Source organism: Camellia sinensis, chromosome 10 (genome assembly GCF_055761805.1).
Source record: "Camellia sinensis isolate YWXY chromosome 10, ASM5576180v1, whole genome shotgun sequence".
Taxonomy (NCBI): Eukaryota; Viridiplantae; Streptophyta; class Magnoliopsida; order Ericales; family Theaceae; genus Camellia; species Camellia sinensis.
Window position 1 is genome coordinate 37984232 of NC_138970.1, and position 72089 is coordinate 38056320.

At 38.8% G+C, this 72089-nt stretch overlaps 1 protein-coding gene and 1 long non-coding RNA gene across 6 annotated transcripts; both read left to right on the forward strand.

Moving 5' to 3' along the window:
• The first annotated feature begins 8796 nt into the window (after positions 1-8796).
• Positions 8797-25344, forward strand: LOC114310691 (uncharacterized). 2 transcript variants are annotated; one of them, XR_014341937.1, is made up of 5 exons: positions 8797-9048; positions 14026-14226; positions 16758-17108; positions 17235-24325; positions 24435-25344. It is a non-coding gene; the product is annotated as an uncharacterized LOC114310691 (long non-coding RNA). The 2 variants fall into 2 exon arrangements; XR_003646256.2 differs by lacking the exon at positions 14026-14226.
• Positions 25345-37928: 12584 nt separating this feature from the next.
• Positions 37929-44839, forward strand: LOC145801064 (uncharacterized). 4 transcript variants are annotated; one of them, XM_082891267.1, is made up of 5 exons: positions 37929-38217; positions 38302-38471; positions 38600-39305; positions 44195-44259; positions 44379-44839. In XM_082891267.1, the coding sequence occupies exons 3-5, from the start codon at positions 39198-39200 to the stop codon at positions 44638-44640; spliced, it is 435 nt and encodes a 144-aa protein (XP_082747393.1). In that variant the 5' UTR covers positions 37929-38217; positions 38302-38471; positions 38600-39197; the 3' UTR covers positions 44641-44839. The 4 variants fall into 4 exon arrangements, with proteins under 4 accessions (XP_082747393.1, XP_082747396.1, XP_082747394.1 ...); XM_082891270.1 differs by having other exon boundaries at positions 38398-38471; XM_082891268.1 differs by having other exon boundaries at positions 38354-39305.
• The last annotated feature ends 27250 nt before the right edge of the window (positions 44840-72089 follow it).

The following is a 72089-nucleotide window of genomic DNA, read 5'->3' on the forward strand; positions in this document are numbered from 1 at the left end:
AAGTGGGCATCACATGTTGTCACGAAGGAGTTGAAAACACTACCATCTCCCAAAGACGTACCAACCACCACCAAGGCAACCAATGTCAACTCACAACGCTAATACATAACCGATATAGCCCACACCGACGTACCCACTTTGAGTCCACTACCACCGTCCAAAACATTTCTATTAAAGAGAAAACACGCAACCTAGGACACAAAACACAAGTACCCTTCGCTGAAAAATTAATACAGTACCATCATATAAGCAAATACTCAAGCAACTGCATTTAAACTCCAATCAACTCACACATCAGCTACACATAACACATAATATATAATCGTTCTAAGTTTACAAAGATAGTTATTCATTCCAGCGCTCGCTTAGATTTCCCATTAGAAACAACGTTGATCAAGCGCGTTTCAAACAAGATTTCCAAGTTAGTCGACTAGACACCGAATAATGTCTATAAGTCTCAACACCATAACCACATAAAATGCAACACATAAACATGTCATCTCTTAGCACACAACATACAAATGTCCTCACCGAGATTGATAAACCCACTATGGCTAACCACTTCCCACGAGCCCAAGATTTTCAAACCTGATTAGCTCTGATACAAAGTTGTCATGCGCCGGTTTTACACGGTCTGGCTCACGTGAATAAACCACCCTACGATATACAATAGATAACAACTCTCATGTAAATGAATATAATATATAGTCACATAATACATGTGTTTATCCATTTTTATACATTCCTACATATAACATCTAAATCGAATGGATATTCCGTAACTAAAATATACACAGATGTCATAAAATCAAATTAAACACCCTGAGGATTACATCATACACAATGGTGTAACCTTTACAAGAATGGCACATGAAAAATAAATAACATAAATGGCCCTTGACCTACAAATAACAGAACTACCCTACACAGTTCCGAACACAGCTTCACGTCTCAGTCCACATCCACAAATATACACTTGAAAAACATTTTCAGCCACGTAGGGTGAGCATAAAGTCTAGTAAAGAGTATTTCAAAAACTAAACATGCTCCACCAACATAAATGATCATGATGCAGTACATATATACAATATGCCCAAATGCATTTCCAAAATCCATTTGATTACTCAACAAAATCCTTTCTTTCTAATTACCAAAACCTTACGTTTAATCAAAACATTTTCTAAGTTCAAATCATTTGTTTGATATAAAATTCTTTTCCAAAAATCAATCCTGGTATCTCAATACCAACCAGTAAATACATTATTAAATCAAATGCAAATACATCGCTAGACAACAACAAATACGTTGTTAAAATCATTTTCCAAACATCTTGTTCCAAACCAACGTGATAGTAAATAAAATTGGCCAATCTCCAAAACAAATACAACCTTTCACGAATATTTTATCCTCAAGAAACCGTCAGACGACACCCATGTAAACGTAGCCTATACAAGCGCTACTATTGCTATTTTACGGATATTTCGTCCGTGGGAACCGGCACCTATGTATATGCGCGATTTTCTAGACTTTCGCCCTGGACGCACATGCCAACTTATTTAATGTAACAACAACTTTCTCCCAGATTTACCATTTTATTTACCCTTTCAATAGTACAATACATGTAACTCAAAATATTGCTTGTCCAAAACATTGCAAATGTTCTAAAACATAATGTAAGAATTTTCAAAACCTCTTTTCAAAATGTGTCGTTTCAATTTCCAAAATTCATTACATGCTGATAATATGAATGATTTCAAATTGCCTAATCCACATTCAATTTCTAACACATGACAATGATATCCTCTACCGATAGCCAAAATAATTATCTCTAATGTAATGATCAAAAGATATCAATATAGATATATTTTCTCAAAAGAGTAATAACAACCATTTCCAAAATCCCACAACCATTTTCTTTCCATCTCTCACAAAACCAACATCATTTTTCATTGTTTTCCAACACAAGCCAAAACCCATGGTTTTAGAGCAAAACCTCATTTTCTTTCAAAATCACATTTGAGTAAAGGAAAGCCACCATGTCAACATATCTCAACCACCAATACAAAATCATAACTTTGTTCAAAAACTCATTAAAAAAAAAAAGAAAAAAAAAACTCTTTTTTACATTTCAAATCCAAACCTTAAGCTTAATCCGAAACACCCAAATCCATAGATCTTTTGTAATAACAAATAACTAGGGTAAAAATGATACCAAATGACTACTGATTATAAATAGCAAAATAGGTCACAAATATGCTATCGAACTCACATTGAGTTTAAGAAATAGACTCTACCTCATGAAGCAAAGTCGACAAAACCACGAAACTCATGAATCAAAAGAAATTCCTTGATGAGATCTACAACCTTTCTTAAAAAATCAAGGTGAAAAGATGTCTCTAACGAAGTAGATCTAGAGATCTATGTAAGAAAGTTGAGTTTCTAAGAGAGAGAGATAGAGAGAGAGATTCACGGTTTAAAGAGGGAATGGAAGAAAGAGAGAGAAAGAAAAAGAAAAAGTAAATGAGAAAAGTGTGTTTGAGGTCTATTTATAGTGGTAGAATAAGAGTCCTAAAGTCAAAGGAAAGAATAAGTCAAACCCCCAAAAAGTAGCCCTCAAAATCAAACAAAAAACATAGTAATTTACTCACAGGGATTGACCTTTCAGACAGTGGTGTCGACCCTTCAAGAAGAAAAGCTGGGAGACTAATGTGGGCAGAGGACAAGGGTCGACCCTTGGAACTAATGGTGTCAACCCTTTATTTCAGAATGCACCCAGAACAAAACAACAATGGAAGGGTCAACCCTTAGAGCCCCTGGTGTCGACCCTAAAAACCAACAAAGATACTGAGGACAGGGTAGCAAGGTGGTGTCAACCCTCAGAAAAGCTAGTGTTGACACTAGAATAGATTTTCCTAATTCCCAAAGAACTTTTCAATGTAAACAAGCGCGAATGAACAATCCCAACAAGTTTAGATAATTGAATCGTATACCTCCAAAACCAAGAACAACAACTCCAAATAATTCCAAAATGAAAATAAAGCAATTAAATACACTCTTCAATAGTTTAAATATAAGGGAGGTTAAATACTCCAAGACAATACTGCAATAAGGTAAAATAGATTTTACCTTATTAATTATTAAAATTATAATCTTTAACATGAAATTGTAATATTTTTTTAAAAGTATAACCTTGTGATAATTTTCTTTATATATATATATATTTATTTTGTATGGTACTACTTAAACTAATAGCTTTCCATTTGTCTATATAAAACAATTTCTTCATAACATCACTTAAGTTGGAATTTTATTTTTTTATTGTTTTTCAATCAATAAGAGATTAAATATTAATGTTGACAGAATATTACATAATACTAAATAATCAACAATATATATCCACAATAATCTTAATACCAACAGCTACTATCTATCTTAAAGTGTGTGTAAGGGTGTAAATTTGGCCCGGGCCGGGCCACGGGTTAGAAAATTAGGCCCAGACCTAAGGGGTATTTAGGCCTTGGACGTACCGGTGGGCCTGGGCCTAGGCTCGAGCATGGGCGGACCTAAACATTTTTTTTTATTTTTTCTACCAACATTTTATTATTTTTCACAAAAAAAGACATTGGACCTTGGGCGGGGCGGGTCTTGAGTGGGCTTTAAGCCGGCCAATGGGCCGGGATGGGCTTCAAAATGATGGCCAGGGTCTCGAGCTGGACTCGGGCTTGGGCCTAAACGGACCCAAGCCACTCTGGGCCATGGGCGGGTTTTGGGCCACCCATGGGCTGCAGGCCATTTTTATATTCCTAAGTGTGTTGATATTATCAATGCAAATCCTAATAAACACACATTACACATAAAAATACATCAATAAAGGGAAGGGCAAGAGCAAAAGGTATTAAAGTGAAATTCCAATTTCCAACTAAGTTAGTACTAAGAATATCGCCCAATCATTTGCTAGCTCTGATCCAAAGTTGGTGAGAAACCAACAAACGAGGAAGCAAAAAAACAACCAAAGAAATACATGCAAAGCAAACAATAATTACGCCACAAGCAACCAATAAGCCGAAGCAACCACTAAACGAACTAGCAAACCAGTAAACCAGAGCAATTTCTAAGCAAATCCCACTGCTGTTGTGATAATTGTGTAAACTCCAACTTGAATCCCTCCTACAAACACCTCGACAAACTGGATTGGCAGTGCAATAGTTGATTGATACAACAAACTAGATTCACTGTACCTATTATCCCAACCAAAATCAAAAGTAACTAAACAAGCATTATAACATAAATTTGTAGAAAATCTTTACAATAATGTTAAGATAATCACATTTTATGTGACATACTATAGCACATTCAAAAAATATTAATGCAATGAATTTCACACAGATTTCATTAATATCTAATCACTCTAAACATGTTATATTTGTTATAAATTGTATATATATATATATATATATAAAATTAAGTGTGATATTACTAAAGCCCAAGTTAATTAATGAGTAACATGATAGAATCGCCATTGTAAAATTTAAAAGACTAAACAAAGTGAAGTGAATTAGGTGAAGATGACAAAATGGCATAAACTTGAAGGTTGCCAAAAGCATTTTTAAGGAGATATTAAAACTCAGCTGTTAATAGTGGACACACATTGGATGAAATGAGAACCAATGTTATATTCTAATCGTTTGTTAATTTAGTGAAATTATGGATACTTCAATAGACAAGTGTATGTTTACGTAGTACGGGACCACTTGAGTGTGTAAAATTTAGAAAATAAAATGTATTAACCCTGTCATTGTGCTACCACTCTCCTCTGCTCTCCTCTGTCTTTCTCACTCGTTAAGTGGCTTTTTTTTCTTTTTCTTTTTAGATTGAGACTCATTAAGTGGCTTGTCAGAAAGTAGAAGTGGTAGTTACTGGCAAGCTTTGTGAACAAGTCTTATCATCATGATGCAAAGTTGTGTGGTTCATTTTTTTATCTTATTACTTACAAACATGGTACCATTTTATATTCACAACTTTTATATGTACATATAGAAATGTCATGGAAAAGTCACTAGCACCCTTATCTTCATACTTTGAGCCCCTCTCCATTCTCATTCATACCATCCAAGCAAATAGGTTATTGGCAGATCATGTATCCAACTTAAAGCTTAAGACTCAAACCAACCATTATTTGGACACCTCATAGTTAATGAGCTACAATATTGTATAAAGGGAGCATATTGTTTCTAGTGGATCTACGCAGCCCATCACAAATCTTATTTCGAAAATATAATTTATATAATAATTATTTTTATATAATTTTATTATTTTTTCTTCAAATAAATAGATAATGAGTATGAGTTTAAAAATAAATTATTTATTTTTTTTAAATACAAATATTATGAAATGATGTGACTATGATTAATTGATCAATCTGATTTTATTTTATTTTTTATCAATGACAGATACACAAAAACCAAGAAAATAAACAAATAATATTATCGTCCAGTCCACCAAGATATACTGAAGCCAAGATGGTCACTTGTACGTTTACAAAAATAAAACAAAAATATTATGGTGCCGTTTGGTAATACTTATATTTTCAGTTTTTTATTTATATTTATAAAAATTTTAAAAATTCAAATAAAAACTTATTTGGTAAAATTTTTGATTTATAAATCAGTGGTCTCAATTTATAAATTTGGCCAAAAAATGAAAACACAGAAAATGTGTTTTCATTTTGAGTTTTCAGTTTTTTTTTTTATCACCCAACACTAGACACCACCCGCCACCATTTTCCACTACCGCCTTCCGCCACCACCATCCACCACCCACTCCCACCACCACCACTACCACCTGTCACCACCACTCACCACCCACCTGCCGCCACCACCACTCGCCACCACCCACCACCTACCTGCCACCCACTCGCCACTACCACCCACCCCTCCCCGCCGCCACCACCACCACCCGCCACCTACTTGCCGCCACCACTCACCATCCACCTGCCACCAACATCCACCACCAACCACCCACCACCACCATTACCCGCTACCCATCCACCACCCACTCGCTACCACCTACCACCCGCCATCGTTACCCACCCACCCACCGCCGCCACCACCACCACCACTCGCCACCTACCCGCCACCACCCACCACCATCCGCCATCTGCCACCCACTTGCCACCACCATCCACCACCCGTTGCCACCACCACCACCACCATTCACTCGCTACCACTCACCACCCGCCACCGTCACCCACCCACCTGCCACCGTCACCCATCACCCACCCGCCACCACTATCCACCACCACCCGCCACCACCACCCACCACTTGCCACCACCATCACTCACTCGCTACCACCGACCACCCGCCACCGTCACCCACCCACCCACACACCACCACCACCCGTCACCAACCCGCTACCACCCACCACCACCCGTTATCCGCCATCCGTCACCCGCCTGCCACTACTACCACCCACCGCCACTACCACCACCACCACCACCACCCACTCGCTACCATCCACCACCCGCCACCGTCACCCACCTACCCACCACCACCAACTCACCCGCCACCAGCTACCCACCACCCACCGTCACCACTTTCCACCACTGTTTTCCGCCGTCACTTGCCACCATTGCCATTTCTCACTTTTTTTATATTTTTAATTTTTTTTAAACATTTTGTTAATTACTAAACGCTTTTGTAGTTTATGTTTTTCTAAAATAAACAAAAATCAGTTTATAAAATTTTTATAAATGTAAACTGAAAACGTAAACGTTACCAACCCCGCTTTTGTACTTTTGTGGAAGAAAATAAAATTTTGGTGCAAAAAAATATTAAAAAAATGGTCATACTCGACCTAGGCCCGACTTGCCAGCCCGCTTGAGGCCCAAGTACCCCCTGGACACGGGCTTAGGCCTAAGCTAAGATTTTGCACTAGTGAGCCAACCCCGCCCAGCCAAATTTTTGGCGAGATCCGCTTGGCTCGACAATAGGCGGGACTGAGCTTGAGTCGAGTTGGGTTATTTTTACATCCCTACGTATCAAAATGGTCACATGACAATGCATAATATCTTTTTTTTTTTCCTTTCAAATTCTCTATTCGAATATCTTCTTTATGGATAGACAATCATGACCTATACTGCACATGTACTTGCTTACATGTAGTATAGATTTCAATTAGCATGGCCGCTAAAGTCAAATTTGAAAAAGTAATAGTGAAAAAGGAATACAAAGTGTCTGTTTGGTAACGTTTACGTTTTCAGTTTATATTTACAAAAATTTTATAAACTGATTTTTGTTTATTTTTAGAAAAACATAAACTACAAACGCATTTGCTAATTGACAAAATGCTTAAAAAATTTTAAAAATATAAAACAAAGTGAGAAATGGCAAGTGACGGCGAAAGACGGTGGTGGAAAGTGGTGACGGTGGGTGATGGGTAGCTAGTGGTGGTGGGTGGGTGGGTGACGGTGGCAGGTGGTAGCGAGTGGGTGGTGGTGGTGGTAGGTGGTGATGGTGGCAGGTGGGTGACAGGTGGTGGGTGGTGGCGGTGGGTGAGTGGGTGACGGTGGCGGGTGGTGGGTGGTAGCGAGTGGGTGGTGATGGCAGGTGGTGGGTGGTGGTAGCAGATGGGTGGCGGATAACGGGTGGTGACGGGTGGGTGGTGGATGGTGATGGTGGGTGGGTGGGTGGGAGGGTGACGGTGGTGGGTGGTAGCGAGTGGGTGGTGGTGGCGGGTGGTGGGTGGTAGCGAGTGGGTGGTGGTGGCGGGTGGTGGGTGGTAACGGCAAGCGGATGGCGGGTGGTGGTGGGTGGTGGCGGGTGGGTGGTAGGTAGTGATGGTGGGTGGGTGGATGGGTGACGGTGGCGGGTGGTGGGTGGTGGTGGTGGTGGTGGTGGCGGGTGATGGGTGGTGGTGGCAGGTGGGTGGGGAATGCGCGGGTGATGGTGGGTGGTGGTGGTGGTGGATGGGTGGGTGACGGTGGCGGGTGGTAGGTGGTAGCGAGTGGGTGGTGCTGGTGATGGTGGTGGGCAGTGGGTGGTGGTGGCAGGTGGGTGGTGGGTGATGGTAGTGGTGGTGGTGGGTGGTGGCGACGGGTGAGTGGCAGATGGCTAGTGGTGGTGGGTGGCTGGTGGTGGATGGCGGTGGCAGGTGGGTGGTAAGTGGTAGTGGCAAGTAGGTGGCGGCGGTGGATGGTAGTGGCTAGTGGAATGCAGGTGGGTGGTGGTGGTGGTGGTGGTGGCGAATTGGTGGCAGGTGGGTGGTGTGTGGTGGAGGCAGGTGGGGGTGGGGGTGGGGGTGGGTGGTGGTGGCGGAAGACGGTGGTGGAAAATGGTGGCGAGTGGTGGCTAGTGTTGGGTGGTAAAAAAAAATTGAAAACTCAAAATGGAAACATATTTTTTGTGTTTTTATTTTTTGGCCAAATTTATAAACTGTGATCATTGATTTATAAATCAAAAATTTTGCCAAACAAATTTTTATTTAAATTTTTTAAAGTTTTATAAATATAAATAAAAAACTGAAAACGTAAGTGTTACCAAACGGTATCAAAATATTTATGGTGCTTGATTTATTTGAATTATATGTTGATATTCCTATTCAATTTATAATTTCGAGCAAAATTATAATGACGAATAACATTTAAAATTTATTGATAATAGAAATACAATAAAATATGGATCCTATTTTCCTTGGTACTAGTAACTTCAAAGGTTATCTGGATAACATATTAATTTCTTTAATAATAAAAATACAACAACAGGTGGATCCCACTCCCCTCGTTTTGTGAGTTCGGATCCTCGGCCGTACTTCTGTATGGCTCTCTCTACCGCGCTTCAAAAGGACGACGTTTTGATTTTTTCTTTTTTTCCCTTCTTATTTTTAGCCCCTTTTTCATTTTTGAGCCCTAGCCTCTCTGAGGAAGAGAGACGAACAGAGCTAAACAATCTGGACGAGAGAGGCAACGAACGCGAGACGACGAGAGACGAAGACAAAGAGGCGGTGGTGAGACGAGTGGAGGCGACGAGAGACGAACGCGAGGCAGCGACGAGGTTTGTTTGTTTTTGGTTTTTGTGATTTCACAATGATTTGATTTCTACTTTTCTATCCATTTTATCATTGAATGGAATGATTTGTTGAGGTTTGCTGATCCCAGAGCTTGAAAAGCATAATTTTCACTATATACATACACTTGGCTGAAGTGAGTATATATATACATATACATTTTATCATTTAATAGAATGATTTGGCTGTAGTGAGTAGTAAGGAGAAGGAGGGGGATAAGCAGAAGGTGGGTATAAACCAGAATTGGGAGATGGGTTTGGAGGTGGAACCTGAGGGTATCCATAGCCATAGCCAGTATTGTAAGGATTGTAATTATCCATTAGATGTACACATTAACCTGTTACGGTTTTTCTACACAGATGCACAAGAAAAAGAAGAAAATCACAAGGGTTTTGTTTCTTTTACACTGAGATAGAGATTTTATTAGATCCAAGTGTAAAAAATTTATCAACAAATTCACAATCTGGTTGCTGAACAAGCTAGAGAGAGAGAGAGAGAGACAACAAAGGGCTTTGTCTATTAGTTCAATTGAAGATCACAAATAGCACAATTGGACTTGAATTGCTAGAACAAGCTAAAATCAAAGAGAGACGATTTGGCTGAAGTGAGCATATATATATATATATACATTTGGCTAAATGGAATGATTTTCATCCATTTTATCATCTAATGGACTGATTAGTCAAATGGCTGAAGTGAAAAAAATATATACATTTGTTCGTCATTGTTCCTCATTTACACTGTTCTATTTGACATCATTTGTTCCTCATTGTTCCTCATTTACACTGTTATATTTGTTCCTCATTGTTCCTCATTTACTATTTCAAATTCAATACACCAGCTTGGTTAATCCATTTGTTCTTCTTGCAACTGGTCACAAGTTGGTAGCATCTACCCAAACCCCCACCTAAATTGTTGACTTAATAACCTGACAAATAAAAAATATAAATGAAGTTAACAAGGATCAATTGAAGAATAATAGTTTGTTTATTGATAACAAATTAAGTCAAAAAGAAAATTTTAGTTTGCAACAAAAATTCTTCAAGATCATTATATATCAAGATTATCTCTGAAGACATTTATCAAACAATTGGTTTGCAACACAAAATGTAATACAAATCACAAGGAATGCTTCCAAAATGCAAAATAGAAATTTCAGTAAAAAAAAGGGTCTATAAAAGCACTTTCATACCCCCTCTAGAAGAACCGCCATTAGAGAGAGAGAGAGAGAGAGAGAGAGAAGAAAAAGCACAAGCAAAGCAAGAGAGGTTTGAACAAAGGCTAGGAAGCACGGATACGAACACGGGATACGGATACGGATACAATACGGTACGGCGATACGACAAAATTTGAAAAACTAGGATACGGGTACGGTGGGGATACGTTCGTAAAAAATATTATTTTAACAATTTTTAGTAATGCAGTATGCATAAAAATAAAACTTAAAGCAAAAGACAACTTGATAAAGAAGAAAGATTCCTACAAAACTAAGAGTTTTCAAGGTCAATAGCTTCAACTTGTTCCTTTTCATCAGTGAATATCACAAGACCTTAGCTACAGCCAAAGCCAAAGCCAAAAAACCATTTTTAAATAAAAATATCAGCAAATATACTTTTTTAAGTCATCAATGATAGCTTAGGAAGTACGGATACGAATATGGTGATATGGGGATGTGGATATGGCGATATGTCAAAATTTGAAAAAGTATGATACGGGTACAGCGGGGATACATTCATAAATTTTTTTTTTATAATTTTAATAATGTAATATGCATGAAAATAAAACTTAAAGTAAATTAATAAATAAAGAGAGGGATTCCTATTAACCTAAAAGTGCTCAAACATTCATAAAACATCCAAAACTAAAAGCAAAACAAATGCAAATGCAAATTAAACATCATCCTTACATGCCAACACCAAAAAAAGAATGAGAGCAGAGAGAATAAACGTGAGAGAGTGAGAAAGCGAGAGAGAAGTGAGAGAGACAACAAGGATACATCAATTTGACAAATTCTATTACGTTAACTCTCACTATATTCCTCTTATGAAAGAACTAAACAAAATATTATAAGTAATATGTAACTTCGAGTATCCGATACTTCAAAATTAAGTATCCGATACTTCAAAATTAATAAAAAATTAATTAAGAAGTATCCGATACTTCAAAATTAATAAAAAATTAATTAAGAAGTATCCGATACTTTTAAGAAGTATCTGATACGTATCCGCGAGTATTCAAGGAGTATCGGTATCCGATAAGTATCCGATACGGATACGTCACCCTTTTTGAAGTATCCGTGCTTCATAGAACAAAGGCAGAGAAAAGAACCCAATTCTCCATATCTTTCTCTCAATCTCAGATTTTCAAAATGAGTACTATGAAATTTTGCCACGAATGGTTAGTCCTTCAATCCTTCATTTTTCTACATTCGCACTCACAGATATGTATGTATATATATATGTTCATTCACTTGTACATAATAGCAAGAAATGACAATGATGATGAAATGGACCTCGTCACGGCTGCAATCTCGCTTTGCCGCCGTTGCGTCACCGCCAGACTCAGCGTCGCCGGCCATCCTCTGTCCTTCGTCGCCGCGTCCCTCTGCCATCCTTTGTCCTTCGCCGTTACATTCCTCCGCCATCTCTCTTAATTCGTTTCTCTTTCCGTCGTATTCCTTTGTCTCTCTCAATTCATCTCTCCGCCGCTCTCTCTCTCTCTTTCTCTCTCGCGTCTCTCAATTCGTTTCTGTGTTAGGGCTAAATGCAGATGAAAGAGATGAAACTGAAAAAAGGGGGAGAAACTCAAATTTGAAAGGAAAAAAACAAAAAAAAAATTCAAACAAACAAAGTAAAATGTTGTCGTTTTGGATAGGGTCACATGAAAGTGCAGCCGATGATCCGGACTCCTCGTTTTGTATGTATAAATGTGTGTCATGTGTTTGCTGTGTGAAAACTAATATATACTGAAATGGAAGCATGCATGTCTTTATCTTCAAGCAAAGTACATATAAGACAAAAGAACACATAGAAGATAGTATAAATGGGTACGTTACAAATTTCATCCAGTAACTTTCGTTTAAATTTTATTTTAATCTATGATCTTCTAATTATAAAAATTGCATCATCCTATTTTAACTTTTGTTTTTATGTATTTTTGTTATTCACCGTTTAAAAAAATAATAGAAAGTGTTCACTTGACGATCAATAAAAACTTATACCTCTATTTCTATTGACTATGAGGATCTTTTACTAAATCTTTTAAGGTAACTTTGGTTAAAGTGAAAGTGGTCAAAGTAATAAAAAAAAATTTGGTTCTGGTTGGCTCCCTTCTCAAATTTTGATTCCAATCTCATATTCCAACTCTTTGTTTGATTATACTTTTCAAAATATGATTGCAAATCACATTTCAAAATACATTTGAAAACATATTTGGTAAACCAGAGAGTTTTTAAATTTTTAGATCTACTGACCATCTGCCCAAACATCCTTCTGGATGTCTAGTCGGTTGACCGAAACAGTATTTTTTTTTTTTTTTGCAATTACATCCTGTTATTTGAAAAAAAAAAAATTATATTTGTTTTTGATATTTTATATATATATAAATTATTTTTTTAGATCAAAATGACAAATTATTTGGCCATTTATTTTTTAAACAAAAATTAATTTGTCACAGTAATTTTAAAAAAATAAAAAAATATTTTTAAACAAAATAATTAAAAAAAATCTTTCAACCAAATATACAATTAAAAGTAATTTTAAAGCACTAGCTGAATATTTTTTTAACAAAAAATAATATGTATTTTTAAATATTTTAAATAAAAAAATATTTATTTCAATAATTATTTTTTTAATTAAATTTTAAAAAATTTAGTTATGAGTTTTGAATAGAATTTTTAATAGAGTTTTGAGTTATGTGTTTGATTATGAGTTATATGTTTTTTAATTAAGTTCTGAAAACTCTTTTTAAAACTCATAATCAAACAATTTTTCTTATTTCAAAACTCATTCAAAAAATTCAAAATTTAAAATTTAATTCAAATTTTTTTTTAAAACTCATAATCAAACAAATTTTCTATTTTCAAATTATGATTCAATAACTCATAAATTTAAAATATAACACATTTTCAGATTATGATTCTAAAATAGTTTAATACGCTTCTTACTCTAATTCAAAACATTGCAGTTTTAGACATATAGACCAACAGCTATTCACTTTCTTCACTACCCTTTTTCTTTTTGTTTTTTTTTTTTTTCTTTTTTACGGAGAGAGATCTACTAACCAAAAACATGGATAAATTACACTGATACCTAGAGGTTTTATGCTTAATACAGAGTCTCACATTTAAAAAATATTTTCTTCCCGCAATTTATAATCTAATTATAAATTGCCCCTTGGATTGATGATGTCAAGTCCTAAAATATTCTATCTTGTCATTTTTCTTATCATTTATTCTTCTTATCATAATGACTATATTATATTCATTATTAAATTCTATCTGAATATATTCTTAATGAGTGATGATATACAAACATAAATTTTATATATAATTTTTAAACACAATGATATAGTTTAATTGTGACTTTTCATTTTAAAACAAAACACCTATAAATATGAATAATGGTGACCTTTTTTGTATAAATTTACATATATGAATAGAATTTTTTATTTTTATTTCCACAATCATTTTTTTTTCTCGTCTATTCACCCACATTTATTACAAAATTACCAAATATCGCCATTCACTTAAAATCTAACCAGCCACCCTATGGTGGTGTTTGGGAAGGAAAGTTGAGGCTAAATTAGCCACATGTGGACAAAAGAGGCTTATTTAGCCACATGACGACAAAAACGCTTGAACAAGTTGGAGAGGAACCCTTCTTCGGGTAAATTTACCAAAATACCCTGAAATATCCCTTTGATTCATTTCGCCCAACGCCTCACCACACACACAACCTTCCTAGGGCACATAAGAAGCGAATGAGGCGATTAATGGCAACCAGCGGCGACGACGTGTGAGGCAGCTTCGCAGAGGCGATCTGCACTGGAGTACCCATCTGCGGCGGCGAAGACAACTCGCGAACAGGTCGGCAAATCGGATGGTTGGGGCGTACGTTGGCGGCGGCGAACAAGAACGAACCCTCTCAAGCACCACCGATCTTCAGGTAACTCTTTCAAACCCTTCTGATATCGTTTCCCTTTTCGTATGTGTGTGGCCTCTGCTTTCGATCTGCTTAGGGTTCATGTGTGGAATCCCTTTATCTGTATGCAACGTTAGGATTTTTTCCAAATTTGCAAGGAAATGTGGGCTCTCTTTTTTTAAGTTGGCACATTTTGGGTTCATTACAAATTGGGTTCATTACCGACCTGTTGAAGTTCATCGTCATGCTTGGGTTCACACATTTTGGGCAAAGATATATATATATATATACATATATCTGTTCTTATATATAAATCTGTAAATCTGTGAGTAATAAGGGTCGGAGTATGTAAAGCTCTGTTGAGATCCGTAAAACACTCTGTTCTTCTTTTGATTTTTTTCTTATAATTATCATTAAAAATGAAAATTTTCAGATCACAAGTTCGAATTGATGTATACAGATGCTAAATGAAATCTGATTTATCAAATTGATGTATACATTGTTCCACTGCTAGTCTCTAGCCATTTTCGAAATAAATTCTGAATGAAATCTGTAAATGCACTTATATTATTGTGAATACATATCTGATTCTGGTAAAGCTCTGTTGAGATCCGTAAAGCACTCTGGTCTTCTTTTGATTTTTTTCTTATAATTATCATTAAAAATGAAAACTTTCAGATCACAAGTTCGAATTGATGTGTACAAATGCTTAATGAAATTTGATTTATCAAATTGATGTATACATTGTTCCACTACTAGTCTTTAGCCATTTTTGAAATAAATTTTGAATGAAATCTGTGAATGCATATATGATTTTGTTAAATACCTATTGATTTGTCATGAAATCTAAGTCTATGAATTAATAAGAAAAACTAAAATGGGTTCTGTGATTTTTTAGTCAATGAGGAAAAAAATGTCCAATTTTTATTATATTTTTTGTTTTACTCAATGCTGAAGCCTGAATTTTTGTTATTTTTTGTTATACTCAATACTCAATACTCAATACTCAATGTTGTAGAGGATGTCCAATTTTTTGTTATTTTTATACTCAAATGCTGAAGAGGATGTCAATGCTGATTCAGTTAGGAATTTTTTTTAAAAAAAAAGTATGTCCAATTTTCATGTGGATGTCAATTCTGTTATATTTTCATGTCCAATTTTAAAAAAAAAGTATAATCTTGTAAATTGTTGATATAAATAGAGTATTCTCAAATTTTGTCAAAACAACTGATAATAATAATAATAATAATAATAACTAGGATAATAATAATAATCAACTTAATGGTTACAAAAGGAATCTGTGGAAGTGCATATGGGTTAATAAATACTCCTACCACTATACGTAAATTCAAGATGCACAACATTTTTACAAAAATTCAATTTCGTTAATGGAATCAAATATAAAGTTGCGTTGGTCTTTGTACGTTTTCATGCTGATTCATGTAAATTTAATTGAAATGCCTATTGATTACGGATTCATAATTTACAATGTTTTGACTTAATTTGATCATGAATTCTTCATTTCAGTCATGTAAACACACGGTTACGTAGCCCTTTAAAATATATTAGGTTTGCAAAGGAAATTAGATCTTTGCTTTTCTATTATCACCTTCACAGTGAAACCATGATAATGTAGCCTGCTTTTTTTTAAAATAAACTGAAGGAAGTTGAAAATTTGTATACCTATCCAATATAGAAATGTGCTTAACGTATTCGGTTTACGTAGCCCTGATATATGGATAACATAAACTAATTACTTGTATGATTCATGGTCACTTCCGAATGTTTGTAAAGCGTAGCATGGTTTCGTTTATCTCTATTGCAACTTCCAGTACATGGCCACGACGAATGTGCGCCTGTGGACATGGCCCCTGTATTGTTAAGATTTTTAGGTCCACCAAAAATCCAGGGTGTCCTTACTTTGCATGTCCCCGTCCTGTGGTGAGTGACCCATTCTTTATCGGTCATAACTGTATGAACATTAACAACCCATGAAACTAATAGTTCCATCATTTGCACTCATCAACCCTATGTCAGTCGGATTGGTTGGTGCAAAGAACCAAGGCGAAAGAACCAAGACTATGCGTCACCCAGAGATGAAATTGTCATGCAATTGCGGGCTGTGTCCTTAAGACCATTGTGTATGTGCTATGCATTGTCGTTGTTATTTTGTTGTTCCATATGTAAGTAACGTTAGGATGTTGTCAGTATGTACTAATACGTTACGAGATTGTTAGTGTGTTTTAGTATGACTTTAAGCTGCCTTTGCCTTCCTCCACTATGAAACATTAGGAAATATTAATGATTATCATAACTATGTCCACTATTGAGTTCCATGGAACCTGTGTATTGTGTATGTTATTAATGTGCAATGGTTATATGCTTTCTAATTTACCATCTTATCTCTCTGTTTTTTGTTATTAGTGCGCAATGACTTATGCATTTGTATATAACAACCAAATTTGTGATGGTAATTTTTTGTAACCCTATATTAGTAATGGCTTCCATACGTACTTCTCCGCATACCTAATCCAAAAGCAAAGGCATTGTCACAGATAAATCAAGCAGTCTTGAAGAGACACAGAATCAGTTCAGCCACAAGGCCTCATGGGATAGTGACTCAATTCAAGTTTTCCTACAGCTGATTGCAAATGAGATTACAAAAGGAAATCGACCATTCTTAGTCCTCAGCCAAGCAGGGTACAAGTCCTTGGCAAAGAAATTTGAGAAAAAAACAGGAAGAAAGTATGGCCTCAAACAGTTGAAGAATAAATACATGAGTTTGAAAAAAGTGGCAAGCGTGGACAAAGTTGATGGATTCAAGCAAAGGAGTGTCAGGGATAGAGTTTGACAGTGACACCAGTATGTTTCAGGCACCTGAGGAGTGGTGGGATAAGATGGAATCAGTAAGTACATGTTTATTGCGTTTCATATTCATCTGTTACCAGTACATTTAAACTTTTCAACTTAATTGCATTACTTGTTATATGAAATGTAACGCCTTCCTCTTTTTTAAATCTGCAACTGTGCAGATAAACAAGGTGTGTGCCAAGTTCAGGAAAAAAACTCTGGAACATCGTGACTTGATAGAGACGGTCTTCATGGGGGCATCTGCTACTGGTAAGCACCATTGGACACCGGGAGAGAAATTTGCTGAAGAGGCCGATGACTAATCTGATTCTGTGCGTAGTCTGAGAGCGTAGCCATTTGCTGATCCGATACCTGCAAGAGTACAGGACGTAGATTCAGATTCTTCACTGGAACCAGTTGTGGTTGAAAAGGGAAAAAGGAGAAAGACGCCATCAACAAGTGTTTCAAAGTCCAAGAAGGCAACAAGTGGAGCGTCTGTTATTGCAGAAATCATGAACAATCTAACAGATGTGGTGCGTACCAAAAATCAGCAGGTCACGGTGAGGCACCTCACAGGTAACGAATTGATGTACACTATCTCAGAGCGCATGCATCGCCTGCTGACTATTCCATCCCTTGTTGGTACGTCGCTATTTCATTTCGCCTTGACCCTTATGGATAACGCAGATTACCAGGAGGTGATGATGTGTTAGCCTAATGATGACCACATTATAAGGTGGCTTACACAGAAGTAGCTCCAGTGTATTGCGTCGGCGTCATTTGTGAACCTTTTTGGGGCTCGCCGGATGTGTGTAGACGTGCCCCGAGAACTCCCGAGAGAATCTCGTTTTGTTCTTTAGCTACTACAGTTCGGACTCAAATGTCACGATTCTGAATCTAATCCCACAAAGTACAATGCAAGACCGATAAATCACTAAAGAGTCCAAATCCGGCAAATCGTTTTGGAAAACTGATTTTTGTAAAGAAGTGTCAAACATGAACTGCTTTGCCAGATACAGAGTCGCCACCTAAATATTTTATTTTGGGAGAATTTAGGAAACCCTGACTCGTGCGTAAGGCCACGTGTCCGTCATCACCAAAGTTGCCTCGGCTCGGGAACTTAGGTACGATTGGGGAAGGTTATTTAATGAGCACTACCGCTCGCCCGATCAAAGATCGGCCTGTACTAAACATGATATCTTGTTTTTGAAAACACATGTGCTCTTATTCCGGTTAATTAGCAAGAATTATTATGTGATGCGCACAACACACAAGTATAGACTAGATCGCCTAATTTGAAACAAAGCATCGCATATCGGTTTGTTTGGAAAATGGTTTGAAGTTTGCTACTCGCAAATAGGTTAAAATGCAGATTTCAATGAATTGTTCCAATTCAAGTATTCCAACCTTCACCCACAAGCATTCAGGCAGTTATAGCAAATAAGCAATTAGCCTCATGGCAAGCATGCTTTCATGACAATCAATAACACACATGCAGTATGCTAAAGCGTAAACACTCGTAGTATACTCCGAGCCAAAACAAAAAACTAGTTAGAAATCATGCATGATCCTATTTCATGTTAAGATGGCTAATGCAACACATACGAAAATACAACTAAAATAGGCTCGACTATTCTAGAATGTCATATGAAATGCAACTTAGTAATATGCTGTTAAACACGTATTCAAGTGATGTATTGAAAATACAATGCAGTTAGTATGATGCGGCGAGGCTGGTGCATGCAAAACAGATGAATGGATGCATGCATGCGAAACATAAGGTATGCTAAACAAAATATGCCCTAAAACTAACCATCGTAAGCAGTTAAGTAAAAGGGAGAAAGAAATGGAGGTTGAAAGACATGCATCACACACACGCACACTTATTACAACAATGCGCCCTCTCGAAGGAAGGACCAAATAAGAAGCTAACTAGCTAATCTAAGCTAATTAAACTAATTATTACACAACAAATTAATTAACTAATCCTAGTTAACTAATTATTACAAAATGAATTGAATAGCTAACGCATTAACTAATTAAGGTACAAATCAAAGCGAAAGCTAGCTATCTAAGCATAGCAGCTAAGGAAAGCAGTAAATCAGGAGCCTCAGAGGTGGAGGAATGTATGCATGTCCGGTCGCCTCGTTTGGAAATCTAGTGCGATGCCCCGATTTGCCTCTGTTTTCATTTGTTCTCAGAAACTTGCACCAAGCTCCAGAAAGCTAAAATTTCACCTTGGGAGTTCTGTGGGAGGGTGGCCGACCGCTTTTGGTCTCTCCAAATACCTGCCGACCACTTTTGGTTGTTGAAAAACCAGAAAAGTGGTCGGCCAGGCAGTTTTTCTGGCTGGCCGGCCAGTTGTTGCTGTTGAATTTCAATTTGCTGCAACAAAGAGCAAGAAAGGGCATGACAATGTATTTGCAAGATATGTGTGCACAACCACCCTTCCTATCATGTCATGGACTCAAGGAAATGTAGTTCTCGACCCTCGGGCTACCAATTGCGCATTTCAATGCATGATGGCAGAAAAGGGAAGTTGCACAATTCAATATGGAAATGAATGCACAAGTAAACAATAAGACCTAGAACTCTATCATGTATGATCAAGAGCGTCGGCGACCGGGAATCGAGGCATGTTTCATCACTATGAGTATGAAACGTCCCTCTTTTCCTGTGTTTGGACTAACACCTATTCCAAACACAATGCAACACAAACATGGCATGCACAATGCTATGGAACTTGGAGTATGCAAAATGCAATGCAATATGGACAACTTAACAAGGCTAATGGCATGCACAATGCACAATGCTAAGAACAACTAGCATACACAATGCAAATGACAATTAGCATGCACAATGCAATGATGTGACCTAAGCATATACAATGCAAAGAACTACATGACATGCTCAATGCGATGTTACCTAAGCATACACAATGCAAAGTATAAGGCATACATAATGCGATGAACATGGCATACACAATGCGATGTAATATAAGCACTCAATGCTCAAAGGCATGCAAACAATGCTAACACATGCATATACAATGCAATGCTACAAAGGGCAACTTAGCAATGTTAGGAACATGCAAACTCAATGTAAATGAACAACTTGACATGCACAATGCGAAGTAAGATAAGCATGCAAGCAACATGCACGTGAACATGCTAAATGGACTTAAACCAAAAGGGTTAGACCTCAGTCATGCCCAAATCAGTGGCCATTGATAATGAAATTAAGGCACAAAAGGCAAGGCATGCATGTACAATTCATTGTCCAACTGACTAGGCCTAAGAGCACAACTCTCAAGAGGGCTCAAAGAGTAACACAAGTGGAAGTGTAGCAACACTAAGTCCACTAAAATGAGGTAAGAAATGATGCCAAATCATTTAATTAACACAAGCATGGCATGCAAAGGTCCTTAAAGCATGAAGCTAATAAAGAGGACTACAAAGGAGGCATACGATACATGGCACGAATGCATGAACCAACCATGGACAGAGATGAAATAGGTCGAAACATGGACCAAAACATGCTAAGATGGAGGCTCAAAGACCTAGGCATGCAAGCATACGAGCTAAGGCATAAACTGGGCAACAATGCATAACACTCAAAGGCACTTAAAGCATGATTGAGGTAGGAACATGGCAATGCTAAATGCTCTGAAATGTCATGCTAAGTGATGCCAAATCATGTATACGACACAAATGAAGCATGCAATGGTGTTCAAAGCTTGAGGCAAACAAGAGCATTTGTATTACAAGTATACAAAACATGAAGCATGTGACCAAGGCAACTCAAAACAGTCCTAGTACATGTTAAAATGAGTCTAAAACATGCATGAAAGTAGGCCAAAATATGCTAGCATAAGAGGCATGAAGCATGGTGAATGCAAGGCATATAGGGTGGTTTACACTACACCTATTAAGACCAAGCATGGGATGACTTAACCAATAAAAATCAGAGTTATATCATGGCAAAATAACCCCAAATAAACACTGAAATGATGGCTCGCAAGCTATGGCATGAAAGCATATGCAATGGTTCATGTTAAGGCATAAATGGGCCAACCCTCCAACGCATTGAAATAGTGAAAGATGCAAGTGCATGGCCATGAAACATAGACTGAAATCACATAATAAATTATGCAAATCATTCAAATAGTCCAAGTAATGCATGCCAGTGGATTTGACTCACAAAGCTAACAAGCTAGAATGCATTATAGCTATACAAAGCAAGTCATGCATGGCCAAAACAATACAAATCAAAGGTAAAGCATGTTAAAATATGGACAAAAGCTTCTTGAAGTTAAGCCTAAAATATGCTAGAATGACATGTTAAAGCATGAGACACACTAGGCTAATTTATGGAATTACATTACAAGTGTGTGGAGCATGCAAGGGGCCATCAAACCAACTTTAGACAGAGTCATGACATGCTAAATAATGACAAAAAACATGCTGAAATGGAGCCCATACATGGTTAGCAAACATGCTACTTCATGAGGCATATGAGGCTAGTTTGCAACAATTACACTACGAGTGTATAAAGCATGCATAAGGTGACCAAACCGGCCATGGACAGAGTTAAGGCAGGTCCTAAAAGTCATAAAAACATGTTTGAAAAGAGCTAACACAAGCCACAAAAGCATGCTACTTTGTAAGGCTAACAAGGTAAGCAAAGAGGATTTACACTACAAGTGCAATAAGCATGCAAGAGGTGACCAAGACAGTCAAAAATAGAGTTATGGCAGGTTTGATAGGTCACAAAAATGAGCCTAAACAAAGCCATAAAGAAGTAAAAACACATACTCATTTGGTTGGCCATCAACACTAGCAAGCAAGACAAGAGGAGGGGGGACAACCCCCCTCCTATTTTGAGCCTCAAAACATGGTTTTTACCACTAAAAATCCTTTGGATTTCAGTGGTTCTAAGGCCAAAAAGAAGTTGTTTGAAAAGTTTGAAAGTTAGCTCACAAGGCCTTACAAGCCAATGAGCAAAAGGGAGGACAACCCCCTAGCCAACCAAGGCACAAACCAAGACTTTTAGGACTGAAAAACAGAGAAAAAACAGAGGTTTTTGTAGTTCAATATCACCCCAAAAAACAGCCCCAAAGTAGTGTGCAAAGATGGTGAAGTAAGTGTGCAAAAACTAATACAAAAGATGAGAGGTGCTTACCCTTGTAGCACAGTAGCAAAAGGGCCTCTTTCTTGGCTCAAATGACCTTCTATCAGCCCAAAAATCAATTCCAAGAGACCTCAGCCCATGGATATGCAACTTTGACGAAGGATGCCTAGGCAAACTAGTTATATTTTTCTACTTCTATGCCCTTCTATGCACAAAAGGGGAAGAAAAAGTGAACTATAGAGAGAGAGGCAGAGATTTGGGTCTAAAAATTCTAGAGAGAGAAGCTCCCAAACTTGCTCAAGAAGTTCTCCCCTTGAAAATGAGATATTTGGCTTCATATATAGCAATTCAAAGCTTTTGGTCGAAATATCTGAACTGGGGGCTTGTGCATGACAGCTGGAGGTAAAAGATCTGCAAAAAAATATGAGTTTGGGACCTGCAAACCACTTTTTTGGTCGGCAGGAAAATTCTGCTTTCCAGGTCCAACTTCAAATGGCCATGACTCCTTCATATGGACTCATTTTCAGGTCATTCTTGTGTCCAAATTGAAACCCCGGAAGTAAGCTTTCCAATGGTGGAATCTTTGTATCAAAAATCCAACTGTGCAAAAAGTTATGCATGTTTTGGTGAAGCCGCTCAGTTTCAATCCTTCCCCGATTCATGTCGAACTTCTCCTCAACTAGTTTTCTTCCCTCTCCTCTTCTTTTCTTCCACTCCAAACCCCTAAGCAAGGTGTTTTGAAAGATTTTTCAAAGATTTTATCTCTCTTTCATTCATTTCCACTTTGTCCTTGCTCGGTTTACCGAAAAACGCAACATTTAACGAAATGCGAGCGTCGGAACATCGTAGGAACTTTATTTTTAAAACATTTTGAAAGAGAGCGTTTCAAGGTCTAAAACCTTTTGTTCAAGATTGTTTTGGTCCAAAGGGGGTATGAAGTTGGGATTTGACTCTCTCCTTACTGAAGAAATTGAACCTTTGTCTTGCACACCTTTCAACACCAAGTAAACCATCAATAGTGTCCAAGTCTTAAGGGCAGTCAAAAATGGGGTGTCTACAATGTGATATAGCCGTGTTATTCATGTTGAAGCTGCCTGCCAAACTTGGACTTTTGAAATCTTTTACTTATGTTATTGTTGGAACTGTACTAAAACAGGATGGTTGTGTCTGCATGTTTGAAACTTGTACGATGTATTTTTTTTTCTTACTAGCTATGATTTTGTAATGGTTTGCATGTTTGTCTTAGACGCGATGTGTGAATGGTTGTCAGTTTTTGTTGGAATGGAATTAAATGTTGTGTTTGAATTAAATGTTGTGTTTGGGAAACTGTTACGGTAGTTTCACGTCATCTTTTCAGGCTGTGTTAGCAATGGCTTATGCTGTGTTTATAGTCCCCTTGCTCAGGATAACGACCAGGTTTACTATTTGTTTAATTCATTTCATTATGCGGTAGTCATGACATTGGTGACGGCATTTTTTAACATTAACAATGATGTTGCCTTATGCTGTACTTGGAAACTATTATATCATTTTAGTTCATGCATCACGTGCAAATTGATTGAAACAATGCCACTCTTTTAGGTTTCGCGACAACAACGACGTGATGAATCCCTGGGATGGAAGCAACAATGACGAGTTAAGGGAAATGCTTAATGGAATGGCCGTACAGCTGCAACACGAACACAACTGGACATTTCTACAAGCATGCCAATATGTCACAGAGTAGTACCAAAAACACATGGCTAAAACACCATGTCGCACTTCTATACTGACCGGGAATGCATGGATATCCGAACTATATGCAGGCCATATGGGTCGATTTGAGGAAAATGTTTGCATGCCGAAGGAAGTTTTTGCCGCTTTGTGTGTGACATTAGTAAATGATTTTGGGTTACAAGTGCCGCAACGTCCACATGGCTTAGCTGTTGAAGAAAGCGTTGAGATGTTTATCCATGTCTTGAAAGGGAAGCAAAATCGGGAAATCCAAGAACAGTTCCAACATTCGGGGGAGACTGTGTCTCGGCACGTGCATAGCGCATTTGCTTCTATGAAAGAGTTTACAGTTGTTCATTGCCGGCCCACATATAGTCAGCATCGTATACATCCATACGTGCGGTCTAAACGAAAATACCTACCGTTCAAGGTACTACTGAAAACCAGTTATTTTGTGTTTATTATTAAACGGATGTGAAGTATGAAAATAACCATTACATGTACCCGTAGGAGTAACAATACAATTGGGTTGTTGGCAGGACTGTATTGGAGCAATAGACGAAACACATGTAAATGCATGGGTTATGGGGCTAGATGCGGCAACATATTTCGGTAGGAAATACTATCACACGCAAAATATCATGGCCGCGTGCGATTTTGACATGTGTTTCATCTTCATTTCGTGCGGATGGGAAGGAAGTATGCATGATAGTCGCATCTTCAACAAGAAATTAACAAATGACAATGTCTCATTTCCACATCCTGATGAAGGTAACACGGTGCCATGAATTCTGCATCGATGGGGCTATAATTTTTTGTGACACAGCTGCCTCTGAAAATTAAGCACAATGTTTGTTTTTGGTGTCATACATTGTTGTCCTGTCTGCAGAAAAATATTATCTTGTTGATTCTGGCTATCCAAACCGGATAGGTAGCACCATTCAGAGGCAGCCGTTACCACCAACAAGAATTCCGACGTATTCTACGGAACACGACAGCAAACACGCTAAGGGAATTATTTAACAAAGTTCACTCGTTGTTACGCAGTGTGATGGAACGCACTTTCGGTGCCTGAAAAAATCGATGGGGGTTTATTCGAAACATGCCTCGATATGACTTTGCAAATGTGCAAATTCAGTTAGTAGGTGCGTCAATAGCATTACATAATTATATACGACGAAATACAGGTAATCCAACAACTGTTCACCCAATCTGTGACGAGGAAGAGGCAATGACAATAGTAAATGCCATACCAGAAGTTGAACATGCTGAGCATGGTTTAATGGTTGGGGATGAGGACCCGCATATGGCATTGGTGCGCCTTCGCATACGCGACAAATTATGTTACATGCGTAACAACGAAATGTTAGGAAATATATAATATTAGACCTAATTTTCGTAGGGTTGTAACATTGGTAACACACGTGGAACAAACTGTATTCAAATTTATTATCATGTACAAATAGAATGTGTTTACACGGGAATATACCCCCTTTCTGTTGGTGACGAATGCCTAACTTTGAAAAACCAAAAATCATAGGAAAAAGCCTTTTCAAAAAAGAAAACAAGGTGAAACAAATAAGAAAAAAAAAAAAAATTAATACAGAAATTATCATGTGCGATGTCAATTAAAAACATAAAACAATAGTTCAAAACAAAAATAAAAAAACGAAAACAGACCTCATTTTTTGTCATGTGCCACGGCAATATATGATTTTTCACATCATTTTAAATAAATGACATAAAAAAACATTTTCCCAAGAAAACCAAACAAATTAAAAACAAGGTAAAAAATTAAAAATTAAAAAATTAAAAAACATGCATTACCAGTTGCCATGTAAATTTAAAAATAAGGCAAACACGTGAAAAACCATTGCTGAAAACTAAAAAAAAATTAATGTATAGAAATAAAAAAAATAACAAAAACGTAAATTCCAAAAAAAAAAAAAAAAAGAACGACACAAATACGCCTCATCCAAAAAAAAAAAAAAATAGAAATTACCATTTGTCACGTAATTTACAAATAAATAAAAAGCATGAAAACCCATTTTTGAAATATCAAAACAAATTAATGTGTACTAATTAAAAAATGACAAAAACGTAAATTAAAAAAAAATAACAAGAAAAATATGCCTCATTCAAAAATAATTTAAAAAAAAAACATAAAAACGTAAATTACCATTCGCGACGTAATTTAGAAATAAATAAAACACATGAAAACTCATTTTTGAAAAATAAAAATAAGTCATTGTATACCAATAAAAATAAAAAAGAAAAAAAACATAAATTTAAGAAAAAATGACCCCAAAAAAAATTAAAAAAAAAACAATCAAAGTACGCCAAATCCAAACCCAAGAGAAAAAAAAAATTAAATAAATAAATAAATTTGATCTGATTTATTTCTGACGTGGAGGAGCAGAAGAAATGAGTTGACATGGGGCTAAAAACATGTGAAGGGCAGTTTGGTAATTGACCATGAAGACACCTCACCAAAAAGTCAAAAAAGTCAAAAAGTCCTTCCCAAATTAGACTTTTTAGTCCTAAGTTAAAATAGCTAAAAAAAATCAAAAAGTCAAAAAGTCAACCCACTTTCCAAATGGAAACTATAACACTTGAAAGCACAAAAATACAATGCATATATATTCGTTCATACAAAAATGTACTCTACACCCTCACGGAGGTTTTAGAAATAATTTTTTTGAGTTTTTAATTTATATTTTTGTAATTTCAATAATTTTTAAAATATTTTAATTAATATGTTTTTACTTTTTAGATCAATTTAATCTAAATATATTTAAAAAGTATAAAATCTATACAAAAAGTTTTAAAAAATCATTGAATACAAATTAGGTGTATCTAAAAAAAAATTTCAAAATTACTTACAATATTAAAAAAAATCAGTAAAAAAAATACAAAAAAAAAACTCAATTTTTGTGTGAATTAAATCAAAGAAGATAATTGTTATTTTTTTTGAAATAATATGAACAAATATCTGTGTTATTTTATTATTTTATATGTATGAAGGTTAAGGAATAAACATATCATTTTAATCTCAAAGGCGGTGAAAATAATTTTTTAAATGTGAAAAAAATCTATATTAAATAAAAATCTTAGAGGGTGTCATTGTAATTTACCCCAAAAATATTCTATTGCCAATTAGTAAAAGACAAAAATTCATTGAAATGATAGATGTTCTCCGAAAAGGTTGAGGGAGAACAAATATACACACATATATATATATATATATATATATATATATATAGTGGGTCGGCACTGGGATATTATAAAGACGAGTTAAGACTTTTTCTCTAGTTAAATTTGAATTTTGGATGTTTGTCATGTAGATATTTTAGGGGCAATTTAGGAAGTTGGTTTTTGATTTTTTAGCTTTTTTATACCCAAAAAAAAAAAGTCAGTTTTTTTAAACAAAAAAGCTAGCTTTTTTAGCAAAAAAATTAAAAAAATTAATTTTTTGTCAACTTCTCAAAACACTACTTTATACAAATTAATAGTTTGGATTTTGTACACGTTTTTACAAACTCAACAATAAACTGTAGGACAATCTTCACTGTATTTAAAAGATTTAATTCTATTGTGTACACAACAACAAATAGAATTTAAAGAAATAAAGAAAATGAGAGAATTTGTTTGATTACAAAAATCAAACTTGAAATATAATAACGGTTCCGATTCGTAGCTCGAATTTTTCGGGGCTCGAGTGGCTCGAAATTCCAAAACAACGTCGTTTTAAGATGTTTTTTGATTCTCTTACCGGTAAGATAATATTTTTCGTACCATTCGCGCCATTCGAGCCTCACTTTCTCGAGCTACGGAGCATTTTCCATATAATAAATAAATAAATAAAAACAGATTTTATTTTGTTGCAAAAACAAAATTAAAATCTGATTTAAATAACTAAAAACAACACTGAAAATAAATTAAATAACTTACTTGATTTAATTTCTTCGAATTATTTTCTGATCAAGTCCAGTGTTTGACACTGTGTCCTTAAGACTGATTCATCCTCTCCACGGTGCTATAAGAATTTGGACGTCTATCTCCCAGGATGAAATGATCTTACCACAAACAATAGCAGCACTACAAATTGTTTGCCTTACGAACACACTAAGTGTTTACACTCTTTCTTTCAGAAATAAAATGCAGCAAGATGAAGAATATAATTAGCAGAGGTGAAATACGAAATTTCTGAAAATTTAACATCAAATGAGGGTAGTCCTATTTATAGATGTAAATGTGGCTCTTGGTTTTAAATTGAACAGGTATGATACCTGTTGGTTTTGAATTCAAACAAATTTGAATCTGTTAACAATTCAAACAGATAGCAAAAAGGGGAAGGGCCCTGTTTGGGTGTGCACTAATTCCAAACTAGTTTATTTTTGTTTGAAAACGGGAAGGGCCCTGTTTGGATGTACAGAAAATCCAAATCAGTTTAATTTGAATTCTGGATTTTATTTTACCAAAAAATAAAATTAAATTCAAATGTTTTTGGCCCAAAAAGATTAGAAGCCCAACCCAACCACACACCACGCACCCGCGCCCAAGCCCAGGCCCAGCCCAGCCCGCCCGACCAGACGGACGGCGGCGGCGGCGCGCGCGTGTGGTGATTTTTGGGTCCAATGGGTCTAGCCCATTTTGCCCATAACCTCTCCCTCTAAAACACTTGGGTACCCTTTGGGGCACACCCCAAGTATCTCACCCAAGCCTTATAAATCCTTTCAAAACTTCCCACCAAAACAATGTGGGACAAGCCAATTTACAACCTTAAGGAATTTCCACCAAAACTCTATTTCCATGGAGCACACTTTGGCTTCAATTTCCCATTTACTCGGTAATGGTTTTGAGCAACCAAATATACCACGTGAATCACAACGCGGCATAGAACGCGTTACCACTTTGACCCGAGTAAATCGATGCTCGGGAACCACCTAAAAAATAGACCAAACTTGAGAAAAAATTCTGGTTTTACCCAGAATTTTTCTACCATTTCCAACAATCCCCCACATGAATGAAATTTGATAACAACGGAAATGCAACAATATGCAGACTTTTACGAAAGAGTATAAGTCGAAAATATCTTGCATCAGGATAGGTAGTTTTCGGCCTTGAACCTTCCCTAGTGATAACCTATCGGACTTACTGGGTAACCAATGGACGTGATGCCTTGAATTGTTCAGCCGTTTGTGTAAGCCAAGACAATAGATTTCACACAAAATATCTTCTAACACATCGTGGTTCTCACTGTTGTGTTCATTTTGGCCTTGAACGCGCCTGGTTTTCATAAGTGTTTCTAGAGAATTTAGCCTTTTCATTCTCATAGAATCGGCCCCAGTTCAACACTCATATAGGTGATTCTTATTGTGAGTATCTCCTTATACTCGTCTTGATTTTATACCTTAATCAAGATATAAGTAATCATTAAAAGCAAAGCTTATCCTTATACCCCTGCATACAACATATGTTGCAGATATCACTCTCACCATAGGAATGGGTAGGGAATTTTTAATCCCTTGGTGATTTCTGGTGAGCCATACATAACTTAGTTGTCCCTTTGAACTTAGTTCTTGGGATCTCCAGTCATATAAATAGGGTTACCATTATGACGACTCTAATGTAATAGGCTTTAATCCCATTCCCTTCGATGAACTATACACTAGCTCTTTTGTCAAACCTTTTGTTAACGGATCCGCAATATTCTCTTTAGATTTTATATAATCTATTGAGATTATTCCGTTTGACAACAATTGCCTTACGGTATTATGTTGACGACGAATATGTCGTGACTTACCATTATACATATTATTCTGTGCCCTACCTATTGCAGATTGACTATCATAATGAATGCAAATAGCTGGCATAGGTTTTGGCCACATTGGAATGTCTTCTAAGCAGTGACGAAGCCATTCTGCTTCTTCTCCTGCTTTGTCCAAAGCAATGAACTCGGATTCCATCGTGGATCGTGCGATGCATGTTTGTTTGGTGGATTTCCAAGAAACAGCAGCGCCTCCTAAAGTAAAGACATATCCACTTGTGGATTTTGAATCTTTAGTATCCAATATTCAATTTGCATCACAATAACCTTCAAGTACTGTTGGACATCGAGTAAAGTTCAAGCCATAATCACAGGTGAATCTTAGATATCTAAGAACCCGAATGATCGCTTTCCAATGGTCTTCTCCGGGGTTACTAGTGTACCTACTCAATTTGCTGATAGCATAAGCTATATCAGGACGAGTACAATTCATTAGGTACATTAGGCTTCCAATGATTTGGGAGTATTTTAACTGAGACACTGCATCACCTTTATTTTTCGATAAATAAAGACTGATGTCTACAGGTGTTCTAGCTAAATTCAAATCATCCTTGATAAATTTATCAAGAATTTTCTCAATATAATGAGATTGAGATAATGCATATCCGTCAGATGTTTTAGTAATTTTCATTCCTAATATAACATCTGCGACCCCTATATCTTTCATATCAAATCTTTTGTTAAGCATTTGCTTAGTTAATTTGATCATGTTTTGACTGCTTCCAATGATAAGCATGTCATCCACATAAAGACAAACTATGACATACCCTTGGTCAGTGTTTTTAACATAGACGCATTTGTCACATTCGTTTATCTTAAACCCATTAGTAAGCATTGCATGATCAAATTTTTCATGCCATTGCTTAGGTGCTTGTTTTAATCCATAAAGGGATTTTACAAGTCGACAAACTTTCTTTTCTTGCCCTGATACTACAAACCCTTCGAGTTGTTCCATATAGATCTCTTCACTTAGATCACCGTTTAAGAAAACTGTCTTAACATCCATTTGATGTATTTCTAAATTAAACAACGCTGCTATAGAAATAAACATGCGAATGGATGCTATTCTTGTCACAGGGGAATATGTGTCAAAATAGTCCAGACCTTCCTTTTATCTGTAACCTTTAACAACAAGTCTTGCTTTATACTTGTCAATTGAACCATCTGTTTTCATTTTTCTCTTGAATATCCATTTATATCCAAGAGGTTTAGAACCTGGTGGAAGATCCACCAATTCCCAAGTATGATTTTGCATAATGGATTCAATTTCATAATTAACAGCCTCTTTCCACAAATGTGCTTCAGGACCTGTCATTGCTGCCTTAAAGCTTTGAGGTTCATTTTCTAACAAGTATGTCAGAAAATCTGGACCAAAGGATTTTGATGTTCTCGCTCTCTTACTTCGTCTTGGTTCATCATCAGTTAAATCCTGTTGGTCGAGACTATTACTAGTCTCTTGTGTTTGATTGTCATTAGTCTCTTGACTTTGTGTACAATCATAAGTTCTTTTCTGTGAACTTAAATCCTGTTCTTTCTTGTAAGGAAAGACATGTTCAAAAACACAACATTCCTTGACTCTATAATAGTGTTCACATCTATATCAGATATTTCTGATTTATAAGTCAGAAACCAATATGCACTACTATTCTGAGCATAACCAATAAACACACAATCTACTGTTTTTGGTCCAATTTTAGTCTTTTTAGGAACAGGAACTTCAACTTTTGCCAAACACCCCCACACTTTTAAGTATTTGTAGGAAGGTGGTCGACCTTTCCACAATTCATAAGGAGTGTTGTTGGTTTTCTTGTGGGGTATTCTATTAAGAACATAATTAGCAGACAATATTGCTTCCCCCCACAAGTTCTGTGATAAACCTGAACTGAGTAACATGGCATTCATCATTTCTTTGAGTGTTCTATTCTTCCTTTCAGCAATTCCATTTTGCTGTGGAAAATAAGGGGCTGTAGTTTGGTGAATAATGCCATGTTGTGCACAAAATACATTTAATGGTGCATCATATTCACCACCCCTATCACTTCTATTATAAATCAATGAATTTTTAAAACAAATTCAAGAAAAAAACAAAAATAATTATGACTACTCAAGTCAAAATTAATGTTTTAACAAAATCATATCCTCATAAAAAATTTTGCCTAAGAATCAAACAATTCAAAAACCCATTTGATTGTATACATTCTTGCAACTCAATAACAAATAAATGTCACTGTTATAAAAATATTTGTGACAGAAGAAAATTAAATTATCTCAACTAATGCAAGAGATACACCCCCATATTAATAAAATGGTTCATGGTTTAACAAATTCTACTACGCAAGTAAAATAATTATTAATGACATCTCATGTCACATAATTCAATAATCAACATAAAAGATTTCTTAAATTACTTCCCAATTAAACAGACCGATATAATTACATACATCTTCATGTTTAAATTTTTCTGGTATTTAAACACCCATTCAAAATTGATTAGAAATATTCAAATTAACCTGCTTATGTCCTAAGTCGACATAACAATTTATCATTCCAAATCACTTGAAATTATTGTTAAGAAATAACTTGAGTTGATATCATACATGCATATCAAACGCATCAACTAAAAATAATGAATTAACAAAATAAATTAATCATGCACGATCCCATCACTTGCATCATGAAATAAAAGGATTCTCAACTCATAAATAAAATCCAACGCATATAAACTTTAAACTTCAAAATGACAAAACATACCTTCATTTAATAAGTTTGATTTGTACATACAAAATAATTTTATTTTCCTTGTTACTAAAACTAGTAAAATAAAATACCGAAATAATATCTGATTACAAAAATCAGAAAACCAAACCACAAATTAATTTTCTAGTTACTTAAACCAGAAAATAAATTATAACCCAAAATCATTTTTTTTTCTTGTTACTAAAACTAGAAAATACTGTAATTTTATTTTCCTTGTTACTGAAACTAGAAAATAAAATACCACAAAACTATCTGATTACAAAAATCAGAACAAACACAAAATAATTTTCTAGTTACCAAAATCAAAAAATAAATTAAAACACAAAATAATTTTATTTTCTTTGTTATTAAAACTAGAAAATAATATAATTTTATTTTCCTTGTTACTAAAACTAGAAAAATAAAATACCAAAATAATTTTCTGTAACACCAAATAATATTCTGCAATTGTTAATGACACCAGTATATTACTACTAGTTGTCAAAGAAAAGAGACAGTATATTACTACTATCTGTCAAATAGCATAAATCACTATTTGTTTTTCCAACCAGAATATTACTTTGAAAACACAGAAAATTAAATACAATGAAGATACCAAAAAGGAATCTGTCTTAAAATTGTAGGACAATCTTCACTATATTTAAAAGATTTAATTCTATTGTGTACACAACAACAAATAGAATTTAAAGAAATAAAGAAAAGGAGAGAATTTGTTTGATTACAAAAATCAAACTTGAAATATAATAAATAAATAAATAAAAACAGATTTTATTTTGTTACAAAAACAAAATTAAAATCTGATTTAAATAACTAAAAACAACACTGAAAATAAATTAAATAACTTACTTGATTTAATTTCTTCGAATTATTTTCTGATCAAGTCCAGTGTTTGACACTGTGTCCTTAAGACTGATTCGTCCTCTCCACGGTGCTATCAGAATTTGGACGTTTATCTCCCATGATGAAATGATCTTACCACAAACAATAGCAGCACTACAAATTGTTTGCCTTATGAACACACTAAGTGTTTACACTCTTTTTTTCAGAAATAAAATGCAGCAAGATGAAGAATATAATTAGCAGAGGTGAAATACGAAATTTCTGAAAATTTAACGTCAAATGAGGGTGGTCCTATTTATAGATGTAAAGGTGGCTCTTGATTTTAAATTGAACAGGTATGATACCTGTTGGTTTTGAATTCAAACAAATTTGAATCTGTTAACAATTCAAACAGATAGCAAAAAGGGGAAGGGCCCTGTTTGGGTGTGCACTAATTCCAAACTAGTTTATTTCTGTTTGAAAACGGGAAGGGCCTTGTTTGGATGTATAGAAAATTCAAATCAGTTTAATTTGAATTCTGGATTTTATTTTACCAAAAAATAAAATTAAATTCAAATGTTTTTTGCCCAAAAAGATTAGAAGCCCAACCCAACCACGCACCCACGTCCAGGCCCAGGCCCAACCCGCCCGACCGGACGGCGGCGCGCGTGTGTGGTGATTTTTGGGTCCAATGGGTCTAGCCCATTTTGCCCATAACCTCTCCCTCTAAAACACTTGGGTACCCCTTGGGGCACATCTCAAGTATCTCACCCAAGCCTTATAAACCCTTTCAAAACTTCCTACCAAAACAATGTGGGACAAGCCAATTTACAACCTTAAGGAATTTCCACCAAAACTCCATTTCCATGGAGCACACTTTGGTTTCAATTTCCCATTCACTCGGTAATGGTTTTGAGCAACCAAATATACCACGTGAATCACAACGCGGCATAGAACGCGTTACCACTTTGACCCGAGTAAATCGATACTCGGGGCCCACGTAAAAAATAGATCAAACTTGAGAAAAAATTCTGATTTTATCCAGAATTTTTCTACCATTTCCAACATAAACTCAAAAAAAAAAATTGACCCAAAATTCAAATTGATTTATAGCTACACATATACTTTAGGGTAAATTACATTTTATACTCCTACACTTTACATCAAATCTCATTTTGACCCCTACATATGAAATCATGATAGTTAATCCTTTACACTTCTAGTTAAATCTCACTTTGGTCCATACACATTAAATCGTAACATTCACCCCTTACACTCTTACTCAAATCTGATTTTGGTTCTTACACAAGTATCAATATCTCTCTTCTATTACTTCATTTTTAAATCTTTAACAAAATCTAGTTATGTGATTGCAAAATGAGAGAAAGAGAAGAAAATTATCTATGTTTTCCACCAATAGACTTGTCCTACGTGATAAGCACGTGAGAATTATATAATAAAATATATTTATAAGTTCGTATGGTAAAAGTTGAGACAAAAATGTAAGAAAGTAAAATTTTTGAAATTACAAAAAAAAAAAAAACGCGACAAAGAAATTAAATAGAGAGAAAGATGAATAGACAAAAAATTATGTTACTGTGAAAAAAACAGATTTCGTGATTTCAATTTATGCAAAATCCTAATTCATCTTCTTAATTGTTCACAATCTGCGTTTTGTTTTAACCTAATACAATTATATTTTGATGTAAATTTTATAATAAAGCGTGTATTAGTAGAAAAATGTAGATGATTTTCCTTACTTATCCTCATGTCGTACTCGCATTCTTATCACATGATTAGTTTTGTTAAAGTTTTAAACAATTGAGTAACAAAAAGGGGACATTGACATTTGTATAGAGATCAAAGTGAGATTTGACCAAAAGTACAGTAGTTTGATTGTCACAATTTCTTGTGTAAGAACCAAAATGGGATTTGACCAGAAGTGTAGGAGTTGCTTGTCATGATTTTATGTGTAGGGGCTAAAGTAAAATTTGGTGCAAAGTGCAGGAGTACAAAGTGTAATTTACCTAGAAAATAAATAAATAAAAATTTATATTAAAAGATAAATTTATAGAAGGATTCTTTCTAGTCCAAAATCTAGATTGTTTAGACCCGCAGGGCTCATATGGGCACTACAAGAAAAGTGGGCTAAAAAGACGGAACTATTTGCGACGGCACACTTGTCATCTCAAAAAGTCACCTTTTGCGACGGCGCAAAATGCCGTCTCAAAAGAGTAGAGTATTTGTGACGGCACTATTTGCCGTTTCAAAAAACAGAGCATTTGCAACGGCATTATTTACCGTCTCAAAAAATGAGAGTATTTGCGATGGTATTTTTTGCCGTCGCAAATACTTTCATTTTTTGAGACGGCAAATAGTGTCGTCGCAAATACTTTCATTTTTTGAGACGGCAAATAGTGTCGTCGCAAATGCTCTGCTTTTTTGAGACGACAAATGGTGCCGTCGCAAATACTCTGCTTTTTTGAGACGGCAAATGGTGCCGTCGCAAAAAGTGACTTTCGTGTTTTTTTTTTTAGTGGATATTTTTAAAATTTTAAATATTTTTTTTAGATGCACCTTACTTAGATGTATCTAAAAAATAAAAAATTTATGAAAAAATATTTTTAAAAATTAATAAATACATAAAAATACAAAAAAAAATGTATTGAATTATTGTATTTTTTTTTTGTATTTTTGGTATTTAGTGAATTTTTAAAAGATTTTTTTTACAATTTTTTAAAGTTTTAGTTGTATTTATGTTAGGTGTGTATAAAAATTAAAAAAAATACTTAAAATATTAAAAAAATTCAGTAAAAACAATATAACACGGAGAACAAGAAAGTATAATTTTGTGAAAAGAGTTTTTGGAAAACTCTAACCTAGCATAGTGATTGTGGTTTTGAGACAGCTTCATATATATATAGTCACAAAATGGTTTGAATAAATTCAATAGTATATTTCTGTCGCAAAAAAAAAAATAGAAAAAATAATGTCGTCTTACTCTTTTGATATAACATTTCTCTTTTCATTCATTTTTTCATATTCCTGTCTCTCTGTCTCTATCTCTCTCTCTCTTCTCTTTATCTCTTTCACTTATCACTCTTCTTTCTCTATCTGTCTGTTTCTCTCTCTCATTTTCTCTCTGTGCCTCTCGCCTATCTCTCTTCTCTCTATCTCTCTCTGTCTCTCTCGCTCATCTATCTTATCTCTATCACTCTCATTTCTTTTTTTTTTCTCTCTCTCTCTCTCTCTCTCTCTTATCTTTCTATTTCTCTCTATCTCTCTTCTCTTTCTGTCTCTCTCTTTTTCTGTGTGTCTCTCTCTCTCTCGCTCATCTCTTCTCTCTCTATGTCTCTCTTTTTCTGTCTATCTCTCGCTCATCTCTTGTTTCTCTCTCTTTTTCTATCACTCCCTCTATCTCTCTCTCTCTCTCTCTCTCTCTTTCTATCTCTTTTTCTGTCTATTTCTCTCTCTCCATGTCTCTCTCTCACTCATCACTCTTCTCTCTCTCTGTCTACTTGTCTATTTCTCCCTCACTATGTTCGCCTTGCTCACTCTCTCACTCCCATCTTCTCTATTTATCGAGCTCATTCTCGATTTATCGATCCACTATAAGAAAATATACTTTTAGCAACCACTTTGTCTCTCTCTCTCTCGTTCATCACTCTATCTTTGTCTCTCTCTCTCTATCTCTTTTCTTTATCTGTCTCTCACAAAATTAAAATAATTAAATATTTAAAAAATTGATTTGAATTAAGTTTTGAAAAGAGTTTTGAATTATGTGTTTAGTTATGAGTTTTGAAAAGTAATGATTATATATCTCTCTCTCTCTCCCCCTCTCTCTTTGTCTATCTCTCGCTCATCTTGTTTCTCTCTTTTTTTTCTGTGTGTGTGTGTGTGTCTTTCTCTCTCACTCATCACTATTCTCTCTCGCTCTCTCATCTCTCTTGCTCATCTTTCTTCTCTCTCCTTCTCTCCTTCTCTCATCTCTCTTGCTCATCTTTCTTCTCTCTCCTTCTCTCTCTATATCTCTTGTTCATCTCTTTTTGCTGTCTTTCTCTCTCTCTCTCTCTCTCTCGCTCATCTTGTTTCTCTTTTTATTTTTATTTTTATTTCTCTCTCTTTCTCTCTCTCTCTCTCTCTCTCTCTCTCTTTCACTCATCTCTCTCAAAAAATGACTTTACGTTAGTTTTTAAATAGAAATCTAAAAATTTTACTAACAATATTTTTTTAATTAATTGTTTTTTCAAATATTTTTTTTAATTATTTTTTTAAATATTTTTTTTCAAATAAAATTTTTCAATAATTTTTTTTAATTAAAATGTGTATGATCTCATTGTCATAAATAATAAAAAAATAAATATAAATATTTTAGGCTTGGATAAACATGTTTTTTAGTTTATGTTTTTAATTTTTTAAAAATATTTTGTTCAAACGCATTTGTAATTTATATTTTTCTAAAAATTAACAAAAATCAATTTATAAAATTTTTGTAAACATAAATTAAAAATATAAATGTTATCGAACCTACCTTAAATTTTCATCTGAGCTAGTTATGCTTGATGTGGCGAAAAAAAAAAAAAAAGCACAAAATCTGATTCCCACTCATTTTTCCCCCCCTCAACCAAAAATTCCCAACGCTCAAATCCCCAATTTTTGAACCAAAATTCCCCATCTCTCTCTCTCGCGACTGTGAGCACGGCAGACGATGGCGTCGAGCAACGGGGTTAAGGAGCCTCACTCTTTTGTTTCTCACTCCGTTGGCTTTCCCTCTGCTGCTCTCATTCTAGTGGCGAAGGAGCTGCTCAGGGACCACCACAGCCATTAATAGCAGGCTCGAAGCTTTCAACTTCAAGAACATCGGTCCGCTCAGATTCACATGATTGAAGAGACTCTCCGATTCGCCGGTGTTCCTGGTGCGGTCTAATTTTTTATATCTTTCTGTCTATCTGAATATATTTTGATGATTTCATTTGATTTCATTTCATTTAAATAAACAGGACATTCTTATATTTTGCAATTGTTTTGTTGAATCCACGATGGAATGCGAAGGTGATTACATCTGTGGCGGGTGGATTTTCCTGCATTCGTTCAAGATCTGGGTGAGTTCGGACACAGCTAAGATTGGGCTGTCTGGTCTATCTTCGTAAATCTCACGGCTTGTTTTGAGGTTGACTTGAACTTTTTGACCTGCTTGTGCTCTAGTTTGAATTTATGACTTAGATGATTGATTTTTCCTCAACTTGGAAGAAAGATATTGTGGATTTATTTTGATAAATTGTAGTGTCCTTGGAATAGTTTAAGCCCCTTGAAATGAGACTTCTGGAATTCACAAAAGTTGTGCCAGAAAGTGGTGTGGGGCTATAGAGGTTTGAGCCAATTACCCTCTCACTGCATGAAAAATATATTCACCTTTGATCTGTGTCTCTGGTTGTGTAATAAAAAGTTGAAACTGTTCGCCAAATACGTGCAATCACATGCTTCATGACCCGCGACTAGTGGGCTATTTTATGAAATATTGAGGGGCCCAATTATTTTCTTGGAACCTTGTCTTGGTTATCATGTGTCATTCGGGCCCTCCACGAAGTCTGAACCTTGTTCCATGATGTAGAAAAATGAGCTAAAAAAAGGATTAAATACACAGACACAGATCCACAGAAATATGCACGTTAATATGCATAGGCTCATCTTTGTGCATAAATTTCTTTTTCTTATTTTATTGAGGACTATCATAGATTAAGTTTGGAAAGTATTCCTTGTTAAGAATAATTTGAAGAATTGCATGTTTACATAAAGGTGGTTTGACCTGAGGGAAAATACATTTTCGAATGGTAGATATCCTTGAATTATTGTTGTTATTATTGTTTGTTTTGTATGGATAAAGAACGATGATAAAATGATACAAGCGGAGGGTTTGGAGTCTCTTTCAGAAGCTGAACTTCGTGAAGACTGTAGAGAGCGAGGCATGCTTGGTTTACTTTCAGTTGAGGAAATGCGCCAACAGGTTTTTTTCTTTCTTTTTTTTTCCCTTCTCTTTCTCCCACTCTTGGATCTACTTGTTTGTTGCTCTTTTTCATCTTTGACAATTAGAATTGAAACAGAAGTATAAAGCTTGAAAATTCCTTGAATTATGTCTAGTGTATAGAATATTAAATGCAGACTGAGGATCTCATTCCAAGGTCCATGGTTTCATAAAGAAATTATATTTTTGGATAGCATTTTTTTTGTGTTTGTAGAAATTCCAAATTACATTAAATGGTCTCATTAATTCCTATTGTTGTACAAGGGGATTGTGAGGTAAAATTGAACCAGCCCATCCTATCATGGGTATGCTAACTCCCCTGAAGAAGTTTCTCTTTTGGCTTGGTTTGTAAACGTCTCACGTAAGTTAAATAGAAATTTCAAGATTAACATGTGCACTGGTCATTCCTGGCTTGAATTTTATCCCATTGGTGTTTTTCTGAACAGTCATGGGTTGTGATTACATAAATCTCATGTTTTCAGCAAAAGAAAACCAGATGGTTTCTGCAGCCTACAAGCTTCATTTTGTTGACATACAATAGAGCTGGGCCATATGGGTTCTTCCAGTTTGTATGCTTCTTTAACTGGCTTTGCCAAGGGTTTTGTTCGCCGGTTCACTGGTTTGACTATGTTGGCTGGGATGGTTCTTTTTACATTGGCACATGAGCTACTTTTTTTGGTATAAGTAGAATTTTGTGCTTCTTCACAAAAAAATTTAGCTGCACATATTTATGAAAAAATCCTTGACTAAAGCCTAAGAGCATGACATGCTGTTGTAATTTAATATTGTGATAAAATTCAAGAAGATGGCATTCTAATTGACACATTGATTGAAGCAGTCTACCCAATGTCTCTCCATAAAAGCTGTAAAAATAAATTGATGTATATTATTGATTGATTGTATGTATGATACAAGATTGATATATTGTTATTTTTATCTGTATATTACAAGTCCTATATATAGAGAGGTTTTGGGAGTAGTAGGTGTAGAGTGGGTGGTGGTAGTAGGTAAAGTGGAGGTGGTAGGTGGAGTGGGTGAGGAGTAGTGGAGGTGTGTAGTGGTAGTGGTAGGTTTTAGTGGTGTAGGAGGTGTACATTAACAGCCCCCCTCAAACTCAAGGAGGATAGGAACTAACCAACTTGAGTTTGAAGAGAGTAACAAAACAAGAAAGTAAACTGATAAATAAAACAGGATAGGAGACACGGTATGGTCGTGTCAGACCGTTGTAGCAGACAGTTTATGGGGTCATGTCGGACCGTTGTAGCAGGACAGTTTACGGGGTCATGTCGGACCGTTGTAGCAGACACTGTGTGGTCGTGTCAGACCGTTGTAGAAGACACAGTTTACGGGGTCATGTCGGACCGTTGTAGCAGACAGTTTACGGGGTCATGTCGGACCGTTGTAGCAGCTGACCGGAATCAATGTCGGGACAGTTTATGGGGTCATGTCGGACCGTTGTAGCAGGACAGTTTACGGGGTCATGTCGGACCGTTGTAGAAGACAGTTTACGGGGTCATGTCGGACCGTTGTAGAAGACACTGTGTGGTCGTGTCAGACCGATGTAGAAGACAGTTTATGGGGTCATGTCGGACCGTTGTAGAAGACAGTTTACGGGGTCATGTCGGACCGATGTAGAAGACAGTTTACGGGGTCATGTCGGACCGATGTAGCAGACAGTTTACGGGGTCATGTCGGACCGATGTAGCAGGACACTGTGTGGTCGTGTCGGACCGTTGTAGCAGATTGTGGTGGTGCACCAAAGACAGTTTATGGGGTCGTGTCGGACCGTTGTAGCAGATTGTGGTGGTGCACCAAGGGGGCGACTTAGGGAGTGCGCCATGAGCGACTTATACATGATACTGTGTATAACCCCCCTTCAAACTCAAATAGGTGTGAAGATAGAAACCGATTTGAGGTTGAAACAAAGGGATTCATAAAGCTGACCGGTGTAGAAGACACTGTATGAGTGTGTGTATATAGGCTGCCCAAAAAATATACAGGGATGTAGATATCGAGCCCTCAAAAGTCGTGCCCTCAAAAGGTGTGCCCGCACCCTCAAAAGGCGTGCCATCAAAAGGCGTGCCCGAATGCATCAAAAGGCGTGCCGTGAAAAGGCGTGCCAGTTTGTCGGCGAGAAGAGGCGCGCGATGCGCGTGGCTGCCTCGGCTATTTAACCAAGACGGAGCTGAGGCCGAGGCAGAGGCTGAGACAAGAAACTGAGAGAAACCTCTGAAGAATTCTGCGTTGTGCTGAGAGAGAGAGGCTGTAACACTGTTGTGCTGAGAGAGAGAGTCTGTAACACTCTGTTGCGAGAGAAAATGGCTTCGTCGTCCCGTAGTCTGCTGACTCTCTTTCCCGACCTCAACGAGTCAACAAGAGAGATAGCGGGTGCGGTGTCCCGTGAACCTCAACCAAACACCACGGGGTTTGCTCCGTTGAACTTTCTGATGCAGTCGGTGGAGCAAAAAATGGCAGTGCAAACGGATGTGGAGGCTAATCAGTATACTTTGAAGGCATGTGTGGAGTCCATGACGGCGGTCACAAACTTGTCGCACCGGCTGCAGAGTAGGACAAATGAGGTGCAGCAATTAAACTCCCAGCTGGCTCTGCTCCAACGCATGTATAAGGATGCGCGAGCAGAGATAAGCGTGCTAAGGGCAGAAAACAAGGAGCTGAAGCGGAAGGCCACCGTGATGTTCCGATTTGGAGGGCCGCCATATGCTGCAGTGGAGGAGCAGGGGGGAGTGAATGTGCTCGGTGGCATGAGAAACACGGAGGCAACACCGTCAAGGGCCGCTCAGGACGGGGGCAAAAAGAAGAGACCGGCGGAATAGGCGAAGAAGTGAGGTCGGTTGGTGGCCGGCTACAGAAAAGAAAACAAAGCTGTTGTTGTTGTTGTTGTTGTTGTTTTTTTTTTTTTTTTTTTTTTTTTTTTTTTTGTAAAATGATGATCGGGGTTGATTCCGGAGATGAATAAAATATGGGTGTTGTGTAAATTTGTAAATTGTTTGATTTTTTTTTTTTTTTTTTTTTAAAATAAAAAAAAAGATATATATATATATATAAAAAAAAAATGGGGAACAACATGATGTCTACCATCAATGAAGGTTTAGAATAAAAAATAAAGTTTGATTAAAAAATAAAGTGGGCAAAAGGTAGATGGGTTTAAAAAATAAAAAAGAGGATGGGTGTGTGTGCAAGATTGGTTTAAAAAATAAAAAGGAGGATGGGTGTGTGGGCAAAAGGGAATGGATGATATGGCTAGCCAAAAGTGTTTTTATTGTAGTGCATCCAGACTTTGAAAGGTGAAAAATTATAAAATAAATAAAAGTGTTTTTATTGTGTGTCCACCTCAACAAACTCCACTCATTCAAACAAGTGGTCTTAGTATATGTTAGTGCTGCCCAAAAGTGTTTTTATTGTGGTGCATCCAGACTTTGAACACACCTCTGTCGACCCCAACGTCGCTGCAGAACTCGTTGATCAACTCTTCGTCCCTCTTCTGCATCTTCCACCCAACTCTCTCTGCCAATTCGTGCATCCTCTCCTTCTGATCCTGCGTGAATTTTGTTCTGAACCGCTTCCCCCCACTAGAATTCGCAGCTGTCGTGCCGGCCGCGGGAACCATTGATGGGTTGTTTTCTGGCGGTCACTTGATGAGAAAGAGAAGGAGAAGAGGGTGTGGCGAGGATCTTGCCGCCGAAGCTGCACATGAAGCAGACACGTGGCTGGGTGATGGTGGCGTCGTTGATCTTGCCACCGAAACTGGTGTGTGGACGGGTCCAGAAAGGAGAGACGTGAGCTGTGTAGGATAGGAGAGACTGGACCGGTGTAGGATTAAGCAAGGCGTCGGCGAGGCCGCTGACTTGTGGGTGGCGCCGGGGCCGGAGGTGGCGATGCAGACGCTGTGGAGGGAACGACATCGTTTGCGAGCTGTGAGACCTCTATTGGCACGTGTCGTTCCTGCACAAAAACTGTGGTGGACTGGAGTACTACCACGAGATGGGTTCATGCACGAGATAGAGAGAGAGCTGGAGATGGGTTGGTTTTGAGCCAGCTAGAGAGAGAGACCACGGTTTGGTGTGTTGGATGGGTTTGCCGAGAGAGAGAGAATGAGATGGCAGTGTGTGTGTGTAGCTCTGATTGTGCTGTGTGGTTGAGATCCGGCGTGCAGAAATAGTTGGAAGATGAGAGGTCCGGCGGGCGGCCAAGGCGAGGCTGCCGCCCGCCGGTGAAGCGAAAATATTAGGTTCTTAACCTAGCTCTGATACCATGTAAAAATAAATTGATGTATATTATTGATTGATTGTATGTATGATACAAGATTGATATATTGTTATTTTTATCTGTATATTACAAGTCCTATATATAGAGAGGTTTTGGGAGTAGTAGGTGTAGAGTGGGTGGTGGTAGTAGGTAAAGTGGAGGTGGTAGGTGGAGTGGGTGAGGAGTAGTGGAGGTGTGTAGTGGTAGTGGTAGGTTTTAGTGGTGTAGGAGGTGTACATTAACAAAAGCAATTTCGTAAATTCAGCTTGAGGAGGGCTTTTAAGAAGCTCAAGAACATCTATATTAAATGGAATTGGATGTGTGTTGGGTGTTGGTAGGCATCTAATTATAGAATATATATTAATTCCCAAATCCAAGGACATCAGGATATGGCTAAACGTTCCTATCTTTTTTTTGTAATATTAGAAAGGTATTTTGTGTGATGGAGATTATTTGGCATGGGCAGCTGCTTGACATCAGCTACACATGAATCTCTCTCTCTCTCTCTCTCTCAATTTTACAGCCCAGCTACATTTACAGCATTTTTGATAAATTAACATATTTGGTTCAGAAGTTTAATGTAAGTGTATAATTTCTTTCTTTAGCTCCGTGATTGGTTGGATTTGTCTCTCAATCACTCAGTACCATCTTCACTTTTGATCCTCTCCAGGTATTTTAAAGGCCCTTTCAGTTCTAATTTTTGTAATCAAAATTGGAAGCCACACTAGTTTGTTTTAATCTATAACTTGAACTGCATTTGACTTTTTCCTGTTTTGATACTGTACACAGAGCCTTCACTGTTTCTGGTAAGTTAAAGCCGGAGGAAATCGTTGGGGCTACATTGTCTTCACTTCCAGATGAGGTTGTCGATACTGTTGGTATCGTAGCCTTACCATCTGAAGATTCTGTTTCAGAAAGGAGGAGGAAATTGGAGTTCCTTGAAATGCAAGAAGAACTTATCTTAATAATCTTGTGGTTTATTTTATTGCCAATTAACACGCTCTTTGACTTTTTGACCAATCATTCTTTTGGTGACAATATGCCAAGATAATTCTACTTTCAAATTTTACTGCTTTTGCCTTGTATTGACAGCTAGTCCTGATGTCTTCACTTTTGTTCCTATCATGGGAACTTGAATCCTGAAGCAAAAAATGGAAAAATGTTTAGTACTTTCAATACTGTGGATAGATTGGGGACTTTGTTAGGAAATAAGGTTGACACCCAAATCTCAAGGTGCATTGTATTATTGTGTTCGACAATGCTACGTAGCTCAAATTTTGTGGCTCAAAAGTGGCTCAAATGGCCAAAACGACGTCGTTTTGAGTACAGAACAACATAAAAATGGCCAAAACGACGTCGTTTTGGCCATTTGAGCCACTTTTGAGCCACAAAATTTGAGCTACGAGACATTTTCCTTCATCGAATTTGGCATCTTCACACACACACCGAGTACGAACTTTAAGGTAGGTTTGATTAGTAAAATTAATAGTGAAAGAATTATTAATTGATGAGATTAATGTAGGATTTGTTATCCAATTGGATTAGTGAGATACATAATTTTTACTTATTCATATTTGTTTTACAACAAATATAGAAATATATAATTTCAATTATATGTATGCTTTACGTTATTAGTTGGAGAATTAAAAAATTCATTAATTTTGTTGGATAAATTGACCATTAGATTTAATTCAAATAATAAAATTTATAACCAAACCTATATTATAATTCACTCAATCAAACCAACCTTGAAAGGTTTTGGCAATGGTCCCCCTTTAAGTGACTTGATCATGTGAATGCATAGCATTCACCAACAAATGTACCTTTGTCTTGTCCTCTTGGCACGTGATATGGGACCTATGATAAGTAAATGCCTTCCATTAAATACTGAGTCACTTATTATTATGAGAACAAAAGCTCTGACATTACAGGAAATTCACTTTTGTCGATTAATAAATTTTAGTCGCAAAAAAAATATTTTTGCTGACTAATAAAAAAATTAGTAGCTAAATTTTCTTACTTTTACTGACTAAAGTTGTTTAGCCACACAAAACTGATTTTTGCGACTAATTTGAAATTTTAGTCACCAAAAATTTATGTAGGAAGGTGAAACATTGGACGGAAGTCTAAAAGCTTTTAGCGACTAATGCAATTTGGTTGCAGATGTCAAAACGACATCGCTTTGCTATGTGATCTTGGCCGACCAACACTTTTGTGGGGAAAACAAATTAAAACAAATTCAAAGCCTTCTAATGTCTGTATCACCAAAATCGCGCCTAATTACAATTGGCCCTCTAAATTGCGCCACTCACCTCACCTTTTCAAGCACTGTCGTTTGCCATCCTCTCCTCTCTACTGTCAACATCACCATCCATCTTCACCTCACCACCGTCCGTCTTTGCCTCAGCGGCCATGTCATCGGTGTTTATAATAAAACATCACTAAAAGTTTTAGTGAAGTTTCTGAAAAATTTAGTAACGTTTTTCAAACACTGCTAAAAGCAATATTTCCTGCGGTGGCAAAATGCAAAAGTGTTGTTTTAACGAACTGCAATTTGACACTACTTTCATTTAGTTATTTTTCAAATTTTACAGGCACAAAGTTTAATCATTGTCAAAATTTGACCGGCCATTAACGAACCACAATTTTGCATTTTTTTGTCAAAATTTAAGTTTTACAATTCTTTTAACGGTTGTATTGGATGCCCCAAACATAGTGAATATTCATTTGTCATAGTGTCGCAACTAATATTGAATAATTTTCATAACAACCAACTTGACTTGGTTTTAGAAAAACTTATTTAGAACTCTAAGAGTAAACACATTTAGTGTCTCAAATTGATTTTTATCGATTAAAATAATAAGGTTTGTTACTTTCAAGTTAATTTTTATTAGATGTTTTATCTAGTGATAATGTAGAACGACTCATTCCTTCAACAACCAAAACATTCTAGTTGTATAGAGTGCTATCATCACATTAATTTCTGTCCTAATGATATAGTCGTTTTATTTCATTTCTTTCGGCGACCATATTAAATGGATGAATTATACTTTCGCATATTAAATGGCAACAAGCATATTGATCATTAGTCAATGTGAGAACAGGATTTGAACAATATTAAATATGGTTGTGGGAACAAGATTACACTTTCAACAACCATATTAAGGTAAATTACACTTTCCAACCCTACACCTTGCACTAAATCCCACTCTAGCCGCTACATATGACATAATGACAGTCAACCTCCAGCACATCTAGTTAAATACCATTTTGTTCCTTACACATGAAATTGTAGCAATCAACCTCCCGTACTTTTGGTTAAATCTCACTTTGGTCCATATACAAATATCAATGTCCCCTTTCACTTACTCAATTGTTTAAATGTTTAACAGAATCTAGTCATGTGATAAGAATATGAATACGACATGAGGGTAAGAATGAAAAGCATCTACATTTTCCACCAATACACACTTTATGCCAAAATTTTCATCAAAATATGACTATATTTGGCTAAAACAAAATACAGATTGTGAACTATTAAGAAGATGAATTAGGGTTTTGCAAAAATAAAAAATCCAAAACTTAGTTTTTCATCGTAACATAGTATTCTGTCTATTCATCTTTCTTTCTCTTTGATTTCTTTGTCGCATTTTTTTAATTTGAAAACCTCCACTTCTTTGCTTTTTCGTCCTAATTTTTACCATGCAACTGTATATATATTGTATTATATAACTCTCGTGTCCTTATCACGTAGGACAAAATGTATTGGTTGGAAACATAAATGATTTTCCTCTCTTACCCTTATTTCGTAATCACATTTTTGTCACATGACTGGATTTTGTTAAAGATTTAAAAATGAAGTAACAAAAAAAAGGGACAATGACAGTTGTGTAGGGACCAAAGTGAGATTTGATTAAAAGTATAGGATTTGACTGTCACGATTTCATGTGTAAGGACTAAACTGCGATTTGACCAGAAGCACAAGGTGTTGGTTGTCATGATTTCATGTGTAGGAGCCAAAATGAGATTTGGTGCAAAGTGTAATTTATCCAATGTAAAACTAATCTAGAAAAATAAATCGCCAATTGAAGGGAAGAAATAGCATTTAGTGGCGCTTTGTAAAAACACGCCACTACAGGTGTCCACATGAAGTCATGCTACCGAAAATCTTCGCCGCCGGTAGCTATAAGACAACGTTTTTGAAACATTGTCGAAAAGTCAAAGGCTATGTTTTTTTAAACGTCATAAACATATAGCAACGACCGCGTCATCAACGTTTACAGTAAAACGTCACTAAAAGTTTTAGTGACGTTTTCAAACACCGTTAAAGCCATATTTCCCGCAGTGGAAAAATGCAAAGGAGTTCTTTTAATGAACTGCAATTTGACACTACTTTCATTTAATTATTTTTCAAATTTTGCTGGCACAAAGTTTGGTCATTGTTAAAATTTGACAGGCCATTAAAGAACCACAATTTTGAGTTTTTTGTCAAGATTTAAGTTTTACAATTCCTTTAACGGTTGTATTAGATGCTCGAAGCACAGTGACTATTCATTTGTGATAGTGTCGCAACTAATATTGAATAATTTTCATAGCTACCAACTTGACTTGGTTTTAGAAAAACTTATTTAGAGCTCTAAGAGTATATACATTTAGTGTCTCAAATTGATTTTATAGATTAAAATAATAAGATTTGTCACTTTCAAGTTAATTTTTATTAGATGTTTTATTTAGTGATAATGTGGGACGACACATCCCTTCAACAACCAAAACATTCTAACTCTATAGAGTGCTACCATCACATTAATTTCTGACCTAATGAGAAAATCATTTGATTTGATTTCATTTCTTTCAACGACCATATTAAATGGATAAATTACGCTTTCGCATATTAAATGACAACAACCATATTGATCATTAGTCAAAGTGGGAACAAGATTTAAGCAATATTAAATATGGTAGTGGGAGTAGGATTACACTTTCAACAACCATATTTGGGTAAATTACACGTTGCACCCATACACTTTGCACCAAATCTCACTTTAGCCGCTATATATGAAATCATGACAGCCATTTTTGCTCAAATTCCACTTTGGTCTTTACACATGAAATTATAACAGTCAACCCCCTGTACTTTTGGTCAAATCTCACTTTGGTTCCTATACAAATGCTAATGCCCCATTTATGTTACTCAATTGTTTAAATGTTTAGTAGAATCTAGTCATGTATTAAGAATGTGACTATGACATGAGGGTGAAAAAGGAAATCACCTACATTTTCTGTCAATACACATGTTATTCCAAAATTTACATCAAAATATGACTGTATTAGGCTAAAACAAAACACAGATGATGAACAATTAATTAAGAATATGAACTAGGGTTTTGCATAAATTGAAATCACGAAACTCTGTTTTTCACCAAAACACAGTCTTTCGTTTATTCATCTTTCTTTTTCTTTGATTTATTTGTCGCATGTTTTTTTATTATTTAAAAGCTCTACTTTCTTACCTTTTTATCTTAATTTTTACCATACGAATTTATATGTATATATATTGTATTATATAACTCTCATGTGCTTATCATGTAGGACAAAGTGTATTGATGGGAAACATGAATGATTTTTCTCTCTTACCTTCATTTCGTAGTTACATTTTTGTCACATGACTGAATTTTGTTAAAGATTTAAAATGAAGTAACAGAAAAATGGACATTGACAACTGTGTAGAGACCAAAGTGGGATTTGATTAAAAGTACAGGGGTTGGCTGTCATGATTTCATGTGTAAGGACCAAAGTGGGATTTAACCAGAAGCGCAAAGCGTTGGCTGTCATGATTTCATGTGTAGGAGCTAAAACGAGATTTGGTGTAAAGTGTAATTTACCCAATATAAAACTAATCTAGAAAAAAGCAATCACCAATGGAAGGGAAGAAATAACATTCAGTGGCATTTTGTAAAAACATGCCACTATAGGTGTCAATATGACATCATGCTACCGAAAATCTTCGCCGCCAGCAACTATAATACAACGTTTTTAAAACAACACCAAAAAGTCAGAGACGACATTTTTTAAATGTCGTAAACATATAGTGACGGGTGCGTCATCAGCGTTTACAATAAAACGTCACTAAAAGTTTTAGCGACATTTTTGACAAATTTAGTGGTGTTTTTCAAATGCCGCTAAAAGCCATATTTCCTATAGTGGCAAAATGCAAAGTTGTTTTTCTAACGAACTGCAATTTGACACTATTTTCATTTAGTTATTTTTCAAATTTTGCTGACACAAATTTTGGTTATTGTCAAAATTTGATAGGCCATTAACGAACCACAATTTTGAGTTTTCTGTCAAGATTTAAGTTTTACAATTTCTTGAACGGTTGTATTGGATGCTCCAAGCAAAGTGACTATTCATTTGTGATAGTGTCGCAAATAATATTGAATAATTTTCATAATTACCTACTTGACTTGGTTGTAGAAAAACTTATTTAGAGCTTTAAGAGTATATACATTTAATGTCTCAAATTGATTTTTATCCATTAAAATAATAAGATTTGTTACTTTCAAATTAATTTTTGTTAGATGTTTTATCTAATGATAATGTGGAACAACTCATTCCTTCAACAACCAAAACATTTTACCTGTATAAAGCGCTGCCATCACATTAATTTCCGACCTAATGAGAAAGAAATTTCATTTCATTTCATTTCTTTCAACGACCATTGTAACGCCCCCGAAATAGTACAAGTAATCCAACTCATAAGAGAAGTGAGCATAATAGAATTGATATACTTTCATTCATCAGAGTCTATATTACAAAAGATAATACATGTAATACACATTCATAAATTTTCATCCTGAATCTATAGCATGTAACACCAGTTAATAACAACAGAATAAATGTCCTACGAGCTTACATCTTTCCAAGACATTACTTGATTACAACAAAAGAGAGTCATAAGCTCTGTACATATATAAGCCCTTGGTTCAAATAAACATTTAAACACAAAACACAAAAAAGAGCCTCCAGCTCCTAGGTCCTCCCAAGCTACGTCCTTGGAGAAAGTATGTCAGCGGTACCTAAAAATGGTTTTCCAAGTAAGGTGAGCCAAAGTTCAGTAGAAACAGTCTATCACAATATATGAGGTTTAACTAAGATATAAGTGTCAGAAATATACTCAATATTTATGACCAACGCACATTCTTCACATGACCACACAGTACTGATATTCACATCTCAATCCATTCCCATTTATTCATTTCAAGTTAATTCATTTCATTTCAACTCATAAGCCAAGTTTATAATTCCCTGAATAACTCAACTGAGACTACAACTCAGTGGTTCTCAATCAACATAACTATCATATAAGCACTTCAATCTTGCCATTTTACAAAAATTTCGTCCGTGAGATCGGCACCCATATATACACATGATTTCGGGACTGTCACCTGGGACACTTCGATTACTTAATTTCAATGGAGTCCATCCCCTATCTCCTCCCAAAACATGGAGTACATCCCCTTTCTCCTCTCAAAACATTATATATATTCAATGTTTTAACATACTGTAGACGTCCCCGAACGCCCTGGGAGGGTGAGGTCCCCCCGTTCTGTTCGTTTTGCGGGTCTACTACAGTTCGGACTCAAATTGTCACGGTTCTTAATCTGAACCAAAGAGTCCAAATCTGGCAAATCGTTTTGAGAAAACAAATTTTTAGAAAAAGAAGTGCCAAACATGGACTGCTTTGCCAGATACAGAATCGCCACCTAAATATTTTATTTTAGGAAATTTTGGAAACCCTGACTCGGTGCCAAAGGCCACGTGTCCGTCATCACCAAAGTTGCCTCGGCTCGGGAGCTAGGGTACGATTGGGGAAGGTCAGCTATGAGCACCCCCTCTCGCCCGATCAAAGATCGGCCTTTACTAACCGTGATATCTTGTTTTGAAAGCATTATGTGTTCTTATTCCAGTCATTAGCCTAGAATTACTATGTTATGCGCACAGCAAACAAGTACTAACCAAATCGCCTAAATTGGAACAAAATATTTCATGTTTGTTTTGAAAATGGTTTGCTACTCGCAAGTAGACTAACATGTAGGTTTTGCCACCCTCAAGTGGGCTTTGGAAAAGATGATTTTGCCACTATCTAGTGGGTTTAAAATTCACAGTTTTAATGCGTTATCCCAATTTAAGCAATTCGACCTTTATCCACAGGCATTCAAGCAGTTATATCACATAAGCAGCTAGCCTCATGGTAATCATGCAATTATGGCAAGACTCACACGCATGCGGCATGCTAAAGCATAAAAGCTCACCTAGTACTCCAAGCCAAAACAGAAACCAGTTAGTACTCACATGCATGATCCTAGTTCATGTTTTGAAATGGCTAATGCAACACATGCAAAGATGCAATCCAAACAGGCTCGACTATCCTAAACATGGCATGTGAAATGCTGCAAATAACATGTACTCAATTTGGGATTGAAAATACGATGCAGTTAGTATGATGCGCCGAGCCTGGTGCATGCGAAACAGATGAATGAATGCAAACATGCTGTCATGCTGTTATGCTAATTTAAATATGCCCTAGTCTACCATCATAAGCAGATAAATAAAAGGGAAGAAAGACGTGGGATTGGAAGACATGCACACACGCACCCACACTTATTACAAATTTGCCTTCGCTCGGAGGGACCAAAAGAATAATACAATCCGAATAATGATTACCTATCCTAGCTAATTAATTGTTACAGACCCTCTAATTTAACAAATTAAATGCAGAATAGAGATGGCCGCAGCCCTGCCTCGGGATACGCGGATGATGCATGCTCGATCCATCTTGCCCGGAAACCCGTACCATGCCACTGCTGCCTCTGTTAATGCTGCCCTGCTCCTCTGAAAATTGCCAAAGTCTTGGAATATGTTCTCTGCACATTGTAGAACACCATCAGCTAAGGGAAATAACCACCGGCCATGGGAAATTTCCATCGGTTGCTTTCAACTCTATCGGCCACATATTCTTTGCCGATCGGCACTAAACACTGCCGATCGGCCACAAATTCCTGCTGGGACCTGCAGTTGACGACAGCAGAGGGCAAAGCAGTACATGGCATGGAATTTTGAGCAAATGTGAGCTTGGTCACACTCCCAATTATGCAAGAGACTCAAGGGAGCGTGACCCTCGACCTTCGGGCCATCAATCGTGCATTTTTGATGCATGATGGCCTAAGAGGCCGAGGTTGCAATTCAATGTAAAATGCATGCAAACAAAACACATGAATACCAACACCCTATCATATTGGAGTCCAGGGGATTGGCGACCGAGGGTTGAGGCGTGTTTTGTCACTTGAAGTACAAACACTCCTCAATCCCCATACCCGGTTTGACACCCCAAACCAAGCAATGCAATGCATATATACAAACTTGGCTCAAATGCACAACGTGAGGTTAAAATGCAAAACATGCCAAATATAATGCAACCTAAACATGCAAACTAAGTTAGTGCATTCTAAATGTGCCAAGTATGGTACAATGTATATGAGATGCAACTAGATAAATGCCATGCCAACATGCAAGTATGATACAATGTAAGCATGAGGACCAAAACAATGCAACATGATCATGCAATGGTGGTGCTAAACCATGAAGGGCAGACCTCAGTCCATCCCAAAACAATGACCAAAAAGTGTCCAAAATGGTGAGCAAGCACTCATACCAACATGCAAGCCAAAGGGGCCCAAAGCTAAGGCACAAACAAGGGGCATTCTACTACAATCATCATGACCACTCATGGCATGGACTAAGCGACCAAAAACAGATGTTCAATGCAGCAAAATACACCCAAAAACCCGCTGATATGGCAGCCCCAAAATGTCTTAAACATACAAGCATGCACAATGCCCATTTCAAGGCACAAAACTACAACACCTTAAAGCATGGGAAGGGACACAAATGACAATATAAGAGCACCTTACATGGACTGAAATATGATCTTAAATAATGTCAAATCATGAGGATAGTCTAAGTTAAGCATGCTAGAAGCCAAAATACTCAAGGCCTACTAGCCAAAATGCAAAGCAACTACATCAAGCATGTCAAACATGACCAAAACAGTGGCCAACAGATCTTAAGCATGACAAATCATGACCGAAAGCTTCAACAAGCTAAGCTAAATCATGCAAGCATGGAAGCCTAAATAGAAGATGCATTTCTATGCAAAAGGGAGGGATACAAAACAAGGGTATTATGCATGCAAAAGACCACAACCCGACCAAAGATAGAGATATATTATGATCAAAAGACATAAAAACCTCTGAAATAGGGCCAAAATCAGTCAAGCATGCATGTTGCCCTTTAAGCCAAAAACAAGGATAAAAGAGAGGCAAAGAGGAGAGGGGTGTCCCTCCCCTATGAGCAATACAACAAAGCCAACAAGGCTTAAAGAAAAGGCACCAAAAGAGGCCAAAAGAGGCCTAAGAGGGGGAGTTCGACCCCCAATGCCAAAATGACCTCAATGAGATGTCTTAAGTAGGAAAATATAAGACTTTTTTTATGTTATACTCAAAGCTTGAATCAATATGCAAGACAGGTCAAAAGCCAATGCAAGATTGGGGAAACTAAAGTGAAAATCTTACCTTTGAACAACACTTCAAGAACAGTTGGTCCAGCCACACTCTTCTGAGCAAAATCAGTTCAAAATCTCAAAAAACAACCCTCAATGCCTCTCAATCTCGGAGCAAGGTGTAATGGTGTGTGTATTAGTGCAAAAGTAAGATCAAAATGTACTTTTAGGCCAAGAAAACACACACAAGGGAGGAGAGAGAGGGAAATATATAGAGAGAGTGTATGTATAAGATGTATATGTATATAAGCTCTGGTTTTTATGTTCAAAAAACTCCAACCCCAAGAATGGAAGAAGAGAGGTGCTTAAATAGGCAAAGGGCAATGATTTAAGCTTCTCAAGGAAGCTAAATGAAAGGGGCAAAGGGGGAAAGGAGGTCAAGGCTTCTTGAGGAAGCTTTGACCAAAGGGTCAAGCTTCCTCAAGAAGCTTTGACCAAAAGGGGGCAAAATGGGCAAAACAGCCACTTCATGCACAGGGAGGAGTGTTGGTGCATTCCAGCTGGCACAGCTGGCATGCACCAAGTCTGAAGGGTGCAAAAGGGTCACACCGGCCAGCAAAAAAAAGGCCACCGGCCAGAGAAAAGTGCCGGTCGGGAAAATATAGTGCCGACCGGCCATTGGTTTCAAGAAACCACTGCCGGTGGCACCAATAAACGGCCGGTGGTGTGAGGGGACAGCCGGTGGGGTGTGGGAATGGCCAACAAGCCATTCCCTGCCTCTCAAGGCAAAAACATAAGTGTTTGGTGCAAAACCAGACACCGAAAAGTTGAGTTGAGAGATCCTGAGGCGAGGCGCGCAGCCGAGACCTCCGGAAACTTGAGACGAACACAAGCACGGATGATCACCGAGTGTTCCAACGGTGACGTCCAAGTCTTGAGGACGGTCAAAAATGGGGTGTCTACAGTTGCCCCTCTTTGACAGAACTCGAAAGTCATAACAATGACGGGAGTGAATGTCAAAGCCCAGAGACGACCCATTTTTGACAAGGTCGAAGACTTAGATAGACATGCAAGACAAGCAGGATATGTGCCCAAAGGCAGGGGCAAAATGCAAGACAATGCACAAAGCCGAACATAACTTATGATTATGCAAAGAAAGCTGTAACGAAGCATAACATGCGACAGTTTTAAGCTAGCATACACCAAACTATACTATAATGCAGAAAGGATATAAGAGAATTATGTAATTCTCGATACGTCTCACTCGAAGTATACTACACATGTCCGGTTCGTCGGGTTGTACCAGCCTTAAATGAACCGTACATACAATATCGTGCCTGCAAAGAAAACAAACTTAACAGGTACAATATCGTTAGCAACATGCATATTAATGTACTTAGAAATGCGTGACAACGCAAAGCAAGTGGGAAGCATAACAATGTTGTGAAGGCACAGACATGTAAGTAAAGCACGCGGTCTACGCAGGCAACGAAATTGATCATAAGCATGCGGTCTATGCAAGCAAGGAAATTGGTTTCAAACGTGCGGTCTACGCAAGCAAAACATGCGGTCTACGCAAACAAAACATACGGTCTACACAAGAAAAACATACGGTCTACGCAAGTAATGACATTGATTACAAACATGCGGTCTACGCAAGTAATGAAATTGATTACAAACATGCGGTCTACACAAGCAAATTAATTATAAACATGCGGTCTACGCAAGCAAAACATGCGGTTTACGCAAGGAAAACATGCAGTCTACGCCAGTAATGGAATTGATTACAAACATGCGGTCTACGCAAGTAACGTAATTAATCATAAACGTGCGGTCTACACAAGCAAAGCATGCGGTCTACGCAAGTAATGAAATTGATTACAAACATGCGGTCTATGCAAGCAAAACATGCGGTCTACGCAAGTAATGGAATTGATTACAAACATGCGGTCTACGCAAGTAACGTAATTAATCATAAACGTGCGGTTTACGCAAGCAAAGCATGCGGTCTACGCAAGTAACATGTATGAGAAGAGTTGAATGTACACATGTAAGTAAAAACATGTTATTCACAATGCTGGAATGTAAAGTACTGTAACACAGCATAATTGAAACGATTTGTGGAATCCACAAGACATGAAAAGGATACGGGAAGGAACGTTCTTCGTACGTACCGAGCATCGCTCGTAGAAGTTGTGGCCTGAGGTCAACTCGAAGGTTCACATTTCAAAAGTGTGCTTCTCCGCATTGTCTCGAGTGATGAAGGTGCCAAACCATGTAGTTGACCCGAACAAAGGTGCGGAAGGTGCGTTGACCGCCAGGGGAGTTTTACTGGTATCAATTCCGACACTTTGCTACCCTGCCATTCTATGCTTTACTTTTCTTTTTACTGGTAGTTTAAGCACATTGCACTACCTCGGGCAGGTTTTATTCTTTATCAAAATTACATATTTTGCAAAACACGCGGTGGGAATGAAACGACCATTTTGTTCAAAAGATGTTGCATTTGTAAATTTTCTATGCATCGCATCGCAAGGTATCACACCACAATATGAACGAAATTGAACCTGTTTTGAACATTGAGTACTTGCATCGTAATAATTAGGTAGTGAACCGACTTACAACTCGATAATCAAAACAAAAGCATGATATAACCAATCAAGTGTGAGTACAACTCGATAAACAAATTAAAGACTCAAAGAGAGTGAAATACAACTCGATAAGCAAATGTACAATAACTCGATAAGCAGACAGGCGTGACTCCGTAAGAATCGATCACCGGGGGGGGGGGATTAGAGGTGGTGGAGTTCCCCAATACCTAGCATAAACAGCTCAGAGAACAAGGAGGAAGACCATCGGCCAGGGGTAGAGGCCATCGGCCATAAGAAATGGCCATCGGCCAGAAATTTGTTCGGTCGACAAAAAGTGATGGCCGGTCGGCACAATATTTGGCCGGCCGGCCATGAATGAAGGAACCACCAGAATGTTGACACCTGTCCTCCACCCAACCTTATCTCCTACAAAAGACCTCAGCTTCGTAGTTTTTCTCAATTCCACACTGATTTGCTCTAATGGAAGAGTTTCTTGCTCAAAATCTCACAGCTTGGATTGCTAGCTTGGATGGCTCGGAAAAGTTGAATTTCCGGGGTTTCGACATAAATGTACTATTCACTCTGGGTCGTACCCCGTTGCACCTTCCGTTTCTCCATGCCGCAGTGAGGTTTTGGAATCCGGTGACGCATGTCTTTAGCTTTGCTGGGCAAGAGATATGTCCTACCTTCGAAGATTTCCGAGCCTTAATGGAGTCCGAGCGTGACGAGGAGCTCCTGCCCCAACTTAATTTTGGCCATGCCCAATCCTTAGGGAAAATGTGTGGACTCACTATGCGTGACGCTCGGTCTCTGATTTGTGACGGGATGTTGGATATTCCGAGTTTGATCGATCGGTTTTCTAACGCCGGTGATCGCAATAACCATCATTGGCAAGGCTTCCGGCGACACGCCCTCTATTTGTGCATGCTATCTCATTTTTTATTTGTCTCAGGCTCCGGTGGGTCTAGTATCCGGCTGACCCAGGTTGCCCAAGGCTTGAAGGAGGGTAAGAGCTGTATTGCCATGACTCTGGCTGAGACGTTAATGGGCTTAGACGCCTTTTATCGTCGTGAGATGACCAGATTAGCAGGGAGTCCACTACTACTACAGGTAATGTTTCCCACCCAATCTCACATATGTATCGCTCACATCACTCGGCCCTCGAGCTCGGTTTTTCTCACAAACCCTATTCTCACTTTTCTCTCATCGTACATCTCTCTATTCTTTATTCTCTCATTTTTCATCCCTTCCCAGGTATGGTTGATGGACAAACTGCAGGTTGTGGACTCTTGCCCAGCATATTCAGCTCGCGGCTACTTCTTCCGGCACCGTCTAGTCAATGCCCTTGATGAGGGCTGGTGGTTCGCTTGGATGTGCCGCTTGTCTACAGACCGTATTGCTTGGCGGTGCCCTTGGCTCAGCCTTCCGGCAATGAGTTACAACATGTCCCGGCAGACTGGGATTCAATTGATTAGTCTCACTCACTGTGTATTCTACTTCCCATTCCGGATTCGACGCCAATTTGGCCATGATCAGACCTGCCTGCCAGAGGGGATAGAGCATCCTGCTGCATTCCCAACCCGAAGCGCACAGCTTGCTCGGCAGGCCACTGCGTGGAGGACGAGAGAACTCCTAGCCCCCGCTCCCACTTTCAATTGCACTTTATCTGATGAGTGCTTGGATTGGCTTAATGAGGAGGCACAGTTCGGGCCCATCTTGGCGTCAGAGGTTTCGACCGGCTCTGGGAGGGGGCGCAAGAGCACCTGACTTTACTGTGCCCCGGATTTATTGCTTTATTAGTACTTTCAAGTTTTCTTTTATGAATGTAATAAAAAACAACTTCGATTGTATGCAAGAGCAGGAGAACTCTGTTTTAAAATCAATAAATTTGAAGGTTGTGGCACTGAAAATTTTCCGCTTTGATGGTCTTAGTTGTAAAAAAGATTACTTTGAACAAAGTCAACTTTTATTAAACTTTTCAGAATCATTTTCGATATGGATCAGAACTGGACACGCCAAAGATCTGTCACTGAGATGCACAACCCCAGATCCCTGCAACTGGAAAGTTGCCCCTAGTCTGAAGAGCACTGCACTGGATATTCCAGTGGATGCTGATAGACAAAGATGACTGAGATGATCGAATGGAAAAAGTTGATCGGGGAAAAGTTTATGGCTGAACTCCAGGATGAAGTTGCCTACGTATCCCAAAGATGGGAATCAAGCCTTACGTAGTTCAGGCTTAGGTTCGCTCGGGTATTTTCACTCTCCTTTTACGCTCTGACTTTTGCCAAGGTTGCCCTTTGCGGGTTTTCAACCTTGCGAGCTCAGTTTTTATATTTTCTAATTTTTTGTGCTCTAACTTTTGCCTAGGTCGCCCTTTCGGGTTTTCAGCCTAGCGAGCCTCTCAGGGGTAATATTTCTTCAACTTGTCCATGTTGATCGGTTAGGAAAATTCCAGGCCATCTAGGTCCATCAGAACCACAGCTCCACCTGACCAGATAGCTTTGATGATGTAGGGACCAGTCTAATTAGGTCTGAACTTGCCCCTTGGGTCGTGGATGGGAGCTCGGTTGTCCTTGAGCACCAAATCTCCTTCCTTTAGATTCTTGGACTTAACTTTCTTGTTGAAAGCCCGGGCAATTCTGCGCTGATAACCTTGAACATGTTGCAGTGCTTTCAGTCTTCTCTCATGAAAAAGCATGAGTTCCTCAAATCTGCTCTGCTGCCAATCTGCTTCGGTTATTTGACACTCAGCCAATACTCTCAATGATGGAACCTCAATCTCGATAGGTAGAATGGCCTCCATCCCATAAACCAATGAATATGGAGTCTCTCCGGTAGAAGTTCTAATTGAAGTCCTGTAGCCCCACAGAGCGAATGGCAGCTTATCTGGCGAATCCCGGTAGGTTTCCACCATCTTCTGCAGTATGTGTTTGATATTCTTGTTAGCAGCCTCAACCGCTCCATTGGTTTGCGGCCGGTATGTGGATGACTTATGAAAAGCCACGTTGTATTTCTCCAACAAGTCAATCACTTCCTTGTTGAAGTGGGAACCGTTATCCGAAATAATCTCGTTTGGGATCCCGTAGCGACAGATGATGTTGTTTCTGATAAATTTTGCAACGTGCGACGCCTTCAACATCGTGTATGATTGGGCCTCGACCCACTTTGTGAAATAATCTATCGCGACCAGGATGAACTCATGTCCATTCGATCCCTTCGGAGTGACAGCCCCGATCACATCAATTCCCCAAACTGAAAACGGCCATGGTGAAGTCATGTTGTACAGCTTCGACGGCGGGATGTTCATGCGGTTTGCATGGATCTGACATTTGTGGCATCGCCGAACAAAACTGATGCAATCCTCCTCCATGGTGGACCAGTAGTAACCCTGTCTGAGGATCTTCCGTGCTAGCATTACTCCGTTCATATGTTCACCGCATTCTCCTCCATGGATGGCCTCCATCAGGCGCTTCGATTCTTCGGCTTCGACACACAGCTTGTGCATTCCCAGATGACCTCTCTTATACAGCTTACCCCCACAGATGATGAACTGAACGACCATTCTTCTGATTGCCCTCTTATCCTTGGCATCCCTGGTGGATACGTCTCTTTCTCCAAGAAGTTCCAAATGTCGTAATACCAGGGGTTTTCGTCCTGAACTTCGTCTATGGCGGCGATTGATTCATGCGCCGGCACAAACTTCTGATCAATAATAACCGGACGCATCCGGACTCCAGACGGGATGTCTATCATGGAAGATAGAGTTGCTAGCGAATCTGCGAACCTGTTGTTCTCTCTTACTAGATGAGTGAAAGTTAGCTTCTCGAACCGAGGAATTAACAAGTCCAAGGCCTGGTGGTAAATTATCATTTTTTCTTCTTTGACTTTCTAGTCTCCTTTTTCCTGAGAGACAACAAGGTTCGAATCCCCGATGACGTCTAACCGTCTTGCTCCTAGTTCCAGGGCTGCTTCTAAACCGGCAATACATGCCTCATATTCTGCTTCGTTGTTCGAGACTTTGAACCGAAGCTTGAAGGCTAGAGGGATACGAGAATTGTCGGGTGCTATCAGCAACACTCCTATCCCATACCCGTACTGATTTGACGCTCCGTCGAAGTACATCGTCCAATACTCGTCGTCGACGTACAAAATGGCTTCATCTGGAAATAGGTATTCAACTGCTCCACCTCCTTCCACTGGATGATCGGCTAAGAACTCTGCTACTGCTCTTCCTTTTACTGACTGACGCGTCACATACTTCAGATCGAACTCAGAGAGCAACAGCAACCAACGAGCTAGCCTACCCGTAAGCGCTGGTTTCTCGAAAAGGTATTTGATGGGATCCAGTCGTGAAACCAACATTACGGAGTGAGCTAACAGGTAGTGCCGCAGCTTTCTGGTAGCTCATACTAAGGCCAAGCAAGCCTTTTCCAACGGTGTGTAGCGAATCTCATACTCTAGCATTTTCTTGCTCAGATAGTAGATGGCTCTCTCCACCTTGTCCTCTGACTCTTGCGCGAGCATGCAACCCATCGTGGTCTCAGTCACTGAAAGATACAATATCAACGGTCTCCCCTGCTCTGGTGGCGACAACACGGGCGGGTTTTGTAAATATTCTTTGATCTGTTCAAAAGCAGCTTGGCATCGGCCGTCCCATTGGAATTTCCTTCCTTTCTTCAGGAGACCAAAAAGTGGTTCACAAGTCAAGGTTAATTTTGAGATAAACCGTCTTATAAATTGCACTTTACCCAGAAAGCCTCGCACCTCCTTTTCAGTCCTTGGTGGTGGCATTTCTAAGATGGCCTTGATTTTGGAAGGGTCGACTTCGATGCCCCTTTTTGTAATCAGAAACCCTAGCATTTTTCCTGCCGTAACACCAAACGTACACTTCTGAGGATTCAGCCACAACCGGAATTCTCTGATCCTTTGAAAGAACTTTTCAAAGTGGTGTAGTGGCCCTCCCTTTCTTTGGACTTGACAATCATATCGTCCACGTACACCTCCACCTCTTTATGGATCATGTCATGTAATATCGTGGTCGCGGCCCGTTGATATGTAGCTCCGGCATTCTTTAACCCAAACGGCATCACTCTGTAACAGTATGTCCCCCACGGGGTGGTGAAAGCAGTCTTCTCCCGGTCTTCAGGGGCCATCACTAGCTGATTGTAGCCTGAGAAACCATCCATAAACGAGAGCAAAGCATGCCCCGCTGTAAAATCCATCAACTCATCAATATGTGGCAAGAGAAAGTCGTCCTTCGAACTAGCTCTGTTTAAATCCCTGAAATCCACGCATACTCGAATCTTGCCATCCTTCTTCGGCACTGGAACAATGTTGGCCAACCAAGTCGGGCATTCGGATACTAACAGGAAGCCCGTGTCGATTTGCTTGGTGACCTCTTCCTTAATCTTGAGAGCCCAGTTCGGGCGGATCCTCCTGAGTTTCTGTTTGATCGGTCGGGCCTCGGGGTCGAGAGGGATCCGGTGCTGTACAATCTCAGGATCGATTCCAGGCATGTCTTCGTAGGACCACGCGAAAATGTCTTTGAAATCTTTTAATAAAGCGACTAAGCGCTCGCGTTCCCCCGAAGACAACGTGGACCCGATCTGGACCAGCTGCGGGTCCTTCTCAATACCAACATTCACAGTAGTGATTTCATCCATTAAGGGTTTAACAAATCTTTCCTGCTCTTGATCAATTAATCGTTGCAAAACCGGAGAAATTTCTTGTTCGTCATTTTCATCAAAATTTTGAAAATCCTGATTTAAGCAATAAACCAAAGGCACAGAAAAATACTCACAAACCACATCCACATCATTCTCATTAAATACTTCCAAGCCGTCTGATTCTTCTGTTACAACAGACTCAAAAGAGAAAGAAAATGACGACCTAGACAGGACTGTGGCATCCGGGTTATCACCCCCAGGAATACCGGACTCAGACTCAGTTGAGCTGGAACCTGATTCCGACTCACAAGACTCAGTGGAATCAGATTCCGGCTCACTACCTGACCCGGTGCTGCTTGATAAAAATCCCTCTTCGTATTGCCAAACGAGAAAGAGTGCGATGGATGCATCCAAAATAGTTGATGGTAGGCCCGCAGCCGTTTCATTCCTGGTCATGCATACCGAGAAGTTATCCCCCAAGCACTTCTATTCGATTGAAGGATCTGAAAGTAGACATGCCAGCGCTACCCCCATTTCATTTTCAGCGTCCTCAGACTGCGCTTCCTTACTTTGCTCAACCTCAGCTGATAGATCTGTTTGCCCTTCGGCAACGTCATCCTCAGGTAGCTGCAGGTCAAAGAAAATCTCAAACCCCAGTACGCGCTTCCTCTACGCGTTCAGCCACGGCTCTGGGAAGCCACAGAACGGAAAGTCCTCCCCCTCCCGGACGAAGCGTCCGTTTAGGGTACCCTGAATGGGCCTATGCATCAACTCAAAAGGCTTCCCAGCCTGCTTTGCTCTGGCTCTTCCAGCCATTTCTTTTCCCTTCCTTATCCAGTCTTCTTTGGTGGGTAGATAACCCAAGCTGAAGGTGTGTGGGTTATGTGGCACTTCGGCCAATGCTGCGACGCCGTTCCGGCCGCTCTTTCCCAATCCCATCCTAGGGATATGTTGAAGCTTGTTCATGAGGTATACCGCTTGGGCACTGACATATACCCCCTCGTTAGCAGCCATGATGTCCTGTACAACCCGAGCCTCAGCAAGGGTGAAACCTGACATAAACACGTCCTCCATACCGTGCTCAATTTCCAAAACTGGCGTAGACTTCCGGCGGTGGGTGGATTGATGAATTCCCAAAAATAATGGCTACTCCTTTTCTATAGGGGTATTTCACCATTTGGTGCAAGGTAGAAGAGACTGCCTTGACTTGATGCAACCACGGCCACCGCAAAAGCAGGTTGAAAGTTGCAGGAACCTCCAAGACATGGAAATCTATCTCATGCTGTCCCGACCCAACCTTTGTTTGAATCTTAACTGTTCCCATTACTTCCCGGCTTGTGTTGTCATACGCTCGAATCACCTGGGCTGTTGGCACAAAGTCCGCGATTTTCAAACCGATCGCATAGACCGTCCTTGCCGGGCAGACGTTGATGGCGGACCCTGTGTCGACAAGGACCACCGGTATCCATTTATTCTTACACTCCATAGAGATGTAGAGTGGCTTGTTATGGTTTCCCCCCTCGGGTGGTAATTCCTTGTCGGAAAATGTCAGCATCGGGGTAGCTCCTCCCGAAAAAACCAATCCAACCAACTGCTCCAGCGTAGTCTCTATTGAGAGTTTGGCCTTGTCCATGGCTGAAAGGACAGCCTGTCTATGTACTCGAGAAGCCATAAGCAGCCCCCAGATGGAGATGTCTGCTTGTATCTTTTTCAATTGTCTCAATACGGCCTCATCCTCGAGTTGCTTTTCTTTTTGCTTCTCTACCTCCCTATCTTTTCCAGACGCCTCTGGCTGATCTAGGTGTGGAGGCTTGAAATACCGTCCACTCCTAGTCATGTGATCGACTTCGCCGATATACCAAGTATCATCTGGTTGGTTACTCCCCCAATCTTCGTCTGTGTGGGCAAGACATAGATCATCATCCTCCCACCACATTCCATCTGCAGCCGACAGGCACCTGTCCAGCTCTGGCATGACTGTTCTCATACTCGCAGTACCTTCTATCCCTATGCTCGCGGCATTCTCCATTTCTGTGCTCACAGCAGTCTCAGTCCCCACATGGGCCTTTGCCTTCCTGATTCTCTCGAAATCTTCGAATCTTTCCTGTTCCGACTGTGTCAATGCAGCCGACTGTTCAATAACCCCCGTACTCGAAATGCTCCAATCCTGAGCGAAATTCTTGACACCGGCGCTCTCCGGCGATGCATTTTGTTCTTCAACTCTTCCGGCTGTCACTAACATTCTTGCCCCTGCCGGGCCTTGTGGCTGAAACTCTTCTACCACATCCGGTTGATCGTCCAACCATCACGTAGCCTCCGTTGATTCCTCATAATCGAACCAGTTGACGGCTGAGTCCCCTGGATCTTGGTTACTGTAAAACTGGAGCTTGGCAAGGTCTTCTTCCACAGTCGTTAAATCATCCGTTCCCTGTCCCAGACCGTCCCCCTGGATTACACACAGCTCCCCCTCTGTTGGTAATTCCATATCTGGTCTATCGACAAAATGTAGTCACCTGGACTATGAGCTTTCTCAACACTACTCCCAGATTCCGTAGACTCTGGCTCAACAACCCCCTTCTCCTTTGGAATCTTCTCTCTCCTGTCCTCGACAGTCATCACCGCTGGCTTAGGTTGGGTTATGGAGGTGTCCATCATGCACAAATCGGTGCAATCGGGAAGGAACACTTCCGGCTTAGGCAAGTGGGGAGGAGTGATATAGATGCTAGGATCGTAAGGCATGACCCCAGTTTGGATGAAGTTGACTTTTTTGGGTGGTGGAGCTTTGTTATGTGTGGGGAGAGGGTTTGTAGTAACGTTGGGTTTCTCGGGAGGCAAAATCACCCCGTTATCGATGAGATCTTGAATCTCATGACGTAATCGGAAGCACAGGTCGGTGTCATGACCGTGCTGTTGGTGAAATGCGCAATATTTGGCTGGGTTGTGGGTAGCAGGGAATCTTTCTAGTAAGGGCCGCGGCTCTAGGGGCTTCAGATGCCCTTTTCTGATTAAAACCCCCAAAGCTTTGGACAGGGGCATATAAAGCGGAGAAAAGGTTCTGGTGTTTTTGGGTGGGTATTTGGCTGTTTGTGGGTTGCTTCCGGATGCACCGGAGAATGGTGCGACCGCCATAGTTCTTGGGGAAGGATTGGTAGTGACCATACTCACTTCGGAGGTCCTGGTAGTTGTAGCGCCACTCGGGCCTGCATTTGTGTTGCGATTGAAAGTTCTGCGGGGTTGCTCCCGATCATTATCAATTAAGCCTTGCTTCAGTGCATCCTCAATCTGTACCCCCATTTCATGTAAATCGGAAAAGGTAGGAAAGGGGAGTACGATCATCTTCTACATTAACTTGGGCTGAAGATTGCGCACAATCATTTGAATCTGATCTTTGTCCGTGGGCCTTAAGGTCATCATCGAAGCCTTAGCCTGCCATCTGGTCACGAATTCTGAGAAGCTCTCTTTGGGTTCTTGCCTCGTTGTCTCGAGATCTCGGGTCGTAATCTCGATTTGTGTATTGTATAAGTACTTCAAGATAAAGGCCTCAGCCATTTCGTCCCAGCTTCTCTTGACGTCATCCTCCAATTTGGCATACCATATGGCCGCTACACCCGACAGGGTCCGGCCAAATAGAGACAGCTTCTGTAGTCTAGTGAGGCCCATTGGCCTTAGGATATTTGAAAACAACCTCAGGTGCACCATGGGGTCCCCGGACCCATCAAATCGATCAATGTGCGGCATTTTGAATCTGTCAGGCAGCGTCACAGCTGTGTCAGTGTATCCATCTTCGATGTCAGGGATGGTCTTGACTCCCTAGGACTTCTTAAACATCTTTTCCAACTTGCTTAATTTTAAGGCTGTGGGGTCCACTTCGAACTCAAAAGGAGAGTCCGGTATATTGACAGGCGTGGGCGCCTTGGATAGTTGTGGTGGAATCGGGGGCGGAGCTGGCCCTGCTGGAAGGTCTGTATTCTCTTGGACATTCCGGACATTCGGTGTTTCTTCGGGTATCGGAACCCTTAGTGGGGGAGGGACTTGCTGTGAAGCAGATGCTCCGATTTGCTGCTGTAACCTCACGATTAACTCTGCTTGTTCATTCATAACCGTGGCCTACTGTTTGGCGAACTCTGCCTGTCGGACAGCATCCTGCTGCATCACTTTCATGCTTTCTTGGAGTTGGCGTACCATCTCCTCTAAACTAGCCATACTATTCTGTTCTGACTGAATTATCGGTATATGTTCCCTCTCTGTGGGTGAAACAGAACCCTGATCCCCACTGTACTCGGGTGGGGTAGACAAAGCCTTCTGTACTGACTGTGGAACTGATATCCTCTGCCTAACTGCCCTCCGTCTAGTAACCGGGGGTAGAGAGTGGTACACTGGTTGTTCGTCTACCAGATCCTCAAATCGATGGATCCGACGACCTCTAATCCAGAGTGCTTGGGGAATATCTACTGGGTCAGAAGCCATTGTGCTCGACTACCTAGTAAAAAGATAAATAAAGCAAATAAATGAACGGGCAATTGGACAACGTAACAACGTAAAATAAACACACACAACGCACAGTTGGGTATTTATAACACACAGTTGGTAAGCCGAACACACTGTTCCTCGATATTGATCACTGCTCCCCAGAATTATTGTTCCCAAAACTGAACTTGATACCCGCAGATAACCGATTTCTCAACAACACTGATACTGGTGCCCTCGGGCCTGATACTCAAACTTGCAAACTAGTATGTATGTTCCTGTAGAGATACACTCTAAAGCACATAGCAGATAAGTGAGAGCCAAAACACCCCTATGTTGGGGTAAGGTTTTCCTGTCCTATTTTGTCAGGAGCTAGGGTTTTACTATGCACGCAGCAGTTTTCAAACAACCTAACATCAGGTAAGCAACCTGTCCTAGTTTGGGATAGTCACTATGGATTTCGATATGCACTAGGTCGAATGGTCGAAAATGGTGCCCCGGTAAAACCAGGGTTTGTGTTCCCATACTGTCAGAGCCCACAACCGGTCAGCCTTATGGTCATGTCTTGACAAGACAAGCCTCCGACAAACCGTTCAGGAATGGCATATGGCAAACACGGTGTCCTAGGCGCACCAATGCACATGCAATACAAAGAAACACATAAATGAAATCAAAACAGGATATCACGAGTTCGAGTCAAGCTCTCTAAACGCCCCAACAGAGTCGCCAGAAACAGTAGACGTCCCCGAACGCCCCGGGAGGGTGAGGTCCCCCCGTTCTGTTCGTTTTGCGGGTCTACTACAGTTCGGACTCAAATTGTCACGGTTCTTAATCTGAACCAACGAGTCCAAATCTGGCAAATCGTTTTGAGAAAACAGATTTTTAGAAAAAGAAGTGCCAAACATGGACTGCTTTGCCAGATACAGAGTCGCCACCTAAATATTTTATTTTGGGGAATTTAGGAAACCCTGACTCGGTGCCAAAGGCCACGTGTCCGTCATCACCAAAGTTGCCTCGGCTCGGGAGCTAGGGTACGATTGGGGAAGGTCAGCTATGAGCACCCCTTCTTGCCCGATCAAAGATCGGCCTCTACTAACCGTGATATCTTGTTTTGAAAGCATTATGTGTTCTTATTCTAGTTATTAGCCTAGAATTACTATGTTATGCGCACAGCAAACAAATATAGACCAAATCGCCTAAATTGGAACAAAACATTTCATATTTGTTTTGAAAATGGTTTGCTACTCGCAAGTAGGCTAACATGCAGGTTTTTCCACCCTCAAGTGGGCTTTGGAAAAGATGATTTTGCCACTATCTAGTGGGCTTAAAATTCACAGTTTTAATGCATTATCCCAATTTAAGCAATTCAACCTTTATCCACAGGCATTCAAGCAGTTATATCACATAAGCAGCTAGCCTCATGGTAATCATGCAATTATGGCAAGACTCACACGCATGCGGCATGCTAAAGCATAAAAGCTCACCTAGTACTCCAAGCCAAAACAGAAACCAGTTAGTACTCACATGCATGATCCTAGTTCATGTTTTGAAATGGCTAATGCAACACATGCAAAGATGCAATCCAAACAGGCTCGACTATCCTAAACATGGCATGTGAAATGCTGCAAATAACATGTACTCAATTTGGGATTGAAAATACGATGCAGTTAGTATGATGCGTCGAGCCTGGTGCATGCTAAACAGATGAATGAATGCAAACATGTTGTCATGCTGTTATGCTAATTTAAATATGCCCTAGTCTACCATCATAAGCAGATAAATAAAAGGGAAGAAAGACGTGGGATTGGAAGGCATGCACACACGCACCCACACTTATTACAAATTTGCCCTCGCTCGGAGGGACCAAAAGAATAATACAATCCGAATAATGAATTACCTATCCTAGCTAATTAATTGTTACAGACCCTCTAATTTAACAAATTAAATGCAGAATAGAGATGGCCGCAGCCCTGCCTCGGGATACGCGGATGATGCATGCTCGATCCATCTTGCCCGGAAACCCGTACCATGCCACTGCTGCCTCTGTTAATGCTGCCATGCTCCTCTGAAAATTGCCAAAGTCTTGGAATATGTTCTCTGCACACTGTAGAACACCATCAACTAAGGGAAATAACTACCGGCCATGGGAAATTTCCATCGGCTACTTTCAAGTCTATCAGCCACATATTCTTTGCCGGTCGGCACTAAACACTGCCGGTCGGCCACAAATTCCTGCTGGGACCTGCAGTTGACGGCAGCGGAGGGCAAAGCAGTACATGGCATGGAATTTTGAGCAAATGTGAGCTTGGTCACACTCCCAATTATGCAAGAGACTCAAGGGAGCATGACCCTCGACCTTCGGGCCATCAATCATGCATTTTTGATGCATGATGGCCTAAGAGGCCGAGGTTGCAATTCAATGTAAAATGCATGCAAACAAAACACATGAATACCAACACCCTATCATATTGGAGTCAAGGGGATTGGTGACCGAGGGTTGAGGCGTGTTTTGTCACTTGAAGTACAAACACTCCTCAATCCCCATGCCCGGTTTGACACCCCAAACCAAGCAATGCAATGCATATATACAAACTTGGCTCAAATGCACAACGTGAGGTTAAAATGCAAAACATGCCAAATGTAATGCAACCTAAACATGCAAACTAAGTTAGTGCATTCTAAATGTGCCATGTATGGTACAATGTATATGAGATGCAACTAGATAAATGCCATGCCAACATGCAAGTGTGACACAATGTAAGCATGAGGACCAAAACAATGCAACATGATCATGCAATGGTGGTGCTAAACCATGAAGGGCAGACCTCAGTCCATCCCAAAACAGTGACCAAAAAGTGCCCAAAATGGTGAACAAGCACTCATGCCAACATGCAAGCCAAAGGGACCCAAAGCTAAGGCACAAACAAGGGGCATTCTACTACAATCATCATGACCACTCATGGCATGGACTAAGCGACCAAAAACAGATGTTCAATGCAGCAAACTACACCCAAAAACCCGCTGATATGGCAGCCCCAAAATGTCTTAAACATACAAACATGCACAATGCCCATTTCAAGGCACAAAACTACAACACCGTAAAGCATGGGAAGGGACACAAATGACAATATAAGACCACCTTACATGGACTGAAATATGATCTTAAATAATGCCAAATCATGAGGATAATCTAAGTTAAGCATGCTAGAAGCCAAAATACTCAAGGCCTACTAGCCAAAATGCAAAGCAACTACATCAAGCATGTCAAACATGGCCAAAACAGTGGCCAACAGATCTTAAGCATGACAAATCATGACCAAAAGCTTCAACAAGCTAAGCTAAATCATGCAAGCATGGAAGCCTAAATAGAAGATGCATTTCTATGCAAAAGGAAGGGATACAAAACAAGGGTGTTATGCATGCAAAAAACCACAAACCCGACCAAAGATAGAGATATATTATGATCAAAAAACACCTAAAAACCTCTGAAATAGGTCCAAAATCAGTCAAGCATGTATGTTGCCCTTTAAGCCAAAAACAAGGATAAAAGAGAGACAAAGGAGAGAGGGTGTCCCTCCCCTATGCAAGACCTCAAACCATCTTCTTCACCACTGAAAATCCATTGGATTTCAGTGGTGAAAAGAGCAATACCACAAAGCCAACAAGGCTTAAAGAAAAGGCACCAAAAGAGGCCAAAAGAGGCCTAAGAGGGGGAGTTCGACCCCCAATGCCAAAATGACCTCAATGAGATGTCTTAAGCAGGAAAATACAAGACTTTTTTATGCTATACTCAAAGCTTGAATCAATATGCAAGACAGGTCAAAAGCCAATGCAAGATTGGGGAAACTAAAGTGAAAATCTTACCATTGAAGAACACTTCAAGAACAGTTGGTCCAGCCACACTCTTCTGAGCAAAATCAGTTCAAAATCTCAAAAAACAACCCTCAATGCCTCTCAATCTCGGAGCAAGGTGTAATGGTGTGTGTATTAGTGCAAAAGTAAGGTCAAAATGCACTTTTAGGCCAAGAAAACATACACAAGGGAGGAGAGAGAGGGAAATATAGAGAGAAAGTGTGTGTATAAGATGTATATGTATATAAGCTCTGGTTTTTATGTTCAAATAGGCAAAGGGCAATGATTTAAGCTTCTCAAGGAAGCTAAATGAAAGGGGCAAAGGGGGCAAGGAGGTCAAGGCTTCTTGAGGAAGCTAAGACAGCTGGCCAAGCTTCTTGAGGAAGCTTTGATCAAAGGGTCAAGCTTCCTCAAGAAGCTTCGACCAAAAGGGGGCAAAAGGGGCAAAACAGCCACTTCATGCACGGGGAGGAGTGTTGGTGCATTCCAGCTGGCACAGCTGGCATGCACCAAGTCTAAAGGGTGTAAAAGGGTCACACCGGCCAGTAAAAAAAAGGTCACTGGCCAGAGAAAAGTGCCGGTCGGCATAATATAGTGTCGACCGGCCATTGGTTTCAAGAAACCACTACCGGTGGCACCAATAAACGGTTGGTGGTGTGAGGGAACAGCCGGTGGGGTGTGGGAATGGCCAACAAGCCATTCCCTGCCTCTCAAGGCAAAAACACAAGTGTTTGGTGCAAAACGAGACACCGAAAAACTGAGTCGAGAGATCTTGAGGCGAGGCGCGCAGTCGAGACCTCCCGAAACTCGAGAGGAACACAAGCACGGATGATCACCGAGTGTTCCAACAGTGACGTCCAAGTCTTGAGGACGGTCAAAAATGGTGTGTCTACACATACCGTCATATTCGAAGACAAAATTAAATGATTAGTTTCAATTCACCTAATTCTTATGCAATTTCTACAGCAATCATAGTTATCCTCCACTGATAGCCCAATACAGATATTTCTAAACATATATACAATCTTTTTAGTAGATAATTTATAGCGATTACGGGTTTTACCCCTTTATGTATAGTGTTCCGGACTTATGTTCCGTAGTATTGGCTGTTGTTATATCTTGTTGTTATCCTTTAATTCCTTATTTATGAGTTATAGGATGTGTTGTGCAGGTTTGCTACAGGTTGGGTGTGATTGGGAGCAAATGGTTGCTGCCCAGATTTTGGTGTCTTCGCTCGAGCGAGGACTTTGTCGCTCGAGCGAGCTCTTTGTTTTAGATCCTTCGCTTAAGCCAGGATTTGTTTGCTCGAGCGAGAGTTGAGTTTTGTGTCTGGTGGCTCGAGCGAGAAGTCCTTCGCTCGAGC

Excerpts from the sequence above, each read along its gene's own strand:
- LOC145801064 (XM_082891267.1), top strand. The coding sequence starts at position 39,198 with ATGATACAAGCGGAGGGTTTGGAGTCTCTTTCAGAAGCTGAACTTCGT. Across the intron at positions 39,306-44,194 it reads TTGAGGAAATGCGCCAACAG|CTCCGTGATTGGTTGGATTT; the intron begins GTTTTTTTCTTT and ends TTCTTTCTTTAG. Across the intron at positions 44,260-44,378 it reads TCACTTTTGATCCTCTCCAG|AGCCTTCACTGTTTCTGGTA; the intron begins GTATTTTAAAGG and ends TACTGTACACAG.